Here is a 72,089-nt window from a genome sequence, read left to right as displayed (position 1 = left end):
AAATGACACCATCCCAGTTCGTTGGATAAGATTTTTTTATTAACAATTATGGTACCTTAATTTGTCATATACAATAAAGAATATCTTTCAGTAAAGGTTGCAATATGGTTGCATCAAGTTCACAGTCTCATGAGCACACATCACATAAATATTTTAATTTCGACATATATAATATATTGGTGTATTTGTTAAGGAAGCCCAGCAGTCCACTGTTTGTTCCTTCTTTTACAGGAGAATTCCTATTATATCAATTCTTGCATCACACTCTTAACTCGCAAGTCAAAAACGTGTACTTGCTCCTAACATTTCAACATGATTTAAAAAATAACAGAGCAAAGAAATTCTATTCTCTAAATAATTTGTTCAATTCAATTATCCCCTAAAACGACAGAAAGCAAATGGCTTTATAAGAATTGTCCCTATAAGATTCTCTCCTGAGACAGTGATTCAGCATGCACGTGGAATTCTTTCATTTTCCTAGTACTGTGTCCAGGCAATTTGGATACAAGTATAAAATGGCATCTAATATCTCCCATAATTCCTCAGTCTGGTTTCGTACTCACTGTTGTCGGAATGTTTTTCCACTGTAAAGTAATTAAAATGCGTAAATAAAGGTTGTTCCGAATCTTAATAAAATCCTACTACAAAAAAAAAAAGAAGTTTCAAAATGGAGAAAATGGATTGCGTCAATCCTGATAGTTGAGTAAATATGCAGCTTTCATACAAAGTGTTATTTACTTCTGATATACTAAGACTCTATGGCAAAGGGAAATAACTGCAACAGAAAATCACCTAAGGAGAGCATAGCTCACTGAGAAAGTTTAAAAATTCTATGTATCACTTCGACCTTGCCCCAAAGTCAGACCAAAAGATAGGACAGAACAGAAAAAAATGGTGTCTGAAGATTTATGAAAGTCTAGAAAGACTCTTATGAATTATATCATTGTCACAAAGGGTCTTTTAGAGCTTGATTTTAAGGAAATCATTATCGAATAAAGGTTTTCAAAAACTGGTTTGATAACCGACATTATTGAAAACCAAAATGTATTGGAATTTTCACATAGTCAAATGTATGAAAATAACCTCGATTTCTTACAGGTTTTCAGAATATGCTGTTGTCATTTTATTTTTGAGGGTGTCAAACTGAATTCTGGTATCTGGGTTAATTTTTACACAATTTATAAGTGAATGCTCATGAATCATATATTTTTCATATAATTCACATGACACCTTTAAGTATGGGAAATATTAATTGAGACACCACAATGAACACACAGGATATTGCATTGTAAAGAAAGGTAACTCTAAAATATATGATCCTGTTCTTAAGTTACTTTTCAAATACTTAAAGTCCAGCTGGTTTGATAATAGTGTAAGTTACTACATGTATTAGAAAAAATTGTGGTAAAAGAAAAAAATTCAATATCACAGACCAGAGGGGCACTGCCCTGAAACTATCCTACACACCGAAAGGATAATACTGTTGAGTCATTTAAATTCGTGGGGACCAATTTTCGTGGATTGCTGAATTTTTACGGGTTCGTGGGGACGTAATTTCGTGGATTTATATATTTGTAATATATATTATTTGTAATATATATTGTATATATATATATATATATATATATATAATATATATATTGTATATTCATTGAGGATGTAAATTCATGGGTGAGGGGTACCCACGAATTCCACGAAAATTGAGCCACCACAAATTCTACTGATTCCACAGTTGTCAATAAATTGGGCTATATTGAATTCTGCTAACGAATATCCAATATCCCAGATCCACACTATCTCTCAGGAGGAGGAGGAATGCACTAAAATAACCGGGAGTTCACAAATTTAGGAAGATGTCAAAATTTAAATGTCGCCATCTAATACTGGAGGGAGGCAGATGGAACTCTTCTGGCCTGGAGGTTATAAAACTCTTTTGAGCATGTTTTCATGCTCAAAACTCTGTGCTCTAAATCGTACTCATACTCAAAAGTGAAGGTTATAAGACATTTATAAAATCATTCTCTTACTCAAATGGAGTATATGCTCAAGATTTTTCGAGTATGATTCTGAGCTTGCTCAGAGTTCTACTCAAACAAACATGGCCGAGTTTGAGTACGAGTACGGTAAAAGTTTTATAACTTCCAAGCCTGAATGAGTATGGCTTCACTGACATAATGACTGACCTGATTGTCTTTTTCTCTTTATCCTTGACCTCTGGTCGCGCTCTGTTTAGCACTTTAAGGAAATCTAAGGTTTTGGCTCTCATGCGTGAATGGATGTAGGCCTGTAAAAAATTCCAACGATAGTTTATCAAGCTCGAGTTTTTCTGTATTCCTATTATCGCAACAAAAATTTGGTGAATATTCCAACATATATAAAACAGAATAATCATAAATTCATGCAATACAGAATACTAACACCTTAACACCCCCCCCCCCCCCCCCCCCCCCCAAAAAAACTCGCCTACGTTTACAGCATACAAGTTCATCAATAATTTTTTTTATCTTTGTTAGAATGCATTAGAATTAACCTCTGCCGTGCGTATACCTTGGAACATTTAATGTGGTAGTGCAGATAGTCTCGCAGTGTGTGGATGAGGTTTATGGTGTTTTCTCGTGCTGCTTTGCTGGTATGACGTGGAAACAAAACTGGAAAAAAATATTTAATATATTAAATAACATATCATCACAACAGTCAGATGAGTAACATGTTGAATATGTCAGATTTATATCAAATTTTAACACACCCCCCCCCCCCCCCCCCCCCCCCCCCCCCCATATTTCCTCATCTGTTCAGACAGCTCAGTGGTAAAAGTATTAATACTATCAATCCGAGTTCAAATCTCTGGGTTTTGTCTGTATGAAATCTCCAATTTTTCTTTCATCAATGATTCCTAATCATATATAACAGGCATAAACCTATAGATTTGTTCAATAAAGTAGAATTTCACTCACACACCTGTCAATACCGGAATGATCACAATAGCTTGTTTTATCTACATACCGAACGTGATGTATCCAATGTTCTCCCCGACACGGGCGCCCGTGTTTGCCAGCTCCTGAGGTGGGTCACGGTGAGAGAAAAGAACCTGAGGCGCTTGCTGAAACTTTCGACGACCCTCCTTAAACTCCTGAAAGAAAAATGGGCTGAATTTAGTGATAACATTCTAGTATTTCTACATATGCATAGTAAGGCATTTATTCTGTCACATAACGGCTTCTGAAATCAACACATATTCTCCATAACAGTCATTACCTACAACACACCCCCTAACAATGACGTAGAGTTTGGAGTTTGCCAAGAGTGGATTTAACCATTATTTTCAAACCTGACGCAGCAGTCTTTACAAAGATTGTAGAGATCACGAGATCAATAAGAACCCCCCCCCCCCCCCCCCCCCCCCCAAGATTCATTTTTAAATGAGAATAAGGAATCTGTAGGAAACATCAGATGATTTGGAAGTTGTTATTATGACTACATACCTGCATAAAGACTTTTCCTATAATGACATCGTCATCATCCTTAAATATTGTGCTAAAAATAACTGTCACTCTGTCCTTCTGTGCATCTACATACCTGCAGGGAAACAAAAACACAAAAAATAGTAGATTCATGTAAACTCTTATGGATATTTCCTTTCTCAATAAAACACACTTCAATTAATTAGATATCACTTGAACTTTATCATATTTTACTAATATATACTTGAATTCTAATAATATTCAAATGAAGAAAAAATTTTAATAGCAAAATCCTATACTGAAATCTTCATGCAGAAAATGATTTATAAGTTTCTTGTTATCAAAACATTTCTACAAAATTGGTGAAAAAAAAAAATCATTTTTGCAAATGGAACATTATTTTCTGAAAATTCTTCATTAGAAAACATGAACAAAACTGGACAATTTACAAGATTTAAGATTTCTGTACAAAGCTAATGAATATATAAACTGTAATAAGACTCTAAGATTAATAAAACAAACAGAAAACCAATGTCAATAATATTAAACTTCATAGGCAGCAATGATAAAGATGTCATGTGATACTGCACATGTAAACTTCATAGGCAGCAATGATAAAGATGTCATGTGATACTGCACATGTGAACTTCATAGGCAGCAATGATAAAGATGTCATGTGATACTGCACATGTGAACTTCATAGGCAGCAATGATAAAGATGTCATGTGATACTGCACATGTAAACTTCATAGGCAGCAATGATAAAGATGTCATGTGATACTGCACATGTAAACTTCATAGGCAGCAATGATAAAGATGTCATGTGATACTGCACATGTGAACTTCATAGGCAGCAATGATAAAGATGTCATGTGATACTGCACATGTAAACTTCATAGGCAGCAATGATAAAGATGTCATGTGATACAGCACATGTGAACTTCATAGGCAGCAATGATAAAGATGTCATGTGATACTGCACATGTAAACTTCATAGGCAGCAATGATAAAGATGTCATGTGATACTGCACATGTAAACTTCATAGGCAGCAATGATAAAGATGTCATGTGATACTGCACATGTAAACTTCATAGGCAGCAATGATAAAGATGTCATGTGATACAGCACATGTAAACTTCATAGGCAGCAATGATAAAGATGTCATGTGATACTGCACATGTGAACTTCATAGGCAGCAATGATAAAGATGTCATGTGATACTGCACATGTAAACTTCATAGGCAGCAATGATAAAGATGTCATGTGATACAGCACATGTGAACTTCATAGGCAGCAATGATAAAGATGTCATGTGATACTGCACATGTGAACTTCATAGGCAGCAATGATAAAGATGTCATGTGATACTGCACATGTGAACTTCATAGGCAGCAATGATAAAGATGTCATGTGATACTGCACATGTGAACTTCATAGGCAGCAATGATAAAGATGTCATGTGATACTGCACATGTAAACTTCATAGGCAGCAATGATAAAGATGTCATGTGATACTGCACATGTAAACTTCATAGGCAGCAATGATAAAGATGTCATGTGATACAGCACATGTAAACTTCATAGGCAGCAATGATAAAGATGTCATGTGATACTGCACATGTAAACTTCATAGGCAGCAATGATAAAGATGTCATGTGATACTGCACATGTGAACTTCATAGGCAGCAATGATAAAGATGTCATGTGATACAGCACATGTAAAAGACTTTGCCAACTAAAAATCATTTTACTGATTTTATTTCCCTTCAAATTCTCCCTTTAAATCAATGGGGTTTTTTTTTTAAAAACCCACCAAATATGAAATCTTGCAAAGTTCATGAATTCTTACACTTTAAAACATTGTATAAAAATACATCTGTAATAAACTGTATATTAACTTAAACACAAGTCGATATCAGTAATTATGTAAGGTCAGTAAATTTTCTAACTGAAGAATATAGTACTCACATAGTCTCATCATCTCGGTACTGAATCACCGCTCTCTTGTGACCCGTGGACCCCTCCTCCTGGAACTGAAAGTATTTCTCAAACACAGAGGCAAAGCAGTTCCGCTTCAGTAGACCTACTTTTGTGACCCAGTCCTCCCAGTCTTTTGGCACCTTTTCAAGGTCAAACACGACCGATACATTGTACCCTGGAAATTGTACAATTTAAAATGATTTGTGAAGAAATCTTCGTTAACATTATCTTCATAAATTTCAGTGAGGAAATTTATCAAAATTTGAGTTAAAATTATCTTTGAAGCCGTATCAGAATGCAAACAGATTTGTTTTACATAAGCAAAGCCTTAAGCGAATCCATATTCATCTGTTAAATGACACTTTCAGATTTTTCCTGCTTCTTCCAATTACAGCTATGGTTATACATTCTTTTTCCCCCCATCTCTTCCAAAGGAATGTTTGTACCGTATGGCAATACCTGATGATACGATACGCGTATCATGAGCCCTTGCGATCACTGTACCTCTGTATTGTTACACCTCTACAATCCCATCTGATCATTATCCTTTGATCTGCTCATGTAGATCACTACACAAGATATAGCGGTTAAGGGAGCGGATCAAAGGATCTGATTTTAAGGGGTGAGATCAAAAGTTCAATGTCTGACAAAAAACTAAATTCGCAAAGTTTTCATCAAGACCCCCCTCCCCTAAACACTAAATATGATGAATGTTGAAGCTAATCGATTAACAAGTAAAAACATACCAGTATAGATAACACTCGGTATACCTCCTCTATTGTTTACTGTGATCTCATCATTGTTCGTGGATTTCGTGGGCCACTCTTACCCACAAATTTACATGTCCTCGAACATTTTTTAAACCAAGTAAGGTTATCTCTCCTAGTGACATCGTATCTCTTAACCACGAAATTACATCCCCACGAACCAGCAAAATTTTGCTTTACCCATGAACATTGGCCCTCATTTATCCAACATCGATCTTTTGATCTCACCCCCTAATAAGATTGGAATACAAACCTGGGTACAACCTTGATCACGCCTGAATAACTAATATATTAGTGGGGGACTCTTGATAAGGTGAAGGAAGAGATGAAAAATCATATGTGTATATAAAAATCCCCAATCTATAAGAACTTGCATATTAAAAATATTAACTTCCAATAATGATCAATTAAAATATGAACTACCCAGTTTAAATTTAACAATATTCAATTTGTAAGTTAAAAGCATGAAACTGATCTAATCTTTTCTTTTTTCTTCTTCTTTTTTTCCATCTCTTCCACAGGAATGTTTTTAGTGATAAAAATGGTTGGAAAATGTTGATATACAATATACATGAATATTTATATAATTTATCTCTCCATATTCTTTTTAGTGGGGGTACTGTAAAACATTCTGGCTTATCTCCGTTTGATTTGTTGACAATAATCTGCATCCATTTAATTTCTGGGATAGTGCATAAATGATTACATGAATATTATAGGGGGAGGGGAGATTTTGCTAGATCTTAGTTTGGAAAATAAGCAAAGTATAAATACGTAGAATATTACCTTTATCACCTAAATGCAAAATTAAAAAAAACTGAAAATAAGCATGCGAACCGGTTTCCATGGAATGTTTATAATAAAAATGATGACTACACATTATAAGAAAGATATATATATATATATATATATATATACTGTCCTAGATGTCTAGTTACTTGAAGAAATCCACTACAGAGGTGGATTTACAGTGGTGGACTAAGTGATTGAGTTTACTCGAAAATTTTGATATAAAATGTCAATGCATGGATTTAGGGTCACAATTTTTATTTCTATGATACATTGAAAATTTTCTGGATCCACCCCTATCCTACATAAAATTACACTATAAAAATATAGATCCATCCCTATCCTATATAAAATTACATTATAAAAATATAGATCCAACCCTACCCTATATAAAGTTTAACTATAAGAATCGCTTCCCTTCCCCTCGACAAAGAAGGACTCCAATAGGATACCCCCAAAAAAAATTGTTATAGAATTTGTAAAACTATTTATAAATGTTTTAGTATTGCTAAAACCCCGTATTTACCACAAAATGTTCTTGTGAAACCACCTTTCTTCTTGCATTATTCAAAAATCTTTTTTTATTGGTACATTCCGTGTATTAATGACCAATTTACATTGTTATATGATAAAATCCCACACATTAACACAGCAAATCCTACTTCATTTGATGAGTCCAAAATCTTGGGTTTGAAAATTGCTGTGTTTATGTTTTACAAAATTCTATAACAAAATGTTTTGGGGCTACCCTACAGCTTAATATCTGTTTTCCCCCTAGTTTCTTGATTTCATAAGAAATTTCCCAATTCTTAAGACTACATTCTTATTCTTAGTATTGGAGTTGGTAGTCAGTAAAGTGCTGAATCAGTTCTTGCTGTGAAACCAGACTTCCGTGATAATGACAGTCAGACTTCCGTGATAATGGAATCCTAAAGTTGATTCCTGACAATAACTCCATAAATCTTGTCTTTATTACCTTCTTCCGGAGTGGCTAAATGGTCTCCATATTCACGCTTGATGAGCTACAACAAAAAAGCTTTCATCAAATACCATTATACTGAAATGTCCAAAATAAAGTATGTTTAATTCTATACATATAATCCTTATAAAAACAAAATACATCTAATCATCTACAACATGAATTTCTTTATTCAGAGGGAGAATGATACAGAAAGCTGCTCTGACATAAAAAGTGATTAATAATTTATAGTAGTAAATTTTGACAAACCAATGTAACTGTCATCAAATTCTTGTTTCTACATCATAAGCATTAAAACTGGTGAAAAGTTCCATATTTCACAATAATGAGAAATAACTTATACTAGTACAATTCAGAGAGAGGTAAAGAATTTCCTCCCACCAATTGTGAATAGTATTTTTGGCACTTTGCCATCTCCTTGCCTTGGAAATTGAAAACTTCCAAATTTACTTTATTTAGTCTTTTAGTAGAAAGTAATCCGAAAAAAAATTTAAAATCCCTACTGGACTTTCGAACCCATGATCTATAGTTCAGCAGTCGATGTGCTAACCTACTGAGCTACCCAGCTAAGCAATAGTTTTTGAAGTGAATAGATAAATATTGCTGATACATATATTTTCATTCATGTTTTAAAAGGAAGTCAGCTGTAGAGTACCTCCTTAGGATATCCAAATCAAATGAAGTAAATCCATTAAATTGTTCTATATTTTTAGTGTGATAATTAGAAATTGTTTCTGTTGTAGATGTGATGTTCAATACAAACGCTCAATTCAATGTTTGATTTATTGCCTCAATACTTTTATTACTGTAGTAATTAGGGCTATACGGACCGTGGATATCGGCCTGGATAGCTCAGTGGTTAGAGCACCTGACTAGCAATGCAGGGGTCCCGGGTTCGATTCCCAGTCCAGCCAAAGATTTACTCCTCTCTCCTATATATACTCCATATATACTACATTTATAAATATACTACACTACAAACAGGTTCAGTAAAATACATCACGTTCGGCCTGAACTTATTTTTACCTGCATGACTGTTGTTTGCCTTGAGTATGACGAAAATAATATTGAACTTTATCAGTTTAAACTACAGAGCCAACAGACATCTTACTGTTTGGAAATATTTTGCTTTTAAAATTATGATTGTGGCTAGGTGATTAAATTGTTCTTCTGTAAATTGTATCGTATTAAAAGTATTGAATCATGGCATAAATATTGCAATATGTATCATATCGTGAAGGAGGCATATCGTTTCAGCCCAATCAAACCCTGACTAAAAGTCTGTGATAAAATTCTTACCTCTTCTGCCCCATGTCCCTCCAGGTCTTTATAAAACTTCAGAGATATGCTGACCTGCAATTTAATAGTTACTATTTTACACAGCAAGAAAACATAATTCTACAAAATGGACATTCTGATCAAGGTAATGCAAGGATAAAAAAAAATATAACAATTGCAAACCAACATGTATGTAAATTTTAAAGCTGCCTTTCCAACAGGACACATGTCGGCATGAACTTTAAAAAAAAGAGAATTTCTGGTTGTGTTTTTTCAAGATGAATAACAGACATAAAAACAGCCAAACGATTGTTTACTATCCAGTCTACAAGGCAGCCTGAGCATAAGGCTAACAAACATAAATTTCATGTTTCAAGTCAGATATATCTTACTAAAGGTATGTGAGAGGGCATGGATAAGTACACAACAGAACATAAACAATTCTTCAAGATGCTTGTATATCAAATATCAGTACAGTAAAACACCATTATAGTGAACCCCCAGGGTCAGCCGAAAATAGGTCATTATATCCAAACTTCGTTATATAGAATTTTTTTTTTATTATACTCTCATAGGGGGATAAATATCACTTAAGGATAAGCATGAATTTGTTATAAGCATGTTATACTGTAAAATGAGAAAATATGACATGCTCTTAAATTTAGCACCTTTGGCGTAAGTGACCTTTTGCGCCAAAATAAGAAGTGCGCCAACAATGTTCCATTTTCAAAAGTATTTTTTTAATTTTTGAAAAGTCGCAAGTCATTTTGTTGTATGCTATACCCATACAAAGGGCATCCACTTATGTAACGTCGAAAGTTCAGGGTATTTTATATACACACTAACATAGGTGAACAGTGATTGTTTAACATTTCAATGTTGCTAAATTCAAACAGGGATCAACGAATTTACTGAAATTTGATTGCATAGTCATTATGTACACCTACAAAGCTTGCTCCTCAATTATCACTTTAGTGCCCTGAGATCAAATTGTACTGATCAGAAGCTTGTGGATGGTCCACACTGACACCTGCTTGATAACTTCTCGTAATGATATACTAGGAATCGCTCCTTGAATCCTGGAAATCTACCCTTACAAATACTAACCAATATTCCCTAAGGCTTTAGTATGTTCTTTTCATTTTCTTATTCATATTCTTGGACCAACCAGATTTAACATAACACTTACCCTTATTTTACTTTTATCATCATTAGGGTTTGAGATGTGGTACAAAACACCATCAAAATCTGCAATAAATATAATCATTTAAAACAACTCTTGATTATCCAGTAAAGGAGAATTCAAGCCCATACTTTCATAACTAAAACCTAAACTATTCATGTCACGTCAAGGTTTTGATATGAATTCCATCAGACTGGAATCAAAAGAATGAAAGAAAGGAAAGCACACATCACAAAATCTCTCGTGAATCATTTGTCACAGCAGCACTGTCAACAACCTATTAGACTTACCTGCAACTGTTATGTCAATATTGTCTGGTTTATTACTGAAAATGAAGTGGAAAGAATGAATGAGTGATCTTAAAGTCAATGTAGATAATGCGTATTTAGCCTGGTATAGCTGCAGAACTGTAGCTCTCTGAAAAAATATTTTGACATAACAGAGAGCTACAGAGCCACCCCTTATAAAAACCTTCGATTTACGGCGCACAAAAAGATGCGCACGGTTGAGGCCTTATATCGTTGTATTCTTGAGTTACTGTCTCATAAATTTAATATCAAAAAATTCTTAACATATTTTCCTACTATACTTGTGTCTAAACATACCTTCAAATATGCATTAAAGCCCCACACGACCTGAAAACTCCCAGCTTCAAATGATTTCGTTTGTTGACGTAGCCATGTTAGGTAGCCGGGTCAGTTCGTACCCTGTTGTTGTTGGTATATATTCATAAAATTCGTTATATGTTATGTATTCGCTCTTCATTTATTATCAATACGAATAATTTATAGAAATTAAAAAAATAAAGTTTTTCTAAAGGTAAAATAAGCTCTTGATTCATGAAAATGCTACTAAAGTCCTTAACACTCGTGTGGCAGGGATGGAGACCGGACCAGACTAATAAAGCCGCATTGCCGTGAGTTTAGCTATTTGAATAATTATTATTTAAAGGCACTGGGATGATATATTATTTAGAATATTTAGCTAAAATATTTGTGGGGATATTAGTTCACATCTAGACGTTATTGTGCAAGTATGGAAATTAACTAGGATTCGAATTGACCGGCTACCTAACATGGCTACGTCAACAAACGAAATCATTTGAAGCTGGGAATTTTCAGGTCGTGTGGGGCTTTAATGAATATTTGAAGGTATGTTTAGACACAAGTATAGTAGGAAAATATGTTAAGAATTTTTTGATATTAAATTTATGAGACAGTAACTCAAGAATACAACGATATAAGGCCTCAACCGTGCGCATCTTTTTGTGCGCCGTAAATCGAAGGTTTTTATAAGGGGTGGCTCTGTAGCTCTCTGTTATGTCAAAATATTTTTTCAGAGAGCTACAGTTCTGCAGCTAAGCCTGGTAATGAATAAACAGGTTGGGAGCACTCCCCTATAGCGAAATATTCTCGCTAAAACACGATTATCCCTCTCTAGCAAGATTAAATATATCCCGTACAACCGAGAAAAACACATGTGGAGTACATCTCTTCGTGTTTCACGTGAAAAGAAAAAAAAGTGCTAAAATGTCTGATACTTCTGCAAATATATTTATCAAAACAAAAACACTCACGATGTGTATTGGATTTCAGACTGCTTCCCTCTTACGCAGCAACTTTGATATGAAATTTCTTGACTATGTTGTCAATTTCATAGAAACAATTTGCATCATGTTGAGTGTGTGTTGCACTCATTCAGCGTTGCACAGGATTTGCCATTATTTTCAATAAAGACGCCAAAACACCTGTTTATGGTAATGTTTATTTCTCGCTAAAGAGAGATAATCGCGTTTTAAAGAGAATATCTTGCTATAGGGGAAGTGTTCCCAACCTGATAAATACTACCGTGTTTGACATTGCCAATTCTTTTCATATTTTACAATTACATATTAAAATAATAAATCGATAAATACCATGCAATATAAATGACAGATTTTATTAAGTGTTTGTAGCATATTAGTAATGTAACAATATTATACCATTATCTATTAGAAGTAGGTATCCAACTCGTTAAAAAAAAACTGGACCCGGTGTAGATAAAACACGGAAGTCTTCACCGTTTTATACTTACCCCGCTACAGCATTCTGAAATTTTAATGTCAGCGTTTCCTCTACAATCCTGTTGTTGATTTCCAGTAAAATCATCTTCTACCTGTTAATCTATCCACCCCTATATCTGTATTTTCAATTATTTTTTTCCTTGGGGTGTAACCATCTGACTTACACAGGAAGTTGATTCTGTGAAACACGGAAATGATACGGACTCTCTGATTGGTGATAATTTCGGTATTAACTTGTACTAGTGAAATTCGGGAACCCCTTTCTGATAGAAGGCAAATAGCTATTTAAAATCCATAACAATTTAGTTCCCCAATATCTGAAAGAAATTTGCCCAAATATTCGCAGAAATCTATCAGCATATGACACCCGTAATTCTAGCGACTACACACTTTCTAGATGCAGACTTGAATTATATAAAAAGTCATTTATTTCCGACACAATTAGAAATGGAACTTGCAGAGTACAGAAATAAAGGAGATAACTTCAATTAATAAATTTAAAAAAAAACACATTAAAACAGCACCCTCAAAACCACATTCATATGGCCAGCGATATGTTAATATTATTCATACCAAATTAACTGGACATTCTTGCGTTTTAAATAATGATCTTTATCGTAAAAACATCATTGCCTCTCCAAATTGTATATGTGGTCATATTGAAGATTCCCGTCATTTCTTCTTTGCATGCAAAAGATACACTCATGCAAGAAATTGTTTCTTCAATGAACTGCTTCAGCTAAATGATATTGCTAGAGAGAGAGAGAGAGAGAGAGAGAGAGAGAGAGAGAGAGAGAGAGAGAGAGAGAGAGAGAGAGAGAGAGAGAGAGAGAGAGCTGTTTCGGCCCAGAAGTTGGACTCTCTCTCTCTCTCATCCAGAAATAGGTCCATAGAAAAAAAAACCCAGATGCATTCATCAAACTGCGCGCTTAAAAAATATATATAAAAAATTGAAGAAAACATTACTCTAGCTGTTCTTGTATACATGTATAGGTCTACATGTATATCCTTTACACATTAAAATATATGAATCAATGTTTAAATATTACAGTAATGTGAGGTTAAAAGATAGGGAATTTGCATCCCAAAATAATAACCCATTGTTAATTGATGTTTTTGAAGAGGATGAAAAATTATCTCATATAAAAACTAGTCCAAGCATGTACCGGCTAGACATGACGGCCTTTTTATAAGGTCGTTAAGAATATGTACACGACAAGCTCAATGTCTGTAAGACTTCAAAATAAACTTACTAGCTTATTTGAATCTAAAGTGGGTGTTCGGCAAGGAGATCACTTAAGCCCAAATCTCTTTAAAATATTACTCAATGGTCTACCATCTTTATTTAATGATAAAATGATCCGGTTAAATTAGGCGGCATTTTCATTCGTTGTTTATTGTATGCTGATGATTTAGTATTCATTTCTAAATCTGAAAGAGGACGTCAGCAGCGTATAAGCTACTGTGAAAAATATTGCCTGTCTGTCAATCTCAAGAAGACAAAACTTATTATATTTTGCAAAAGTGATAAAAAAATCAGTTGAAGTTTATATATATATATATATATATATATATATATATATATATATATATATATATATATATATAAATCATACTATCAAACAAGTGTCGTCATATAAGTATCTAGGAATCGTTTTTCCCTCATCAGGCTCATTCACCAAATTGCCAGTTTGATCTCTACAAAAAAGCCTTAAAAGCATATTTTAAATTAGTCAAGTGTTTTGGAATTATTAAACCAAAAATACATACCCTGATACACTTATATGATCATACTGTAAAACCTGTACTGCTTTATGCGTGTGAAATCTGGGGAACAATAAATACAGATACATGTTCTGTAAAACGCCCCAATTATTGTATGGAAAACTTCTTTAACAAAACGTACTGTGAAAAAATGCACATTAAATTTTTGAAACATATTTGTGGTGTACATAAAAAGCCTCAAATCAAGCCGAGGAATTTTAAATTCCAAAGTAAATTCCTTATTAAGAAATGCTGTACAAGAAAACTATGTATTATATTATAATAACAAAAGCAGCTGGATCAGAAGCATTAATTATATTTTGAATAAGTTGGAAATACATTGTCCTATACATGATAAAAATATTGTTTCAATTGTTACTAATGAGTTATATGAAAGATTTAAATATCAGTGGTGTAATATACACCCACAGACAATGCAGACAAACAATTTGGTAAACTATACGAACCTATGCATTATTCAAAACAAGATTCTGTAGAGAAAAATATTTTTCAGTTATTCGTATTTCTCACATTTTGCAATGTTTCACAAATTTTAGAATCAGTTCTCATTCTTTGTCTATTGAAACTGAACGTTACACACAAACACATGTAAATGAGAGAAAATGTAGTGTCTGCAAGTCCGACTGTGTAGAAGATGAATTCCATTGACTGTATGAAAAATTTGTCATATATATATATATATATATATATATATATATATAAGTATATATATATATATATATAGCTGTTCATTACTATATAGATATATAGCTGTTCATTACTAAGAAAAGTTGTTTAACCATGAACTTGTAAATTTTATTTCTTTATCTATCTTCTGAATAATCCAATTTTGGGCCCAGAGGGCATACAAAGAATACAAAGTTCGTATATATAAATAATAAAAGAGTGATTATCCAAAAGATATATTTAAAAAAATACATCTTCATGATAAATCAACTTATGCCTCAAATGGGCCTTGGCGCTCAAACCTAAACGCTGTACGAATTAATAGTTTTTTAACCGATAGATGGCGACACAATAAAAGACGACGAATATGATTGGATGATTGGTCTTGTCGTTCAAATTATAGGCGGGGGTGAGGAAACATGGACAAATAGTCATTGCCAGATTCTTTATTTGTGCTCAAAACTCACTTGAAGTTGAAGTATTTTCTAGGTATTAAAGATGCCAAAGGTATGTAGGAAAAATTGATATTTTCACAATATAACGATTATTTTCCGCTCTTGGTTTGGGAAGATTTTAAAGGCCTTGACAGTGCAGTGTCATTGACCGTGTATCTGTATGCTGCCAAAGTATCCGTTGAGCAAACTTTCGAGTTGGGGCTAACATGATCAGGAGGGGGTTCATCCCATTTTGTTGTAGACCTAATGAATGCAAGACCATAAAAAAAAAATGTGTTAAGATTTCAATGCTTTAGAATGGATCAGAATGGAAAATGTCAAAAATTATTTTCTAAAGCAAGCTCCCGATTTACTGACTTGTGTTCATTGTGGCACGTTTGTCAAACAGGTATATTCTGTTCTAAACAATTCTTTCCCAATGAGTGACACATTTGAGCAGTTACACCTTGATCTAATGTTCTATCATTAAACAGGTAGGGAACACTTCCCCTATACCGAGATATTCTCGCTAAAACGTGATTATCCGGGCTCTAGCGAGAGTAAATATATCCCGTACAACAGCGAAAAACACCCACGGAGTACATCTCTTCGTGTTTCACGTGAAAAGAAAAGTGATGAAATGTCTGATACTTCTGCAAATATATTAAATTAATCAAAACAAAAACACTCACAATGTGTATTGGATTTCAGACTGCTTCCCTCTTACGCAGCAACTTTGATATGCAATTTCTTGATTATGTTGCCAATCTCATCGAAACAATTCACATCATTTTGAATGTGTGTCGCACTTTATATTCAGCGTTGCATGGGATTTGCCATTATAATTTTCAATAAAGACGCCAAAACACTTGTTTATGATAATGTTTACTCTCTCGTTAAAGAGGGATAATCGTGTTTATTCGAGAATATCTCGCTATAGGGGAAATGTTCCAAACCTGTTAAAGTGATAATGTCCTATGGACCCAGTTTAACTATAGAATGCTTCCCATATACCCGTAATGTATCAAAATAAGAATTAATCTCTGTACACTTTTCGATGAAATCATGTCGCAACCAAAAAAGTTTACCTTCACAACTGACTGGCCATTAATCATGTTCTATTTTTAATAGCGTAGTGTAAAGAGAACTAAAACTTACGAGTTCAAATTTTGCTGTGTACAGCTTCCATTTACCAGAACTTGTCATTGCGTAAGCTTACAGCTCCCAAATGGTAAGGAGGTGCCACCTTTTACGGAAAATGTTGCAATGATCTTTACTACACTGTTATTTTACAGGATGTCAGCAACTTTTATTTTGTAATCGATTAGTAGTATCATAGAGCTCTAAACAACCAACAATCAAGCAATCATCTGCAACAATCGTTTCATCACTAGCTATAAATAATAATGTATGTATACATGTGTATTTGCAGATGAAGGGTAGTTTATGGGTAGTAAGAATTTGTGTATTTACAGATGTAGGTAGTTGATGAGTAGTAACAATATGTGTGTATTTACAGATGGAGAGTAAATTGTCACTGTTGGCTGCATATGATGATATTATGAGGAAGTCTAGAGTTCTAAAGGCAGGAGATGAAACAGGTGGGGTTTCCTTCCTTGGGAATTTGTGCGTTACATTGATTAAATATTATGTAATTCTTTATTTTAAGATTAACCAACTGTTGAATCGATTAGAATCCTTATGTATTGCAGACTTAAAATGTACGAGTCTTGTTTAGGTATTACAGACTTAGAATGTACAAGACTTGTTTATGTATTGTAGACTTAAAATGTACGAGTCTTGTTTAGGTATTACAGACTTAGAATGTACAAGACTTGTTCATGTATTGCAGACTTAGAATGTACAAGACTTGTTTATGTATTGCAGACTTAAAATGTACGAGTCTTGTTTATGTATTGTAGAATTAGAATGTATGAGTCTTGTTTATGTATTGCAGACTTAGAATGTATGAGTCTTGTTTATGTATTGCAGACTTAGAATGTATGAGTCTTGTTTATGTATTGAATTGTTTAACGTCCCATTTGAGAATTTTTCACTCATATGGAGATGTAGTATATTTGGTGATTTGAAAATTGACAAGCATGATAATGATGATTTAGAATTAATTTTACTGTATATTAAGTATTTGCTAACATGATAAGACACACACCCCCGTTAGAATGATAATTTTAAAGAAGTGCTTTATTTTCAGAATTTAGACGATTTGTTGGAAACCAGGAACAGTGTCGAGTTAAATGGCACAATTTAGAAGTAGAGGTGGAACACCTTCAGGAGAGAATTCATCGATTAGAAGCAGAAAACAGCGGCTTAAACCTGAAACTTAAACACGCTAGAGGGCAGATAGAAGAGGAACTAGAAAAACGACTGATATTAGAACACGAACGCGAGGAACAGGTACTGTAACACATTAATGTAGAGAGCACCTGTAGGTGTGAAAGTGTGTCATTAATTTAGAGAGCAACTGTACGTGTGAAAGTGTGTCATTAATTTAGAGAGCAACTGTACGTGTGAAAGTGTGTCATTAATTTAGAGAGCAACTGTACGTGTGAAAGTGTGTTTAAACAGGGGAATCTTTTTTTTTTTTTTTTTTTAATTTATTTATTTTTTTGGTCACATACAATACATCAAACACTTACACAAACATACCTTTCATACATGCATACATGCTTCAATCTCCCTGTGGTTTAGGTTACTTGCTGTACAATAGTGAAAGTAATAATAATAACAATAATACATGTACTAAAAATAATGACAAGTACATGTAGTAGTAATTAATCAATTGCAAAAATATTTTCCCACTTCATCCATATTTTATCAAAGTTATGTATTTTAAATGTTTGAATTGCAGCATATTTCTCTACATGATATTTAAACTTTTAAGTGACATAGTAATCCAACAAGATTTGGTTCTTTATTCTGCATTAAACAGATAAATATGTATTGTTTAGCATATATAATTATAAAGTTTATAGCTTTATTATTTAAAGACAGTGGAATTTCACCAAATATTATATTTGACACATTAAAACCAATTCTTTCTGAAATTTTTCTATATATATGAAGACTTAACTCACTCCACAATGTTTGGGTCTTATTACACGAAGTAAAAATATGTGTTATTGTTTCAATATTACTTGTACAAAATCTACAGAGATCATTTGTTTTAACACTAATGTTTTTCAAATAATAACCAACAGGAAGAATTCTATGTAAAATTCTAAACTGTAACCACTGAACAGAAGAATCACTAGATGTTTTGAAACAAATTTTAAACACATCTTGCACTGAAATATCATCTACTCCATATGAAGATAGTTCAGTTTCCCACTTGCCCATAGAAGTTGGGATATCTTCTTTTGCATTTAAAATATTGTAAATAATATTAGAACATCTTTCATGTAATAAAACTGGTTCAAAAAATATAGGCATACATGGATTAACATTTTGTTTGGTTGAGTGTCTATCAATTGACAGACATTTTAAATATTTTGAAATTACAGTAATAATGCTATGGTATCTCATTACACATACTTCTTGAAGATTGTATAATCCCCTTTTCATACCATTTCTCATAAAACACAGGTTTTCCCGCAATTCTAATATTAGAATTGTACCACACTGGAATATTATAAAAATTATTTTTAATATTTGGAAGATTTTGACTAGTCTTCAAATAAAAAAACCAAGCATTAAAAACATCCTTCCAAAAAACATTGCTTTTAACACATAATTGTTCCACAATAAAACTATCTCCAAAGTCATATAATTTCTTTAAAATATCATTTCCATACATGGCAAAAAAAAATATTCATCCATGGTTTCTGACAGTTTGACCTAGTAAGCCTTTTAATCCAAGAGCATTTCAATGATGTAATAAAGTTGCTTATATCAACCATCTTGATTTAGAGAGCAACTGTAGGTGTGAAAGTGTGTTTAAACAGGGGAATCTTTGTGAATTCTGTGAAAAGACTTTTACTCATGTCAGAATGCAAATATATTTGGATTCACTATTGTTTGTTAATTGTGATATTATGTAGTGATGTAGGAAAGCTGTTAATTAGTCCCCTAGAAGGGGACTTTAGGTTTGCGCTCCATCTGTCAGTCAGTCCTGCAAATCAGTTTTCCTGACTTTTTTAAAATGTGCTTGCAGATATTCATTTGATATTTGGTACATTGCTTTGCCATAACAAGTTACAGATAAAGTTCGAGTTTCATATTAGTCCGTTGATTTTTATACGCCCGTCTTAGGACGGGACGTATTATGTTATGGCCTTCATGTCCGTCCGTCTGTTAGCTTTTTCGTGTCCGGCTCATAACTTAAATACTATGAGGCCTAGAATAATCAAACTTTGTCAGATGATGCATCTTGGGTAGAAGGTGTGTCGCACATTAAAACCAGGTCGCTGTGACTTTTAATTAAGGAGGTATGACCAAATATGGCAAAACCCTGTCCGACTCATAACTTGAAAACTATGAAACCTAGAATCACCAAACTTGGTCAAATAATGCATCTTAGGTAGAAGGTGTGTCACACCCTACTTTAGGGTCACTGTGACATTTAATTAAGGTGATTTTTTTTTAAAAGTGTATGTTTTAATGGGTACAATCCCTTCTGATCTAATGATTTTTTAGTAACCTTATTCAAAAATGTTACATCAAGAAAATACATATTTTTTAAGATATACTGTACAGTTTTTTAAGCCTTTATAATGTTTCTTTTGTTTCTAACAGTAACAAGAGAAATATTCCACTTGTCCCATGGGGTTAGCATGCAAAGGGCATTTTGATAAGATTAATTAATGGGTTTAGTGTAAGAAGACTGTCTTAATCACTTCTGGTAGAGCATCTCTGATCAAGCAGGTATTAACTATACCTCTAGGGAATTGGGCAGAAGGAATCTAAGCCTCTTAATTAGTAGTGATCTGTCTTGGTGGCTAGCCTTTATTTTCAAAATGAAGTTATCAAAATTAATTTGACATTGTACAATGTAATTTTTTAATTTTTTTTTTGTCTTAGCAACCAACATGCAGAGTGTCATTTCTGAGTAAGATGAGCAGATGGTTGCAATATGTATATAGGCATATTTTAATGATAAGTAATTTGATGTTTTATTAAGATGTGGCAATAAAAAGATATACAATGAGCAAAGCTGCAGATTTGGCATTTGTTTAAATCCAAAACTACCAGTTGAAAAAATATAAAAATGCACTATTTGTTTTCATTAAAAAACTACAGCAGAGAGAAGTACATATAGCATTATGAATGGAAAAATCATTTTAGATCTTTTTACTATTAAAGTTTGACATGATTTTCTTTCATCCACTCTTCTCTGTTTTGTGATAATTAAATAATGATTGACAGGCGTATCATGTGCTGTGGCGATGCACTTTATTTTAATGTGCTTGCAGATATTCATTTGATATTCAGTACATCATGATGATTGCTTTGCCATAACAAGTTACAGATTGATTTTGAAGTTTTCCTGGTCTAGTCTTTGTACCTGAATAGTAGTTGATTTCCAACCATTAATATTCCTATCTTGGTTTACCAATCTTCCCTTTTACCATAACCTTGGTCTCATAATGAACTTCGAATATTGTTGCGGTCCAATAATTTTTGCCTCCGGTAGGGGAGTGTTAAAGAATTTTAGTGTCGACACATTTAATTTGTGTAAAATTGTATAAGTTTAGAATTTGTATTGATTTTACCTTTTAGGAGCGGCAGATAGGGTTGATCAGAGAGCTTTTGAATGACCGCAATGGCCGAGGAACACTGAACGAGCAAGATAGAGAGAAACTGTTCATGCTTAGTACCACCCACAGATCGCATCTAGAGGGATCTCCCTCTAAAAGGTAAGGAAACCCTCTCAAGGAAGAAAGTCACGCTTAGTACCACCCACAGATCACATCTAGAGTGATCCCCCTCTAAAAGGTAAGGAGACCCTCTCAAGGTAGGGAGTCACCGCGTAGAGGAGAAATATTGAAGTTCTTGGAGTATTACTACATTATCAGATGATAAATGCATTAAAGCTCATGATGCTGTGGCTTCATTTCTATGTATGCCTGTCTTTTGGCGGTCCATATTATGATATAGGCTTGTCTGTCTGTTAGCTTTGTTGTGTCCAGATCATATCTTATTCACTATGAGGCCCAGGACTATCAAACTTGGTGGTCAATTGATGCGTCCGGGGGGGGGGGGGGGGGGGGGGGGGGTTAACTAAAAGTATCCAAATTATATTTTTCACACTATGAGGCCTAGGACCTTCATTTGGGGCGGTAACGGGAATGTGTCTTGTATGCTAGGGGTGTACTCTACTTGTTTTCGTGGTGAGGTCATGCTATTAGCATGAAATTAATTGATTACATAAGTACAGTGGGTTTGTTTTTATCATTAAGACTGAACTTTACATTAAATTATCAGGATTCAGGACGAGTTCAAATTGGCATGGGAGGAGTGGAGGTTAAAATGCACTCGTCCCCATTGACAAGTAAAATTTTCTGTAACTGCTTAAACTACTTTTATTATAAGAAATAGATATGTACATATGAAAATTATTTTTTGACAATGTTTTGAGGGAAAACTACTTTGCGTGTGTGCATGTTATCGGAAGATAGCCAAAATACCTCAGTTAGGTCAGCATTCGGAAGATATATGAATGTAATTAGGTATCAACAAAACTTTTTTTCCATAAATCTTTCCCAGAGATACGCGCAACTACAGCGAATGTAAATGTAGCCTGGTCTACCAGTTGTAAACCACAGAATGAAATTTTAAATCCATGTTGCAGGAAATCAGAAACTGCTCACAGAGAAGGAAAGAGGTAGTGTCAGCATGCTGTTTTATTAAGAGCAGATAATGTTATGTATCAATACACCTGCTGAATTTTTGAATTTGCTTTTATACTCATTCAGCTCCAAAAGTGATTTGCAGCCTGTGCCCCAAACAAATTCTAATCTCGCATCCTGCTGCTGATGGGGATTTTATAAAGATTAAATAAACAGTCACCTCTTCCTTATCAATGTGTAGATCTCGCACATATTTTGAGGTTTGAAAGAGGATTAGTTCCTATTATCTACATTATAAATTTTTATGCCCCCCGCCCCCCAATCATAGATTCAAGGGCATATAGTTTTTGGTAGGTTTGTCCGTCTGTAAAATCTTTCACCTTGGCCATAACTTTTGAATGGATGGTAGTATGGCTTTCTTTTGACATGACCTTTCTTTAGGTAGCAAAATTCATGAATTTGACCTTGGGTTTTGATCTACTTTTGAAAAACTTTGGCCATAACGTTTGAACAGTTGGTTGCAGGGCTTTGTTGTGATGACATCACTGTTCAGGGCTCGAAATTAACATGCCCGTCAGTCTGTGACTGGTTAAAAGTATGGCGGACTGAATGGCATTTGTTTTAGTCAGTCCGATGGGACTGGTTAATTTTCTAAAGCATCATTTTGGAAAATATACTTATGAAATTTTATACACACATTTGGCATCGATGCTTCAATCTGTAGATATCAGACGAATCTGATTCGTAAATATAAATCCCACATTTAAGTGACGTTACAATATTGTCTGAGGCATATTGAGTTAAATTTCATTTTAATAACATTAACGAAATATGTTTAATTATTTCTGGAAAACTCTGTTGGACTGGTAAAATTTTCTGCGGACTGGTTGAAATTATGCCCCATCAGTCTGAATGGACTGGTGACATAAAAAGTTAGCTTCAAGCCCTGCTGTTTACTTTGCTGTTTTACGTGGACGTCAGTGTTTCACAAACACACTTTGTAATCTCTGTTTCTAATTCACAATGTAGCATCATTCATTATCTCTGAGTATTGGTCCTATTCGGATTTGATTCCCAATAATTCAGGGTCTTGTCGATGTTTTAAAGCATCATCTAATGCAAGATTTCCAACATAATCTTTATTTTCTTCTTTTTTTTCCCTGTCTGCTAGGTTTAGCCTTATTAAAATCCTCGAATTTACCATCACTATCATCTTGTAAGATTTCCTGCTAGGTGTTCACCATTATTAATTGTTGTCGGCAACCACGCTTCACACAATCCTATTTCTATTTCTAATACATGTAAGTCAGAACACAACAAATTATATCTCGTACACGTTTTATATTTTATCGGTCTGTATAGTTAGAAGGAAAGATTTAGCCAATCAAAGATTTGTATGCAGTTGGATATAGGAGCCAATATAGTTGTCACGGTGAAAACAGGGACCAAAAATATGAGTTATTCTTATCAGCAAGACTGAATGAGTTTAAAGTTTATTTTTGACATTTAACAAACATGTTATGAAAATTGCATGAATGCTTCTCATCAGCTCCAATATTTGCTTGAAGTAATAATTGATTAGAGGAAACCCACGTGTCCGAGTGGGTGACCACATTACCGAATAAATGTGCAATATTGAGCATGTCTTTAACTGAAGTAATTTTGTACTCATAATGCATGCTTATCAAAAAATCTACATTTGTACGTTACCATATCAACAGACTAAAAATAGGGTGTTTTTTTTCAATAGTGTAGTATACATGTGAAATACATAAACATGCATGTATATAGCATATATTTATTGAATATGCATGGATTTTTTTTTTTTTTTTTTTTTTATAATCATTGATATTTTGAATGTCAGTTTAGCTGAGTTTTCCATGCATATTTTGAGAATGTAGCCTTTTAGTATAGTGTGGGTTTCATTTCATCAATGTTTAAATAGACTATATACTGCTGTTATGCTTATCAGTGAATCAGTACAGGTAGTTCCTCACTAAGAAAATCCGAGGGCCTCATATTAGATGGATGCATTCCATAAAGTTTCTTCACACAGGTTGTAGTGCACCTCCAGTACCCCCCCCCCCCCCCCCCCCCTCAATTCTCTGTTCATATGCAAGTGCAGATGTGGGGGATGAGTGTTAGTCACTACACCTGAATCTCTCAGTACAACATAAGTTAGTGTTTAAAGGGACTGATTCACGATTTTCCTCAAAGTTTTCTTTATCACTTTTAATGATCATAATCTACCGTCTAATGTGTTTAAAAGATTTCACATAAAAATGAAGGTTATACATTATCACAGAAGCTCAATTGAGAGAGTATATAATTTGTTTTGTAAACAAAGATTGTGGTATGTTATTGTTTACGAAATTTTCCAAAGAAATGGCTTTCAATCTAAATTTATTATATGTTGCATATTTCAAGCGTTTTTGGGGTAAAACGTGTTATCTAAAAATAAAAATTTGTGACTATGCAAAATTAAGGTAGTACTCTACATCGTCATAATGGCTGACTTCCTTTAGAAAAATGGATGACAAAATCGATATCAGTAATATTTGACTTTTCCTTTTCTATTTATTTACCTAGCCGAGTAGCTCAGTGGGTTAGAATACCGACTGCTGAACTGTAGATCGCAGGTTCGAGTCCAGCAGGGGTTTTAAATTTTTTTCAGATTACCTTCTACTAAAACTGTATTTTTTGACAAAATGAAGCAAATTTGCAAATTTTCAACTTCAAAATATTGTTGTACATATCCGCCACTTTTCATCTACATCAAATTTCTCTGGTGTAGCATACCTCCTTAAGAAATCAATATTTCACTTGTTTGTTTGTATGCACATAAAAAGACTCAAGTCTGTTTACATAACACAGATTTAAGGCTGAAATATTGCTTTTATTCTTGCAATTTTCAAAATTTTGGCTGTCAACATTAGATATTGAGTTATATTTTCAATGTTTAACATAAAAAATGAAAAACATTTTTATCAAAAATCGTGAACCAGTCCCTTTAAAGCTGGTAAGAATGTGACCCCCAACCTCAACCCCAAATTGAAATGGTGAGTAAATTTCAACACAGATCACCAAATTGACAAACAATCCAAGTTATAATTATTGGATACTATTATGGTCCTGTTTTGGTGTACTGCTTTTTCATGTCACAGACTGATTTGTTTCCATTACTTTATGCAAGAAGAGTCAAGCATTATCATGACACTGATTTCTCTTTGATTGAGCATGGTGTGGATTTGATAAATTGTTATTACAAAATAGATTTACTAAAAGAATTGATTAAGATACTTCACTGTAGTTTTGACCTGATATATATTTTTTTCTATTGATTGTTCGAATTTTGAAATATTGAGTTAGGAGCTTGGTGATTTCTAAATTGACCCCCCCCCCCCCCCCCCCCACAACCACAACCACCACACAGAAGAAGCCGTTTCAGTTACACTTTGCGCTTCATGATAGTTTAAAACCTGAAAAGTGTATTTTATGTTTTACAGACTAAGGACAATCAACGAGTCAGCCCATTCCATGTTGTCAGATGATGAATACGATAAGACAGAAGATGACCTTCACACGACCTACCTCAGAAGTGGACGCAAGTTTAAGCGACCCTCAGCCCCTCCAATGGAGGAGGAATTTCCCAAAAAGAGAAGAAGTGGTGATGAGGTAAAGTCAGATTTACCATAGAAAACTGCCTTGTCCAGATATTTGATACAGATCGTGTAAATCGGAGGGCAAAATGAATGAAATGATGTTCATCTTGTAGCTTTTACTTTTTCAAAAGTACTTATCCATATTCTTTGCTTGCAAATGAAAGCGATTATTTGCTTAATTGTTGTAGAAAGACAATTCTATTATCACCACGACAACTGTGACCATCGGAGCAGATGGAGCACCTGTTGCTGCAGAGACAGAGGTCAAAACGGTTAAAACTCTTAACAAGAGCTTCAGTGAGCCAGCCTTAGACAAACACGTTGCTGCCCCAGACAGAGATGCAGGTACAGTATTTCAAGGGTCTTTGCCAGGCAAAGAATTAACCCTTGAATGCACTGGTCTCTAAATTCACTGCAAATAAAGTTTGTTGTATCTGTGTGATAAGTTCAGAGGTCACATGATGTTATATTCTGTGTGATAAGTTCAGAGGTCACATGATGTTATATTCTGTGTGACAAGTTCAGAGGTCACATGATGTTATATTCTGTGTGATAAGTTCAGAGGTCACATGATGTTATATTCTGTGTGATAAGTTCAGAGGTCACATGATGTTATATTCTGTGTACTTTTTGTAACAGACAGTGAACCCGAGTCAGAGGATTCATACTATGCCACGCCCAGAAATAATAACAACAAAAGACGGAAGTCCCGGGGAATTCTCAAAACCACCCCATTGGAGTATGTATAAAACGGAAAATTTCAAAACCGCCTAATCTCAATATTCAGCAGTAGTCTTTGTGATCTTGTGTTTAGATCTTTTAATCACATTTTGAATTGTCATGATTACCACTTTTCATTCATAAATTTGTGTTCCATGTAACATGTTGAGAGGGGGGAGGGGTGTCAATGAAAGTGATGGAATGATAGAAATAATTTTATTTTACAGAGCACCCATTTTGCGTAAAGCCAACTCTGCCGGTCGAGGTTTGAACCGAGTCCATGTATTCATGTCCAAAACTATCATCAAACCAGAGAGTTGTGTACCGGTAAGTATCATTAAACCAGAGAGTTGTGTACCTGTAAGTATCATTAAACCAGAGAGTTGTGCACCGGTAAGTATCATTAAACCAGAGAGTTGTGCACCGGTAAGTATCATTAAACCAGAGAGTTGTGTACCGGTAAGTATCATCAAACCAGAGTTGTGTACCGGTAAGTATCATTAAACCAGAGAGTTGTGCACCGGTAAGTATCATTAAACCAGAGAGTTGTGCACCGGTAAGTATCATTAAACCAGAGAGTTGTGTACCGGTAAGTATCATTAAACCAGAGTTGTGTACCGGTAAGTATCATCAGACCAGAGTTGTGTACAGGTAAGTATCATTAAACCAGAGTTGTGTACCGGTAAGTATCATTAAACCAGAGAGTTGTGTACCGGTAAGTATCATTAAACCAGAGTTGTGTACCGGTAAGTATCATCAGACCAGAGTTGTGTACAGGTAAGTATCATTAAACTAGAGTTGTGTACAGGTAAGTATCATTAAACCAGAGTTGTGTACCGGTAAGTATCATTAAACCAGAGAGTTGTGTACCGGTAAGTATCATTAAACCAGAGTTGTGTACCGGTAAGTATCATCAGACCAGAGTTGTGTACAGGTAAGTATCATTAAACTAGAGTTGTGTACAGGTAAGTATCATTAAACCAGAGTTATGTACCGATAATTTATCGTTTTATTTCGATCCTATAGCCCCGGATACCAGCAAAGCAAGGCCCCTATTGATTTTGGAGAAAAAAGGTCAAGGTCAGAGTGTCTGAAAATAGATTGAAAACTTTAGACAAATATGGTTTCTGGACAGTAACTTGAAAAGTTTAAAACTGAAATTAGTTCTTCACAATTATAAATATGCCACATCATTCCTGACTTTACAATGTATCCCATGCAACTCGGCTCATGCACCCCTGAGTGCATATATTGATTTTTTATATTACATTTACTATCCTATAAATGTGGATTTAAAAATAAATAATGGGATATATAATAGATTTATCATTACTACAGTAACTTGATCCAAAGAGTTTGATCAACGTCTTGTTGACAGATGTGGATCATCAGATCAAACTCGATGCTTCGCGTCTCGTGTGATCTGATGATCCGCGCCTGTCAACTCGACGTGATCCGACTACTGTAGTAATAAGATATCAGTTTATTTCGATCCTACAGTTTATCGGTTTATTTCGACCCTATAGTTTGTTTGTTTATTTTGCAGTGTGGAAAGAGGATTAAGTTTGGTAAACTAGCAATGAAATGTAAAGGTAAGAATTGATCTGGAAAAAAATCAAGTACACAGTATATATAACATTCTTGTAAATTCTCTATACTAATTCTCTATACTATTCTCTTATATGTAGGTATTTTAAATTATATGAAACAAAGATCTGACATATCAAAATGAATAAAATGAAATATAAAGTTTGTCCATTTCAGATCAATTTTAAGAAAGTTATAAAGTCATCAGGGGTCTAGAATTCATTTTTGCAATCACTTGCCCATGGGCAAGTACTACCTAGAAATCCACTTGCCCAAGTTAAAAATTCACTTGCCCAAAAATAAAAAGGCAATGCAAATGTGATGAACTGCTTTATTTGGTATGTAGTTTCATGATCATTTCTCCCAGGGCTCTATTTCATTAAGTTTGGTCTCTCTTGGTAAAGAAGAGGGAGCTGGACTAATTGTGTGGCCCTTTACTTGCTTGGTCCCCCAGATGACAAGTCACATTTTTATGTCATCAGAGGGATCATAATCCTCTGCATCTGAACCCAACTTAGCAATCCTTATCGGGGATTGAAAATTGTTTGTAAATTTTATTCTGCTGAAATATCAAGTCATTTCATCACAACTAGAAACAAAGTAATCACATTCACACTGTTGTGTACCAGAGGTCATTCCAGAATTCTGCGGGTTATCCGGATTGGTTTTGATATTAGATAAGCAATGTTACTACCGGTAGTGAAATGCGTACTTGCGTAGATAAACTAACAAGATGTGACAGTCTTGTATTGATAATCTAACATGGTCAGTATTAAGTTTACTTGATCTGAATAAACATTCATTCCAAAATTTATTACTTTCCTGTGCGGGTAAGTTTATCACTCTAGGTCTGTTTCCCGCGACGACATTACACCTACCCCAGGCAATAGGAAAGCATAATTCTAGACCCCTGACATTGAACTTAGCAAATGTTTTACTTAGTTAAATTTAGTATTAAGTCGTTGAACAAGTAGAGTTATAAGGTTACTTAGATTTACTCTTTCTCCTTTTTAAACCATAAATGTTGATATAAAAAACACTCATGGTCACAGGAATTGAATGGAGCCTGTTGTATTTAAGTGAATCATGTTGAAACTTTTGTCTCTCAGGTCTTTAGCTGTACTTTATTTCAAATGTTCCCAATATTATAAATGAGCCCTGCAGGAGGTACACAGACAAGTATTATTAGGACAGGCCTAGTTTCAATATATTTTCAGCTAAGTATCAGATCACTAGTTTACAGCACTGTAAGGTATTTGTATGTTATTATTCTTTTTATTTGTAATGTACAAATGTACATGAATAGTTGTTGAATTTTATAGCTGCTGAGATTCTATTATGTACATGAATAGTTGTTGAATTTTATAGCTGCTGAGATTCTATTATGTACATGAATAGTTGTTGAATTTTACAGCTGCTGAGATTCTATTATGTTGTGTTGTTTGTAGACTGCAGGTCCACATGTCACCCTGACTGTAAGGATAAGCTCCCCTTGCCCTGTATACCCCTAGCCCCTGGTACTCCCAGTGGTAACAAAGCTATTGGGGTGAGTACTGTTGTCAAGCTAGGTCTCGAGTGTTGATCATACGTACAGAGCGGGATTTCTGCTGACGTATCTTAAGACAGAATTTTTTTTTAAAAAGAAGCCCATTTTACTGATATTGATTGTAGTGAATTACAGAGAGATATATATATATATGAAATGTTGGGGAGGGGGGGATGTGTTAAAATGTTTTGTTTCAGTTTAATGACTTTTTTCTTGTTCATTAACTAGGGAATTATCGGGGACTTTGCCCCAATAGAGAGACCCATGATTCCAGCTCTTGTGGTAAGTCTTGATATTTGACATTTTCTTGAAATTTGAACAGATCGGGATCATGCCTGACAAAATGTCATGTGATTTTGGATTCAATATAAATGTTGATTTGTTAGGTGTACTGTGTTAATGAAGTGAAGGATTTATATAAATGTTAATTTGTTAGGTGCACTGTGTTAATGAAGTGAAGGATTAATATAAATGTTGATTTGTTAGGTGCACTGCTGTGCTAATGAAGTGAAGGATTTATATAAATGTTGATTTATTAGGTGCACTGTGTTAATGAAGTGAAGGATTAATATAAATGTTGATTTGTTAGGTGCACTGTGTAAATGATGTGGGGCCAGAATAAAAATATTGTTTGTTTCCCCTCGCCCGACCGAGTCTGAAAATTCACACCGACCCATAAGTTTTTATTATGCCATTCTGGTGAAGTTTTTTTTTTTAATTTTAAGAAAATTTCAAGGTCGTTTCTGGTGCAGATCAGTATTTTATAATGACAAAAATTTTCTATATCTTCTTTGGTTTCGATCCAAAATTAAAAAATAATAATACGAATACAGGAAGTGTTCTGATCTGAAATCTAGAAATTTCGCCGCCTCCAGCTGGAGGCGGCATTCTCTGGCTGATTTCAAATACTTACAAGCCGAATTCAATTTTAAGCTCATAACTAATCAATAAAACGATTCTTCTTGTACTTACTAATATCGATTTTATGGGTTCTTTCATCACATAAACAGTCTCTTGAAAACATTTTATCAAACTGTTGAGCTTTGTTTTGAGTCACGAGACTCGTTTGCTCAAATGTCAGTGAAAATTCGGTTGACTACAACTGTTGGTTTCTGTTTAATATCGAATTTTGGATTGATATTTTCTTTTAATCGATATTAATAAGTACAAGAATCATGATTGTTTCATTGATTAGTTACAAGTGAGTTTAACATTGAATTCGGCTCGCAATTCGGACTAGTGATCTGCAAGATCGAGATGGAGAAATGTTGTCTATACGAGAAGCGAGGAAACAAGAGAATTCGGGGCATCCAGTGTGCAAGTTGTGTTCTTCAGTAGGGGAAAGTGTTGATATTTCGGACGGATGCGATATTTTTGACAGTCAATCAGAAGCATTCTCAATTTAACTTATTTCTGAACTAATGCTATATTTACAAACTGGAAAACACCTAATTATATGCACATGTGTAACTCAGCTCTGATTGGTTGATGTCAGCATCCATTTTGTTTGATCGGCAAAATCAAGTCCCGTTGAAACGTTTTCTGGTAAACTAGATCTACCGATATCATTTAAAAATATAATCAAAATCACTATCATATACAAATTAAGATAATGTGCAAAAACAAAAGCATAAAATGTCAGTGAACCATAAATAAAAGACAGCAACCGAGTTTACCAATTTTATAACACCATGTGTCCAAAACTAACACCATTGTCCATAGTTGCAACATTCTCCCTAACTTTATTTAAGTGTTAGTATGTGGCATAAATAGCAGAGAAAATTCTGATGAAACCCAATGTTCGTCGAATCAACCAATATGTATACATGTAGTCCAATGCCTAAGTTTAGTGGTTAGATAATGAGCATTTCCAAAATACATGAAGTACTGTCCAAAATATCGACACCTTCCCTAATTGCAAAACGTGGCAATCAAAGCAGAATTTACTCGAGAACTGACTATACGAGTTTGATGAGGAAACATGGATGATGTGCTTCACGACGTTTGGTATCGGGCATTGTTAATGGTTATGGGAATTTCATAATAAATAAAATTCTGCTAGCTAAAAAAAAAAAACTTTTTACCTACCTACCGACCTTCCCCTGAAATTTAGGGTCGGGAGAGGGGAAACAAACATATTTTTAAATGTGGCCTGGGGGATTTGATATAAATGTTGATTTGTTAGGTGCACTGTGTAAATGAATGGAGGATTAATATAAATGTTGATTTGTTAGGTGTACTGTGTTAATGAAGTGAAGGATTAATATAAATGTTGATTTGTTAGGTGCACTGTGTTAATGAAGTGAAGGATTAATATAAATGTTGATTTGTTAGGTGCACTGTGTAAATGATGTGGGGGATTTGATATAAATGTTGATTTGTTAGGTGCACTGTGTAAATGAATGGAGGATTAATATAAATGTTGATTTGTTAGGTGTACTGTGTTAATGAAGTGAAGGATTAATATAAATGTTGATTTGTTAGGTGCACTGTGTAAATGAAGTGGAGGATTTAATGATATAAATGTTGATTTATTAGGTGCACTGTGTAAAATATAAATGTTAATTTTTTTAGGTGCACTGTGTGAATGAAATGGAGGATTAGTATAAATGTTGATTTATTAGGTGCATGGTGTAAAATATAAATGTAAATTTTTTTAGGTGCACTGTGTAAATGAAGTGGAGGCCAGAGGACTTGTTGAAGTTGGCATATATCGTGTTCCTGGGTACGTATATAGCTAATCATATATCGTGTTCCTGGGTAGGTATATAGCTAATCATATATCGTGTTCCTGGGTAGGTATATAGCTAATCATATATCGTGTTCCTGGGTAGGTATATAGCTAATCATATATCGTATTCCTGGGTATGTATATAGCTAATCATTATAAAAATCAGTAAATCTCTCAGAAATGTTTAAAGGGAAGAATATAAAGGAAGGGTAAGGTGGATTTGTCGAAGACTCCTGATTTCTTCTGACGAATGTTCAGAAGCTTAAAGGGGAGTCTTTATCTGATTTCTTCTGACTGGCGAATGTTCAGAAGCTTAAAGGGGAGTCTTTATCTGATTTCTCCTGACAGTGGCGAATATTCAGCAGCATAAATGGGGAGTCTTTATCTAATTTCTCCTGACTGTGGCGAATGTTCAGAAGCTTAAAGTGGAGTCTTTATCTGATTTCTTCTGACTTTGGCAAATGTTCAGCAGCATAAAGGGGAGTCTTTATCTGATTTCTCCTGACTTTGGCAAATGTTCAGCAGCATAAAGGGGAGTCTTTATCTGATTTCTTCTGACTTTGGCAAATGTTCAGCAGCATAAAGGGGAGTCTTTATCTGATTTCTCCTGACTTTGGCAAATGTTCAGCAGCATAAAGGGGAGTCTTTATCTGATTTCTTCTGACTGTGGCGAATGTTCAGAAGCTTAAAGGGGAGTCTTTATCTGATTTCTCCTGACTTTGGCAAATGTTCAGCAGCATAAAGGGGAGTCTTTATCTGATTTCTTCTGACTGTGGCGAATGTTCAGAAGCTTAAAGGGGAGTCTTTATCTGATTTCTCCTGACTTTGGCAAATGTTCAGCAGCTTAAAGGGGAGTCTTTATCTGATTTCTCCTGACAGTGGCAAATGTTCAGCAGCATAAAGGGGAGTCTTTATCTGATATCTCCTGACTTTGGCAAATGTTCAGCAGCATAAAGGGGAGTCTTTATCTGATATCTCCTGACTTTGGCAAATGTTCAGCAGCATAAAGGGGAGTCTTTATCTGATTTCTCCTGACAGTGGCGAATGTTCAGAAGCTTAAAGGGGAGTCTTTCTGTATATTAACATTCTTTGTTGTATCCTTTCCTCTAATACTTTGTAGGTTAAGAATTTGGAATTTTACAATATACTTGTTGTAATCGTATTGAAAATTCAGGTGAAGGTGAGTGATAGTAAGTGATTAATGCTGTGCTTTGTATATTTGAAGGGCTGACTCTCAGGTCAAGGAGCTGAAAAAGGAATTTATGAAAGGAAAAGGTTTGCCAAACTTGGTATGTATATTTATTGAAATGTAATGTTGGATTGTCAATATGCTTGTAGCATTTTGGCATTCATTAGTTTACATTTATTGTCAGGGTTCGAAATGAACGTTTTCAGGACTAGTGACTATTGATGTTCACTAGTCTGCAAAGCATTTCACTAGTCCTTCCAGTATATCAAATAAAATGATCCCATAACTTCGTTTTATTTAATAGTATGTACTCAAACCAAACACTTCACAGTTTCTGACACCTACAGTAGAAAAAGACATTGGCAAGCGTACTTTATTTTACTTTCACGATCTTCATAAGCACACAGTAAACGCCGAGTTACTTTCGTAACAACCCCTGTTATAAATGTCCATATGTTGGAAAGGTCAGCATGTCACTGTCATGCAAACACTTAACCATGCAGATAATTGATCATAAGTTCAAGCGTCTAAGAGACTTGCACATTTGTGAAAATCTTAAAACCGATTCAAGATTGATATCCGGATTTTCACTAGTCCGTACGGACTAGTGCCATAAAGAGTTTACTAGTCCGACATGATTTTTTACTAGTCTGGGACTTCCAGACATGAGGTAATTTTGAACCCTGTTGTTTGTATTTAGTTTACTAGTCCGACATGATTTTTACTAGTCTGAGACTTACGGACATGAGGTAATTTTTGTATTGAGTACACATGGGGATAGCTTAACATTCATGTACTGATGGATTATCGTGAGAATGAATGGAAAATCGGCCTTTATTATTGTAGTCCCACATCGATGACATTCATGTGGTATGTGGCTGCCTGAAGGATTTCCTGAGAGGACTGAAGGAGCCCTTGGTGACCTTTGGACTGTGGAAGGACTTCGTGGGTGCTGCAGGTATGGCAGTGTTTACGGAATAGTTATCAAATTGTTGAAGAGAGCCGAGACAGTCTGAGAAATAAAAACTGAAGAACATAATTTGTTTGAATCTTGTTTCAATGACTGGTATTATAACCTTGGGTATTGTAGAGAATCGAGACCGCGCTCTGGGTCTGTCGGAGATGTACCAAGCCATTAGTCAAATGCCTCAGGCTAATAAAGACACACTAGCCTTCCTTGTCTTGCATCTACTCAGGTAAACTCACAATGTCTAGATGACCTTTTGTTGTAGGAGAGATTGTTAAATATAGGCTTGTCTCGGCAAGTTGATTACACAAATGAAACTTATTTTGTCGGCAATTTCAGTACTTCCTTTTCAAGTTATTGAGTTTGATTAATTGGTTGTATTTATAAAGAATGAGTTTTTATTCTAGAGTTGGTGATATCCCGGACTGTAAAATGCCTCTTAGTAACCTGGCCAAGGTGTTTGGACCGACCATCATAGGCTACTCCGTGCCAGACCCTGAACCACTACAGATGATCAACGAGACTAAATACCAGTCTATGGTATCCATTTCTCTGACCATAAACAATCCCCCAACCCCTTCCCCTAAGATCATAGATTGTGGTTAATTTTTTTTGCACGTGTGAGTTCAAAGATTGGGGGTTCTGCCTGCCTTGTCTCTGTCTGACATTTACTTTAGAATCATTTAAATTCGTGGATTGCTGAATTTTTACGGGTTCGTGGGGACGTAATTTCGTGGAATTATATATTTGTAAGAAAGATAACTCTGGAATGTTTGTTTTTGTGTTTATTCGTTGAGGATGTAAATTCGTGGGTGAGGGGTACCCACGAATTCCACGAAAATTGAGTCACCTGGAATTCTAGTGATTCCACAGTAACTGTCTCTGTCTCTCTATCTGCCATGACCCAGACACTGGGGGATTTTACCTAAGGAAATTAGCATCGGTCTCCAGTGTATGTGGTGACTGAAGAACTTAATCAACACATCAAATACTTTCGTTTTCTTTATCCTTCTCTGAAGTAAAACCATTGGAATTGGTTTCCATTGAAAGACTTTGTCACTGTCATGACAGTGTTCTATCTCAGACCCATTCTCTTGTTGATTTTCCATCTGTTCATTCAAATTAACTCTAAAAGAAGCTTATTACGCTTTTGAAAACTAATTTTGAAAGTAAAGAAGTATTTGTAATTAAAAACAGTACTTTTTACTTCAAAGTGTGTATTTTGTGTTGTAGGTGATTTGTATTTTGTGTTGTAGTTTTGTATTTTGTGTTGTAGGTGATTTGTATTTTGTGTTGTAGTTTTGTATTTTGTGTTGTAGGTGATTTGTATTTTGTGTTGTAGGTGATGGAGAAGATGTTCGAGATTCCTGTCGATTACTGGGAATCATATCTGAATGTGGAGGAGGAGAACATTTACCCAAACCAGTATAACACCCCGAAAACCCCAGACGGGGCACGTAAGTGTAACCAGTATAACGCCCCTAAAACCCCAGACGGGGCACGTAAGTGTAACCAGTATAACGCCTCTAAAACCCCAGACGGGGCATGTAAGTGTAACCAGTATAACGCCCCTAAAACCCCAGAAGGGGCATGTAAGTGTAACCAGTATAACGCCCTGAAAACCCCAGAAGGGGCATGTAAGTGTAACCAGTATAACGCCCCGAAAACCCCAGACGGGGCACGTAAGTAACCATTATAACACCCCTAAAACCCCAGACAGGGCACGTAAGTGTAACAGTATAACGCCCCGAAAACACCAGACGGGGCACGTAAGTGTAACCAGTATAACACCCCGAAAACCCCAGACGGGGCACATAAGTATAACCAGTATAAAACCCAGGGCTGGGATTCATAAAGATTCTAAGAATTTTCTTAGAATTCTTATTTAAGTACTCAAAAAAATTCTTATCTAAGAAAAAAACTCAAGTATCAATTCATAAAAAAAAGTTAAGTACTGTTCTTAGCTAAGTACAGTTCTTAGTAATTTAGAAAACTTAAGTTGGGTCACCCTAGCAACAAAATCTAGAACTCTTTTGTGATGGAGATAATATTTTTAACATGTTACACATCATATTTGTCAAACTGTGCAGACGAAAACATAAACATGGAAGGATTGTATATTTATATCGTTTAAACGCTCAAGAACATGGAAGGAAAAAACACACAAATGCCAAATTGGTCATTTGACAACAAGATCAAAGATTTTATATTCTGCATAAAAAACCACATTTTCATATTCAAGTGTAACATCTGTTGAAAATATTGACCTCATATTAATGAGTGAAGAAAGGCTCTACTTAAAGTGACATAAAATCAAGGTTGTAGAGAGTGGTTTTAATGGCATTATTGACCACAAAATCATGGCTGTAGACTGTGATTTTAATTGAACACTCTCTAAACAAGTACATTTTATAATAAAATGAAAGAGTAGACAGTAGAAATTTTTGTCAGATTGGACTATTAATCTTGTCAAGAAACGTGACTAGCAATGTTTAATTTTGCAGTTCCCCACAGTCGCTTGGGCCCGCTGCACACTCCAGGGTCGCAGGAATTCCGCAGTAAAACGTGGAGCAAGAACTCCTTCACTCCCAAGTAAGTACAGCGGTCAGTGAAATAGACAATGGTTGTTCATTTATGATTTATCCAACAACTCGTATTGAAGTCTGTAAACTGCAATAACAAAGGTAAAAAATATTGACAATGCTCACAGATTGATTTTTCAACATTCAGTAAATGTTTGGCTTTCTTAAGATTCTACGTTAATTTTTTCTTGTCCATTGGATCAGGTAATCCAGACTTGAATTTCTGGAGAGAAAATCTGAAACTTAAGTTTGAATTTTATTTTATTTGTGCAGTCAAAATTTTAGAAAAATTTCAGGCTTAAGTCCAAGTTTCGACTTAAGTTTCTTTCAAGAAATTGAGGCCCTACAAGTATTCCTCTTCATCTGGATTCAAGTTTGATTTGTCGAAAAAATTGCGAGTAATTGCCGAGGAATTATTCTGAATAACTTCCTTGTCCCGGTGTTTGAGATGGGCAGTCTGCTCCTCTACCTATACACAATCCCTGGTGCATCAGCACGTGAAAACAATGTTGTTCATTTTATTGAGGAACAATTTAATTTCCACTTGTTGTATGAATTGAAAATTCACCTGTCCAGTCAGACAATAATGAAGCCACATTCGCTGGTCGCTCCGGCCTAGATTTCTCAAAAGAAACTGAAGTCGTAACTTGGACTTTGTCTTGAGATTTTACTCAAATTTTGACTGCTAAAATAAAAGGAAACTCCAGTTTGAGATTTATTTGAGAAATCCAAGCCTGGCCAGGAGTTTTGTTTTTATAATGTGATGTTACTGATGGGAGCAATCGTAAATACTTGGCTATTTCTGTAACCGTAAATCAACCTCGTATGTAGATCGACATCATCAAAGTCTGTTGCTATGTGTACACAAATGTCACTATGATGTCACTGACACATGTTATGATTTAAACAAATGCAGCTTAGATGTCATACATAGCTAAGATATTCTTAGACTATCACTTTCAATTTCCACGTCTGTGTTTAAATGTATTTGAGTGAATAATATGTAATTGATACCAAAACTGAACCTGTGGTGAAAATTAATCTTCTAAATAATCCATTATACAGGGAATTCATTTTGACCTTTTATCCTAATCAACATGCGCACTTGCAGCGAATAAATGCATCGATTTGATGCAATCTTCGTGCCGATCCACATACGAGTCTTCTTTCTGGTTATGGAAAAGGACGAGAGTGATCCGATTGTGATGGATGTGTAATGTGTATACACATATATCAGTAAAGAATGATAGTTCGCTAACGGCTTGTTTATACTAGTTACCAGGAGCTTTTACTGATGTGGGAGTGGCTGTTCACTATGTATACAAATGTCAACAAAATATCATATACATCATTATCCTTCTGTGTTCTTCAATACATCTTGTATCAGTTAACTTGAATTCATCTTTAACAAAGTACGCTTTTGATGGTCATGTTTTATTTATTGTAATGCTGACTTTTAGGTATGGGGTTTCTTTTGTTTAGTGTACAAGCACCAGGATGCATGCTATAATGGGGTTGGGGTACCAGTAATTTATTCTATGAATGTCGATTTCATTAATTTACACAAATCCCATGGCATCCTGATGATACCTTCAGAGCTGCCAACCCTCACAATTTTGGCGTAAGGCTTACGATATTAAGGCCGAAAATACGCCTTACGATTTTACTGTACATATTCTGATTTTCGCTTATTTGACATTTCGAAATATTTAGAGCTGTCCGTCATTGGTTTTTACTTTTATAATAAGCAAGCTATAGTCGTTACTACGTTTGTTTGCATAGTCTATATCTATATAGAGTCTCGATCATTTTAATGCTTTAAAATAAACAATATGGCAGCTCTACTAAACGTAAAGCATGTGTTGATGGAAATAACAACAATACTCCCCCAAAGGAGAAAACTTAATATAGCTAGAAATTCAAAGAACAATATTCAAGTACACTGTAATCATCTATTCGTTTCAAAGTCAAAAAGGGGGAGTTTGTATACATGTACAATCTGTTTGACAAACTAACATTTCTCATGGCGGCGAAAATGACATAAAAAAACTTGCCAGAATAACTGATTCAGTAACTAAAATTATATATATATATAAAAACTTGCCAGAATAACTGACACAGTAACTTTAAAATTATATAATATACTAATGTAACAATATTTTTTACAGAAGTTTTAGAAAGTAAAATCAATAAAAGATGTATTTGATCTTTTGCAGTTGTAAAATGTATAACAATTCGTATGTCTAAATTCATTAAATTTGGAATTGAAATGTGCCTAAAATTGCTCAGGTTAGGGCTGTTCCAGAAATGATCAAATGGGGGGGTCGGGCGGCAAATGATATTTTTTTGTGTGGGTGGTTGTATTTTTTCATATTTTAATTGGTCCGTGGTTGGACTGTTAAGAAAATATTTATTATGGGTAGTGGGTAGTTTCTATTGTTTTATTTTGTGCCACGTGGGTGTTGAGTTTTCAGAATATTTTTATTGTCGCTCTTGTCGTGTTAGTTACAAAACGTCGGAGGGAAAATTGAAAACGTGCTTTCGAAATGCTGCTTTCGAAATCGGAAGTAACATAGAACTATTTGAGTTGTCGCTCTTTGCAGCGCATAACTTTCCATTACGGCACTCTTCAAATTAGAGGCGCGTTTAGTAGGGTCCCTTTGGACGTGATGGCGGCGAACTCTGTTCTGTAGATTATTACAGTTTACAGTGCATCGATTTTGGGAATATTTTGAAACCAATAGGTATTCCGTTTTCTAATAAAAATAGGCAAACCTTAGTTGATTTATACGAGGGTACCGATGCGTTATATTTATCAGTCGGTGATATAGAGGCCTCCGGGCGCGGGCTCCATTAGAAGACGAACGATTCGTGGAAAAACATATCCATACCCATTTCATGATAATAGCATCGTTTGGACTCTCAATCTTTCCAACATTCCCGCCATAGATGCCTTTGATTGTTGATGTGACATCGTTTCTTCAGAACAACTGTGATACAATGTCGCACAGGCATTACCGCGTCATTGACTAGAATGTTTGTCCTGAAAACCTTGTGAAATTTGTACCGTTTTCATTTTTAAAAATATTTTTGTGGTGGGTCTGGTTAGTTTTTTTTTTTTTTATTAGATGGGTCATTGTAAAATGAGTTTATTAATTTGATGGGTCATGGGGTAATTTTTTATTTTTTTTTATGGGTGCTTGGTATATACAAAAGGTGCCTCCCGACGACCCCCCCCCCCCCCCCCCCCCCCCCCCCCCCCCCCCATGTATTTATTTCTGGAATAGCCCTTACATGTTTATTCATAAAAAAAATCTCCAGCAGCAGGGGGTCTAGGCGGCCCCCTGACCCCCACCTTACTATTTTCCATTTTATAATGTTGGCAGCTCTGTACCTTGTCAATTGCAACTGTCGGTTTGAAGGCAGATTTTCTTGACATTCTATCAGAAGTTTTTGTTTGGTACAAGTCTAGTTTGTCACATGTATTTAGAAAAAATTAGACTTGAGAATGCTACATGGGTAAAGTCTATCTCACACTGGTGAGAATGCTACATCTCGATCATTTCCATGAGTTTCATTTGTTGTCTGGGATTTAGCGTCCGTTGCTTTGGTTTTAGTCCGAAGTTTTGGCGTATAAGGCTGTCAGAGTTTTTTGTCTTGGCATTGGGGTTTTGTCTTCGTTTAGTTTGTGCGTGTTCTGATTTTCCACTCAGTCGACCTGAATCATTTGACTACAGTTGTTTGGATTGTGTTGTGAAGATACAAAGATTGGCAATTTCACTGCATTTTCATCCCTGATCATGTGATTCGATGACAGAAACTTGTAGAGTTGTTGACTCGGAGCTTGTGTTTTGTATGCCGGGTTCATCAGCTCTTTCTTTATGTGATTTGATGACAGAAAGTTGTAGAGTTGTTGACTCGGAGCATGTGTTTTGTATGCCGGATTCATCAGCTCTCTCTTTATGTCCTCTTTGTCTGCATTGCATGTTAACCTGTCATGGCTGCATTTTTCTTAAGTGTTTATGATGAAGAATGATCCTAAGAGTTGAACGGGATTGTTAAAGGAAGGAACTCAAATCTTCATGTGTTTCAAGTGAAACCTAGAAATTCCATATACCTGTTTATATATAGTTATATGTAATATATTATATACAGCTACTGCTTTTCTATGATTTCACTATATTTATATTATTTAACTAGAATGGCTTGGGGAATATATATTTAGAAATTAGAAACGCACGTTTTACATATTCAGTAACTTAACATCGGTGAGTTATCTGTCCCTCCGCATACATGTATGACCTTGCTACTAGGATTGACTAAAATCATTCTGACTGATAGCCATGTATTATACATACTGTTCCTCTGTAGTGGGCTAACAGAGCACGGCATTCGGTAGCTAATTCATGGTGTCTGTGTTTCGTGTTTCTTGCTGTGTGTTGGTTGTTTGACCTCTGGTGTCATTGTAGTAAAGGCAAGAAGGGTCGACTCCTCCCTCCTCTCGTACCACTGCCTCGGTCAGTCAGCGAGTCCATGATATAAGGTATTCACTGCCTCTTTCTCCGGCTGTTTTATTGGTCCAGTATTGAGTTTGTTAGGGTGAATACTTCCTACCTGTAATTAGTACACAACTACACACTTACACGGACACAGACAATTCAGCAATGTAACTATGATTAAATCTGAAGAGGATTCAATCAGGTTTGCTGTTATGTTAGACTGATTGATTGAATATTAACGTCCCTCTCGAGAATTTTTCACTCATATGGAGACGTCACCAATATATGTCAGTGATAAATGAATTGTTGACTGCTGTTTATGTTAAAAGAAATGATGTAAATTGTTTTTACTGTCACAGTCTTTATATGTTGTTGTTCTGAGTAAATATCCAGACAATATTTTCTCTCGTTTAGATTCTCCAGCAAGACTCAACATATCAGCAAAAAGCCAAGTCATTTCTTTTCATCACCGAAACTCAACTAAGGCCAATGTGGTTCAAGTGAATTGTGAATTCATGTATATACGACATTGATCAGGAAAAGCTAGAAATGTTGTTATGGAGGGCAGCTTTTTGTAGAACATACGGAGTTTTTTTGTAGATACAGAGTATCTGAATCCTGTACTGTAGCTTGTGTGTACAGCCAGTCAGGATAACCAACAGATATGTTGAAGTATCATATCGCAGTATATCTGTTTGTGCACTGTAAATACGTTGTATAGTTGTACAAAATGTCCCGGCACCACCGCATGTGTTCATCTTATCAGAATAATCTACAGGGCTCAGATGGTGCCCTGGCATCACCGCATGTGTTCATCTTATCAGAATAATCAACATGGCTCAGGTGGTGTCTCGGTACCACCGCATAGGTTCATGAAATCAGAATACCAGTAATCTACAGGGCTCAGCTGATATATAGACAACAAACACGAGTTTCTCATTGAGTCATTCGGTGTATATTTTCAATGTAATTAGTTTTAGAATCATGTAATCTGTCAATCTTGTTTAATACTATGACGTAGTAGAAATCTGTGGGTGTAAAAAAAAAATTTGAATATTTTGGATTTTATGAGATATCGTCTTTTTTCAAGTTTGCTAGAAAGATGTTATTTAAAAATTGACATATTGTAGTAACAGTGTTATAACCACTGATATTTACTGGTATCATGCAGTAGGGAAAATCAATTTCTCCTTTGTTTAAAAGATTTCTACAAATTGTAACGACATGTATATTTATTGTCATATATAATTTTAGATTGGTGTGGCGTGTACAAATAATTTTATAACACATTCATAATGGGTACAGGACTTCTTTCTTTTGATTTCGAACTTCTCTCCATCTCTTACTTTTGATATAAAGGTGTTGAAATATATATGATGAATGCAAGCAAAAAAAATTTTTTTTTGCTGTGCACAAATACCGGTACCAAATCTTATCTTTGAATAAGAAGTTGATGGTCTTCATGTCAAGATTTTAAGTTTCTGATAAGTGTTTTAATCATGTGCAATTCAAATAGAAATGTAACTTTTGTTTTTTAGATTCAAGGAGTACAGTTATTAGAATAATATGTACATACATCTTTTGACAATTTTATGTTTCTAATTCTAAGTTTTGTTTCATTGTGTAATTCAATGTCAAATTTTGCAGAAAAGAATAAAAGAATTTTTGTCTTGAAGGCTATAAATGGTATTTTGTAGAATGGAACCGGTTGTTTGGTACTTCGAGGGGGAGTCCACTGGGAGAAGTAGAGTGTTGTAAAATAAAATAATAAGCTTTAAAGTTTATATATATACCATAAAGTATCGTGTATAATGCAGTGACATGTATAGCAAACACACATCCCCCCCCAACATTTGAAAAGGTAATCCTGAAAAAAAACCTTAGTCCTATATATTGTGCGGGTCCACAATAAATAACTATTGAAAAATTCTCATCAAAACACAATTACGATGATGGTAGTGACACCGCTCGATGAAAGTTTTATATTTAGTGCACATATACACGTTTACTTTCATTTTGTAATACGATATAAAAATATTTATTATAAAGTTTTTATCTCCATGAATACATTTATGAATTGGGAGACAACAGTAGATTTATTCGCATTTCTAAAGGATAGTAGAAAGGTGCAACCCAGTATTTTTCTTTTGAAATAAAAAGTACCATTTTAATGATGCTAAATTAGTTTTTAGTCATTAACTTTTCCTAAACTGAAAACATTGCATTTAAAAGTAAATGATCAAAAGAATTTTACGTCGCCCAAGTAAACTCTGGTGACCTATTGCAATACACAATTTCCAAGTTGCCCAATTTTTATTTCCCTTTGTTGAGCTCTTGCGCACATTGAGACGTAAAATGTTTTCGTATTCATGCCGTGGATACTATTAGTTACATGATTTGAAGTTCACCTAATGTGGCTTATACATGTTCTATAAATTCCATACACAGAGAACGAAGCTCGAGCCTCACAAATCGAATCTACTTACCATGTACAAACCATATTGGGTCAACTACAAACCATATTAACGACTGCCTTTTTCAAATGGCATAAATGCATGAGAAATAAAATGTGCTTGATTACGAGACATCTTGTGGGGATGCACTGTGATCTGGAACCACTATGACGTCGCACTCGAGTGACGTGGAAAAAGTCTGCTGCTTATGTATTTGCACTCAATGTTTTGCCTAGTGTCCCGCATTCAGTTTTAAGAGTTGGTATTTCTTCGACTGAGCAGTCGGCTACTTTGAAACCAAAGTAAGATGACAAGGGAAATAACTTGTCTACTGACCGTATATATAAAAACTAATGGCTTCCATTGATTGTAAACCAATGATAATGCTACAAATTTGCAGGAGGTAAGATATAAATGCTTATCGGTGAGTTCATATATTGCCAGAATGATTGAGACATCAGGGTTATTGCGTTAACTGTATGGACACACAAATTCAGTCAGTTTATGAGTATTTGATAAAATTGCTAAAATTAAAATTGATAGTCACCGTCTTTCTTTGATAAAAGTAACACTTGTGTAGAAGAGGAAATAAATTCATTCATACTTGGGTCCTTTGGATGAGACTGCAAAAATAGACACCCTGTGTCAGCAGTGTGGCACGATAAAGATCCCTCCCTGCTCAAAGGCCGTAAGTGCCAAGCATATGCCTACATTTTGCAGCCCTTCACCGGCAATGGTGACGTCTCCATATGAGTAAAAGATTCCAGAGGGGAGTTAAACAATATACAATTAATCTTAATTTAATGGCCTAATTCAAACACATTATTTTTGATATGGTCAGTTTAATGTACATACTAACAGCTGATGTATACAAAATTTCAGCTTTCAAAACTTATCCTTATCTACATAGCCAGTATATGATATTTGTATACATCTTGTACCCACCCAAGTCTTCAACAGAATACAGAATGTACCTCTATCACAAAAGATCTGATATCTCAGGAAATTGGGTATTGGTTGTCATGTGATTGAACATTTATAACTTCTTGATGTCTACCAATCCAATTGAAGCATATTTGGGACAAGGAGGACATAAATTGTAAATTTCTGGATTCCTGCAAGCCTGGGGTAGGGCAAAAAATTAAACAGTTTTAAAAATCTCCACAGCCAAACGTGTGCAAGAAAAAAACTAAATCCAGTGATGTAGAGCAGGAAGACCTTGACCTTTTGACTTTGAAATCTACAACTGTCCCTTTTCCCATCTGCTACCTCTGCATTATGTGCGAAACGACAACTGGATGTAGTGGCCATCACATTTCCCAGATGCACGCACACGGATGTTCACATTATATTCTGTAAACCTTGCACCTTTGTTGTGAGGGTATAAATTTTTCCCGTAATTTTGAAAAGTAACGTGAACAGCCTAAAGGATTAGATATGAAAATTATATTCTTTTAATATATTTTTTATTGTCAATATAAATAAAAACAAGCAATAATGGTAAACTAAAAATGTTAACAACTGTATACAAATAACAACAAAAATCAGTTCTACTGCTCCTAATACGTGACTCTGTGTATCAGGCATACTCTGGCGTTCCCGCGGCTACCATCTGACGCGACAACCACTCGATGCCATCCTGAAGTCCGAAGCCACTTTTAGCATCGCATGCCTGGATGTGCCAGCTTCTGTTACAACACAGTTTAAACAGACCAAAATTCTCCGTGATTGTCTCGATACTCGCACAGCTCTCCACGTCCTGTGAAGAGAAAGTTGTCTCAGATTAAAACTTCTAACATTAAAAAAGTTATCATCAATGTTTGATGATGAATGGTAAAAATTTATGCCAGGGGTGTGATTTTTCCTCTTTCAGAGGAAATCTTCTGATTTGCTCACTTTTCGAAAAATGAAACGCTCTGGATTTGATCTAAAGTGGCAGAAAATGATATTTTTCCAGGTAGGGTGAGGTATTTTCCTCCCCTTTTGACCAGTTTTCCTCTGATTTCTGAAGAATACAGTCACATCCCTGTTATGCTAATTTCCTACATGTTAAAAAACAAGAAAATCAGTAAAACTGATGGATACTCCTCAAACTGCATTTAACCTATGAACTACTTCATCTGATAAATGACTTGCACAATTATCAACAACTGTTGAAATGAAGGGTTTCCTTTTTAAATATAAGGTATATATATATTGATTGACCTTTACAAAATGACCATGAGTCACTCCGACAGTCATTTGCCTATAACTTGTGTGATATATGATAAATACCTGTTCAAAACTGTTGAAATACGGAACTTTTTCCCTTACATAAGGTACATGTTCTGGGTGACCTTGACCTTTCCAAAATGACCTTGAGTGACCTTTGTCTGAAAGCCATTGCTTGTTAATTATCTGTGTGATATATGATCAATACCTGTTCAAAAACTTGAAATAAAGGAATTTTTTCCTTATATAAGATATATACTGTGTGACCTTGACCTTTCCAAAATGACCTTGGTCCAAAATTCCCGTCCCAAGGAATATTTGTGATCAATTTATGATGAATGGTTTAGGAGATTGGAACTTTTATAGCAAAATAATGTTGAAATTAGAACTTTTAAATGTTCTGAGTGACTTTGACCTTTCCTTGGTTTCCAAGTCCTTGTCTGGAGGAACATTTGTGATCAATTAGTGATGAAAGGTTTCGGAAGTATAAACTCGAACAGACAGACAGACACAACGGCAACTATATGCTCCCCCCAAATTTTTCGGGGAGCATCTATGTGGTCCCCTGAAATTTTTTTGGGGAACATAAGAAATTTTTGGAAAGAACCCTTTAACTAATGTTGTCTCCAGAAAATAGATTTACAATTTCTGGGAGACAAACATACAGATAGATTGCCTCACCATAAAGGCTGGTTCTCGTGAATTGTGTTTATGTCTTAAGTTTGATGCGGCTAAAGCACAAATGGAGCTCATTACCTCCTAAACTGGTACCCTGTTGACCTCGCTTCTCTCATGTACAACAGGTAAGCGCCAATTTTTGACAGCCAGGATTTGGGCTGTATCATTATCTCACGCGAATAACGAAAGTTCCTTTCAAAACAACAACGATGCTAACTTTGACGTCACAGTCGACTACACTACGTTACGAAAACAGTGAAGTAGACCTATGATGCACGAAACTTCGTAAAGTAGCGCAGTAGACTTTGACGTCATAACTATAGACTACAACGACTCTACCATTTGGAATCTCTCTAGTGAGACATAACCATCAACTAACCAATGAAATCGGCTCATTTGGGCTAACCAAAGTACCGCTTACCTGTTGTTTGTGTGTAACACCAATCAGCAGGGAACCAGTTTAATTACCTCCAGGTTACAAAGCGAAAATGTATACTGATAACTATAAATAGACCTGTCTGACATCATGACTATAAATAAACTTGTCTCACCTGTTTATTGGCAAAAATGAGTAGTGAGGCTTCCTTCAGCTCTTTTTCCTGAACAAGTTTAGCGAGCTCGTTAAAGGACTCTGCGAGACGGTCTGTGTTGCTGCTGTCTACCACAAAAATGACAGCTACAATAAATTAACAGTATATAGTAACCAAGGAAGCAGTATCCAAGGAAATGGTAATCAAGGACACGAGGTTGACCTACAAGACTGCATCAGAAATTTATAGTATATACCACTACAGTGAATATCTGCTGTAGAGCATTGATCTTTCATTAAGATATCAACAAAAAAGAACTAAATGATACAATCTCTAATCATATATACACAGTGATAATTGTATACACTGTATATATATCATGCAGGATTTCTGCTTCAAGATGAGTCTGATACATTGAGTACATAATGTGATGACTTGTGTACAGACATGTGATACATTGTGTAGACATGTGATACATTTTTATTTTTTATTTATCATTTTTTTATTTCAAAAACATTGACATAAGACAGAAGAACATTTGCCATGTGATACATTGACATGTGATACATTGAGTACAGCATGTGATACATTGACTACAGACATGTGATACATTGACTACAGACATGTGATACATTGACTACAGACATGTGATACATTGTGTAGACATGTGATACATTGAGTACAGACATGTGATACATTGTGTAGACATGTGATACATTGAGTACAGACATGTGATACATTAAGTACAGACATGTGATACATTGACTACAGACATGTGATACATTGAGTACAGACATGTGATACATTGACTACAGACATGTGATACATTGAGTACAGACATGTGATACACTGTGTAGACATGTGATACACTGAGTACAGACATGTGATACATTGAGTACAGACATGTGATACACTGTGTAGACATGTGATACATTGAGTACAGACATAAGATACATTGAGTACAGACATGTGATACACTGAGTACAGACATGTGATACATTGACTACAGACATGTGATACATTAAGTACAGACATGTGATACACTGTGTAGACATGTGATACACTGAGTACAGACATGTGATACATTGAGTACAGACATGTGATACACTGTGTAGACATGTGATACATTGAGTACAGACATAAGATACATTGAGTACAGACATGTGATACACTGAGTACAGACATGTGATACATTGACTACAGACATGTGATACATTAAGTACAGACATGTGATACACTGTGTAGACATGTGATACACTGAGTACAGACATGTGATACATTGAGTACAGACATGTGATACACTGTGTAGACATGTGATACATTGAGTACAGACATGTGATACATTGTGTACAGACATGTGATACATTGTGTAGACATGTGATACATTGTGTACAGACATGTGATACATTGTGTACAGACATGTGATACATTGAGTACAGACATGTGATACATTGTGTACAGACATGTGATACATTGACTACAGACATGTGATACATTGTGTACAGACATGTGATACATTGAGTACAGACATGTGATACATTGAGTACAGACATGTGATACATTGTGTACAGGCATGTGATACACTGAGTACAGACATGTGATACATTGTGTAGACATGTGATACATTGAGTACAGACATGTGATACATTAAGTACAGACATGTGATACATTGACTACAGACATGTGATACATTGAGTACAGACATGTGATACACTGAGTACAGACATGTGATACACTGAGTACAGACATGTGATACATTGAGTACAGACATGTGATACATTGTGTAAACATGTGATACATTGAGTACAGACATGTGATACATTGTGTAAACATGTGATACATTGAGTACAGACATGTGATACATTGAGTACAGACATGTGATACATTGAGTACAGACATGTGATACATTGAGTACAGACATGTGATACATTGAGTACAGACATGTGATACATTGTGTAAACATGTGATACATTGAGTACAGATATGTGATACATTGAGTACAGACATGTGATACATTGTGTAGACATGTGATACATTGTGTAGACATGTGATACATTGAGTACAGACATGTGATACATTGAGTACAGACATGTGATACATTGAGTACAGACATGTGATACATTGAGTACAGACATGTGATACATTGAGTACAGACATGTGATACATTGAGTACAGACATGTGATACATTGAGTACAGATATGTGATACATTGAGTACAGACATGTGATACATTGTGTAGACATGTGATACATTGTGTAGACATGTGATACATTAAGTACAGACATGTGATACATTGTGTAGACATGTGATACACTGAGTACAGACATGTGATACATTGAGTACAGACATGTGATACATTGAGTACAGACATGTGATACATTGTGTAGACATGTGATACATTGACTACAGACATGTGATACATTGAGTACAGACATGTGATACATTGAGTACAGACATGTGATACATTGAGTACATGATGTGATACCTTGAGTATTGAAGAAGTAATGCTTCCACAGAGGGCGAATTTTCTGCTGACCTCCGACGTCCCAGATGGTGAACTTGACATTTTTATATTCTACACTCTCAACATTAAAGCCTGAAGGAAGATGTAGAGATGTATGACAATTTTATTATTTATTACAATATATAAATAAAGGAATGTTAAAGATATTTAATTATATATCATACATGTATACATCAATAAAAAACAAATGTTAACATAGTTATTTATATACCATATAACGGGCGTTTTCTGTGGTTGGAAATTTTCATGATTTGATTAGTAAATGGTTGCAAATTATATTCTGCGTTTCTAAGTTCTGCGGTTGCATTAACCCTTTCTCTACCAGCACACTTTATAAAGACTAAATGACAACATTTTTATAAAAACTAAATGACAACATTTTCAATCGAATGAAATCTATATGTACTCCGATTTGTGGTAAGTTATATGACATAAGAATTGTGGTAGGTTATATGACATATGATTTGTGGTAGGTTATATGACATATGATTTGTGGTAGGTTATATGACATATGATTTGTGGTATATTATATGACAGATGATTTGTGGTAGGTTATATGACATATGATTTGTGGTAGGTTATATGACATGATTTTGTGTGGTAGGTTATATGACATATGATTTGTGGTAGGTTATATGACATATATGATTTGTGGTAGGTTATATGACATATGATTTTGTGTGGTAAGTTATATGACATATGATTTTGTTAGGAATTTGACAGGGAACTCTTTGATCAATCTGGAATGGTTGATATTGTTTCAGATATAATTCAACTTCCATGATTGGTAGAGCACATTTTGAACATCTGAGTAAAAAGGTGTTGGAAATAATAGAAATGTATCGAATTTCTGTAGTAGCTGGTTATGAATGATTTTATCAAATTGGACACGCCTCACTTCTTGACAGATAAGCCGCGAATATGTTGGTTTCTTGGTGATTTACTTTGTGGGGCATGGAATGGGACTATGTAGATGCAAGCTTCTTTTCTTTATATTATAGAGTGGGTTGTCAATTTTCAAATGTTTATGAAATAATTTTTTTACAGCATACTAGTAAATATTAAGCAAAATAGATAAGAGAGAGTTAACAATCCCTATCATGGAGTAGAAAAAAAAATGTCACAATCATATTCTGCCTCTCTGCAAAATTCTGAAAAAATTGGACAACTGCCGAAAATACCCATTATATGGTAATATACATACATGTAATTAACAAATGTTAACATATTTACCAATGGTAGGTATGGTGGTGATGAATTCATTTTCTTTGAGCTTGAATAAAATACTAGTCTTCCCTGCATCATCTAAACCCAAAATCACGACCCGCATTTCAATCTTTGGTCCTATATGTACTCGGTTGTCCTGTCAAGGAAAAAATATCTTAGTGCAATACAGTAGTGTTTCATTGCAGTTTACCTGTATGTTACAGTTTACCTGTATGTTACAGTTTACCTGTATGTTATAGTTGACCTGTATGTTGCAGTTGACCTGTATGTTATAGTTTACCTGTACGGTGAGAGCTTACCTTAGGGAAGATAATGGTGAGAGCTTACCTTGATGAATATAATGGTGAGAGCTTACCTTGGTAAAGGTAATGGTGAGAGCTTACCTTGGTAAAGGTAATGGTGAGAGCTTACCTTGGTGAATATAATGGTGAGAGCTTACCTTAGGGAAGATAATGGTAAGAGCTTACCTTGATGAATATAATGGTGAGAGCTTACCTTGGTAAAGGTAATGGTGAGAGCTTACCTTGGTAAAGGTAATGGTGAGAGCTTACCTTGGTGAATATAATGGTGAGAGCTTACCTTGGTAAAGGTAATGGTGAGAGCTTACCTTGGTAAAGGTAATGGTGAGAGTTTACCTTGATTAAGATAATGGTGAGAACTTACCTTGATTAAGATAATGGTGAGAGCTTACCTTGATTAAGATAATGGTGAGAGCTTACCTTGGTAAAGGTAATGGTGAGAGCTTACCTTGGTAAAGGTAATGGTGAGAGCTTACCTTGGTAAAGGTAATTGGGATGTTTGGATCCAGTGGAAGATGGTCAGGGATGTCTGAGAATTGTTGCTGCTGTTTCTGTATAGTGTCTAGCAATGTCTGCACGTCATGTTTTGCCAACAAGACTTTCGTATCATCCTGAAATAGATTCCTTCGGTTACTGTCACAGTCTAGGTAACAAGTTAAATTATTTGTACATGCATTTGGATCTTCAAAATTCTTAATCCAGAGATACTGTAAATCATCCTTGTATCATCACTTTCACTTTATTGTCACTTTCACTTTATTGTCACTTTCACTTTAGATGTAGACAGATTGCAGATACCTGATAATATTTTGTAAGATGTAAACAGACACCTGATAATATTTTGTAAGATGTAAACAGACACCTGATGATATTTTGTGAGATGTAGACACCTGGTGATATTTTGTGAGATGGAGACACCTGATGATATTTTTGTGAGATGGAGACACCTGATGATATTTTGTATGACATAGACATTTTGTTAGATGTAGACAGACACCTGGTGATATTTTGTGAGATGTAGACATTTTGTGAGATGTAGATATTTTGTGAGATGTAGATATTTTGTGAGATGTATATATTTTGTGTGATGTAGACATTTTGTGAGATGTAGACAGACACCTGGTGATATTTTGTGAGATGTTGACATTTTGTGAGATGTAGACATTTTGTGAGATGTAGATATTTTGTGAGATGTAGACATTTTGTGAGATGTAGACATTTTGTGAGATGTAGATATTTTGTGAGATGTATATATTTTGTGTGATGTAGACATTTTGTGAGATGTAGACAGACACCTGGTGATATTTTGTGAGATGTTGACATTTTGTGAGATGTAGACATTTTGTGAGATGTAGATATTTTGTGAGATGTAGATATTTTGTGAGATGTAGACATTTTGTGAGATGTAGATATTTTGTGAGATGTAGACATTTTGTGAGATGTAGATATTTTGTGAGATGTAGACATTTTGTGAGATGTAGACATTTTGTGAGATGTAGACAGACCTGCTGCAGGGTGCCCTCACACTGGTGACAGACAGCCGACACCTGGGACAGAAGAGTAGCCATGTCTTCCTGCTGCTGCCTCAACATACACAGCTTCTCTCGAATGTGGGCATCTACGGTTGTCAAGGCAATGACTTCCTGACGATTCAGCGTGGTACGTAAGTCGTCAAAGTGGGCCTTGATTTTTTCTCTGGATAGTTCTGCTGTACCCTGAAGCTGGGAAAAATTATAATTTGGTTTAATGGGTAGATGAAGATAATTTTTGCTTTCTCTCCAATCACAAGAGAGATTTCATGTTTGTAAGACAAGAATTTTCAATTCACTCTGCGTCTCACAAATCAATGGCATACTGTATAGCTGGGTTTTATTTTGGTCTATTTTGGCAATTTCCAAAGATTCACAAATTTAAAATCACTAAATTCAAGTACATCAGTAAACATGTACATCATGTACACTGTAAACATAAACAAAAGACCCATGGGCCACATCGCTCACCTGAGAAACCTTAACCCTACCATTGTTCAGCAGTTCCGAGTTTTAAAAGAATTTTATCGAACTTTGTTACCATGAAAAATTTGACTCCATATTGTGGCCCCAACCTAGCCCCAAAGGATCACGACACAACTGAAAATTAATTAGCATTACATGGATATGCTTAACACCAATATCACTAACATGACCTTGCTGTTCTGGAAAGATCTTGCCATAAGAAATCTATCTGCAAAACATGAAAGTTCGAACTATTTTAAATAGTTCAGGAGATATTGATTAGGTTAGGTTTTTAAAAAGTAGGTCATGGTCACAAGATAAAAAACAACTGTATCACAAAGTTTTGTCAAACAGAATCTGTATGAAAAATATGAAAGCCCAACCTTGATTAGTTCCGAAGATATTTAACACATTACATTTTCTTACAAGTACGTTAAACTGTAAGATCACAAGGTCAAAGGTCATAGTGTGAAATAAAAGATCTTCCCATAAGAAATCTATAGACAAAATATGAAAGTTCTACCTAAAATAGTTCAGGAGATATTGAATAGGTCAGATTTTTAAAAGGTGGTCCAACTCCAAGGTCAAAAGTTCAAACTTCACGGAATAACATGGTCTTGCCATAAACAATCTACACACAAAACATGAAAGTAGTTCAGAAAATATTGAATAGGTCAGGGTTTTTTAAAAGTAGGTCAAACACCAAGGCCAAAAATGTGTCACAAGGTCTTCCCATGAGGAATATATACAAAATATGAAAGCCCTACCTAAAATACTTCCAGATACATTTAATAGGTTATGTTTTCTTAAAAGTAGGTTAAACTTCCAGTTCAAGGTCACAAAGTCAAAATCCATGATATGAAATAAAAGGTATTACTGTATGAAGTATATAAACAAATGTGAAAGATCAACCTTCAATAGTTCAGGAAATATTGGATACGGTAGGTACAAATCTTTCAAGCTTTCAGGTGAATTTCAACTTTTCTGGTCCAATGGTTTTTAATAACATAAAGTTTTGAAAAATTTCCCTTATTTATCGGCACACAAAACTTTGATTTCCTATTGTGACCCCATCCTACCCCCAGGACCATGATTTGAACACATTTGAATCTACTCTATGTCAGGAAGCTTTCAAAGGTAAAAAATTTCTATTTTTCTGACCCAGTGGCTCTTGAGAAGATTTTAAAGCATTTTCCCTGTATAATTGCATGTAAGAGTTTGATCCCATATTGTGGCCCCACCCTTCTCCTGGGGGCCATGATTTTCACAAACTTAAATCTGCACTACGTTAGAAAGCTTTCATGTAAATTTTAACTTTTCTGGCCCAGTGGTTCTTGAGAGGAAGATTTTTAAATGACCCTATCCTATTTTTGCCTTTTTGTGATTATCTCCCCTTTGAAGGAAGCATAGTCCTTCATTTGAACAAACTTGAATCCCTTTCACCCAAGGATGATTTGTATCAAGTTTGATTGAAATTGGCGCAGTAGTTCTGGAGAAGAAGATGAAAATGTGAAAAGTTTAATACGACGACGCCAATGGACAAATTTTTATTAGAAAAGCTCACTTGAGCCCTCATTTCAGGTGAGCACGAGCTCACTAAAATTCTATCCATCAAAATTAATGGTATACCTTGTAGACCCAAATCTGTCAAATTTGTGTCCCGCAAAAAAAAAAAATGCTCCATGATATTATGCCCATTAGTAAAGCTTAAGAAAGAAGATTATATTTGAGCAATTCAATAGAAAATCAAAAGTCATGTCTGCTGACTTTAAATCATTTATGTGCTGTATGCTCACCCCTTGAACTCCATTGGAACCATCATCATTGTGAATAACTTGTACACCCCCTTCAACCTGCTGAATAGTTTGACCCAACTTCCTGGCTGACTCAGCAACTTCCTCTCCAAACGATCGGACGTGGACGACTGCACTGGTTATGGATCGACGGACATTTTCTGCCTCCGTTTCTAAGAGAGTGTGCTGGTGAGAAGGAAAAAGTTACTCAGTAATTATCCATTGATTAAGAAAAAATAAATATTCCTAAACACTGATAAGATTTCAAGTTCACTTTCACTACTGGATAGAAATTGCATGTGCTTATCATCAATACTACACACTAAAGAAGTTACGATGATTAACCTAATACTACACACTATTAAAGTTACAATGATTACAGTTGAATACCTACCCGGTGTATAAAATTACAATGATTACAGTCGACTATCTACCCGGTGTATAAAGTTACAATGATTACAGTCGACTACCTACCCGGTGTATAAAATTACAATGATTACAGTCGACTATCTACCCGGTGTATAAAATTACAATGATTACAGTAGAATAGTTACCCGGTGTATAAAGTTACAATGATTACAGTCGACTACCTACCCGGTGTATAAAATTACAATGATTACAGTTGAATAGTTACCCGGTGTATAAAGTTACAATGATTACAGTCGACTACCTACCCGGTGTATAAAATTACAATGATTACAGTAGAATAGTTACCCGGTGTATAAAATTACAATGATTACAGTCGACTATCTACCCGGTGTATAAAATTACAATGATTACAGTCGACTATCTACCCGGTGTATAAAGTTACAATGATTACAGTCGACTATCTACCCGGTGTATAAAATTACAATGATTACAGTAGAATAGTTACCCGGTGTATAAAATTACAATGATTACAGTCGACTACCTACCCGGTGTATAAAATTACAATGATTACAGTTGAATAGTTACCCGGTGTATAAAGTTACAATGATTACAGTCGACTATCTACCCGGTGTATAAAATTACAATGATTACAGTAGAATAGTTACCCGGTGTATAAAATTACAATGATTACAGTCGACTATCTACCCGGTGTATAAAATTACAATGATTACAGTAGAATAGTTACCCGGTGTATAAAATTACAATGATTACAGTCGACTATCTACCCGGTGTATAAAATTACAATGATTACAGTCGACTATCTACCTGGTGTATAAAGTTACAATGATTACAGTTGAATAGTTACCCGGTGTATTAAGTTACAATGATTACAGTTGAATAGTTACCCGGTGTATAAAGTTACAATGATTAACAGTCGAATAGTTACCCAGTGTATAAAGTTACAATGATTACAGTCGACTATCTACCCGGTGTATAAAATTACAATGATTACAGTAGAATAGTTACCCGGTGTATAAAGTTACGTTCAGTGCTCGAGCTGGGCTTCGCCATTTTCGCCAATGGCGAATTTTTTTCAAAAATGGCGAAAAAAAATTGAAAGTGGCGAAAATCCCTTTTTGCAATAAATTGTATTTTTAATCCTTTGTCAGTGACACATTATCGCCTGTTTGTTTATGCAGTCAAAATCTGTTTATTCAGTCAACGCGTGCGACCGGAAATCTCGCGTCGCTCCAGTGCACACAGAGCTGGTCACAGCCTCAGGTAATTTATGGCTGCAAAAAAGTCGGTGATTATGTAATAAAGTACATCGGACAGTTGTTGACCCTGCTTTGGTCAATTGTTTAACATTTAAAGTCTTATTCATTATCGTGTTATCATCTCCACATTAATGTGAATTCTTAACCAGAGAACCGACCGGTAATTAAATTGGCCGTATTATTGTGTATAATGTATATATGAATACATCAATTGTTTGTTTTTGCGGCCAAACTCGTTGATTACAAGATTTTGATGTGCTTGATTTTAGTTCGAATATTTCATAAACAATGCGGTCGGTCACCATTGATATGGCCATAGCAATTTTAATAAATAATTTTCTTTGAAGTTTGGTGCGCAACAGTATAAAAATGCTAATCTCATAAGACTATGCACCCCATTCTATTTTGACACTAAACTTGTAGCTTCTGGCCCTAGTCAGTCTAAAATTAAAAAAAATATCTATGTTTGGCTTTACAGTCAACCCCACCTGCTCAAACATCTGATTCTGTCCAACTTGCAAAATCTTCCATACAAAAACGGAAATTTAATAGGGAATGGTTGAGATACGACTCTAAATTGGGCTTGATGTTTTGTGATATCTGCATTTCGGCCAATGTACACAATGTTTTCACTGAGAGGTGTAGCATCATAAAGTTTATATTTACATGATTTATTATCTGAATTTTGATTTCCATAATAGAATTTATCAAACAAATCAACTTTTTATTATTACAGAAAGAAATGTTTAGGTATGGTAGCTGGATATGAATAAGTAATGTAACTGATTCAAAATGCTAAAATAAGTGTAATGAATAAAATAATATATAATATGATGGAAATAATTGTAAAGCATGTGATTATTTGTGTCGCGCAGCTCCCCGAAAAAGTGGCGAAAGGGAATTCTGGTCCAGTGGGAGCACTGGTTACGTTGATTACAGTCGACTATTTACCCGGTGTATAAAATTACAATGATTACAGTCTACTATTTACCCGGTGTATAAAGTTATGCTGATTACAGTCGACTATCTACCCGGTGTATAAAGTTCTGGTGATTACAGTCAATTACCTACCCGGTGTTTAACATGCCTTCCATAATCTTTACAGATATAACACATCAGTGGCGAATTTTTACATTCCTCCTCCAAACATGCAAATTCTACAAGATGCAGAGGGTGAAACGAACACTTGGGGTTTTCTCGAGGTTTCTCTGATATTGGGACTCGTTTGTGTTTTGTGAGTGTTCTCGTCGAGTGAGTCTGCTCTGAGCACTCCACACATAAGTGAGTACAACAGACTATACAAAAGACGATGGCGGTGTGGAGCTCATTCTCGTCACATGGAATACCAAACTGTATCAGGTAAAAAAAAAAGAGACAGAGATTGACGTACAAAATCTTCATGATTTATCGTAATAGTCATATGCAGCTAAAGAGAGATATTAACATTTATACGTAGTTACACTCAGAAAGAGATATTACACTAAATGTAGTAAGGACTTCACTAAGAAAGAGATATTACTTTAGATGCAGTTATAACTTGACCCAGGAAAAGAAAATTTCAAAAAATGCTGAAACACTGTACCATATTCATTTGGCCTTAAAAGATTAAAAGGAACAATTTCTGAGTGCACAAGAAAACATCCAGATGTAAACATTCAACATGTGATCTAAATCAGTTTTACAATATCTGACATAGTGTATTTAGACATATTACTTGTCTCTCTTTGGCTAAGCTCTCCTCCGAGAAGATTGTCTTGTTGTTGTGACTTGTGACAGGATACTGGAGTTTCTCTAAGAGTTCAAGTAGAGCAAAGTTTTTCTTCAGACCCCAAACACCCGAGTCTCCGATTTCTGTTGGCTGACGGTCGAAGGGACAATGCAGTGCATTGCCATGGAGAGGAATTCGTGTGAGACACTGGTGGCACACAGTGTGACCACAGACCAGGAGTCGAGGAACTTTGTCTCCTTGGAAACGGAAAATTTCATTACACACTCTGCACTCTAATATAGTCTGAAAATACACAGAAGATCAGTCTATGTAAATCTTGCCATGTAAAGTCAGTGTCTAGTTACTGAAAAAATTTTCTGGGCTGATGTATTTCCTTTTCAAAATTTTTATCCATACCAAATAGCAATTTGTTTTTGCCTTTAATTAAACAATTTTGAGGAAATTCAACTAACATAAACTTTCTCAAGGTTCTGCCCAAGTCAAACTGGTGTGATTTTTTCTACGTTCTTTACAACAAGTCAGTATATCTATATCTTATATACATGAAAATGTTTTTCGTCATTTTGTGAATAGTGGGACAAAGTTCTGGGGGCATTCACTTACACCTGCCTAAGTGGTAGATATATGTAACAGCTGACTGTGTTCTTCTTCCAGAGGAAGCGTTTTTACTAGGTCCCGTCCAAAGACTATTTCTACCTACGTAGCTATTAATGGCTACCTAGGTATTTAAACCTACTTAAAGTAGCTACTTCTACCTGTTTTTAAAAATATAAATAAATAATAATTAAGGCGCATCTTTTAAACAGGTCAGTCGTTTTATGTATCATGTTGTGCATGTGCACCACAAAATTAAGAGTGTAAAGAATATTTTACGAGGGTGGAGAATTTAGAGGAAATGCATGAAAATATCGCCCCAAAAACCTTTAATATAAAAATGCATGAAGGTAAATTTTAACATTAATACAGATTTGTAAGACATTCTCGATATTTTATATATAATTTGTAATTGTATACATTAATTAGCCTATGTATATCATCAGAAGTTATTATCAATGTCATAACAGTACATTTGTTATACATTTAAAACCTTTAGTTTGTGACAACCTATTAGATTAATATTATTTTGTATAGTGTACATATGATAAGCCAGAGTAATTTCATTCCTTTCTAATCCTCCTCCTTTTTTCCTATCTTTCAATGAATGCCTATTAGAGTGGATGTGTGAGTAAATGGTAGATAAAATACCCTGTACCCCCTAGTCAGGTGGGTTTGTAAGGGCATGATGTTAAAACCCTGACTGTCATAATGTGAATAAATGTTGTGTGGAGAAAAAAAAGACATTCTAGACTTCTTATCACGTAGCTTTGATCCTAAGCTCCTAGAAAATGGAACTGGGTGTAGTTATTGATGCAAATTTGAAAGGTTAGAAAGTAGTCATTTTTTGTCCAATATTTTTGTGGTAATTCATCGTCAGTGTAAGTGAATTAAGAAATTTGGAACACACCATATTGCGCAGTTCCTCCGTTTGGCCACGAAATGGAAGTAAAGGAAAAGGTAGGTAAAAATTGGTACCTGGAGTAGATTTAAATACCTAGGTAGCTACGTAGGTAGAAATATGGTCTAAATTTGGACTGGACCTGTTTCCATCCAGATATTATTATCAATTGTGAACACAGTTTCTGCCACGCTGTAAGTATTGGTTATGTATAATACTGAAAAGCCGCAGAAGGTTAAAACAAGGTTATAGCATGTACAAATAATCAAACCAATTTGATTTCTTCGGAAACTTTACAAATTGTAATACAAGAATTCGAATTTCCTCAAAATTGTGTCAGGCATCACACAGAGAAACGCTTCACAGCAATTCGAAGTCGTGAGACTTTATCATACATAATCATTTTGTAATCATTACATTATCTGAATAATCATCGCCTGATCTTCCACATGTCATGTAAAACCCAATATTTGGCGATGTTCCACAAGCCATTTTGACATCCGGAAGTCGCTCATTCCGTCCGTCTAGTATTCGTCTCACGTCCAACTCGGCCCGAAAATTAGTTTCAAACTTCTGTTCAAAATGGATGCTTGTATCTTATTATTTACATTTAAAAATGTCCTTGAAAGTATAATTACCATTGTTGTAACAGCAAGTAGATGTAGTTGATTGTGATGAAATAAGACTTTCTTAGGTACTGAAACCTACTAGAACTAAACCGCCTTCCACCGCCTTATTACCAAAACAAAGCCATGTGTGCAGAAAAAACAGTCGTGGTTGACGGTTTTACAGGTGAATTTGTGAACGACTTGTATAAAATACGGTCCTTTATAATAGATCCTCACATAATTTTGTTTCACAAATACGGATTTTTGTTTGGTTTCAAATCTATCGAAAAATATTATGGGCAGCTCGAATTTCCTCGTTACAGTGATGTGGTTTGAACTATTTATTTTGTTTCAGTATAGTTAGCTTTCATTTTTAAAAATAAATCTGTTGTAATCTACATTTTATGTCTTACTTTATCAAATCAATTGATTATATTTTGTTTATTCAATTATTGTTTGTTTCAGTGTTGCAAACAAAGTTTCAAGAATCTAGCAAACCAGGACATAGTTTGTATGTGAAGGAACTCCAGAAAAGGGCCGGAACTACAAGGCCTAAAGACAGGACGCTGTTTGTTGTGAATGTGCCTCCATATTGCACCCAGGTAACGAATTGAAGATCACAAACATTGTTAAAATCAAACCGAAAACAGGGGCAGACCCAAGAATAATTGTAGAGGGGGGTGTGTTTCTACCATTAATTTTGGTTTTCAAAGGGGTTTCCGTCAACATGTGTTATTTTTACCTTTTTAAAGCAAAATTAAATTTTTTGACGAAAGGGGGGGGGGCATCCCCGGACCACCCCCTCCCCCCTTCTGAATCCGCCACTGCTATTTAGAGGAGACTGTCTAGGATACTTTCCTTTTTATGTGCGATACCTTAACTCTCTACTGTGACTCTGCCCAAGCTCTGGGGATCATTGGTTTGAACAAACTTGAATCTTCATCTTAGAAGGAAGCTTCTATGCAAGTTTAGTTATCAATGGCATTTCAGGTGCAGAGGGTTTTTTAAAAAAAAAGATTTTTTAAACTCCCCGTCCTAATTATTTATCTCCCCATGGAAGGGGACTTGGTCTTTCATTCCAACAATCTTGAATTTCCTTTACCATGTTTACCCTAGGATGCATTGTTGCAAGTTCGATTACAATTTGCTTTGTACTCATTGAGATAAATGAATAGTTAATGCAGACAGAAAATAAATGAATGACAAACATCAATTGAGCTTTCAGCTCAGGTGAGCTAAGATTTTTGAACATTTTGTGAGTAGTATCTTTAAATCAAGGGTTCTATTTGTACAGATAGCAGTTGACTGTGGGGAAAAGAAGCAACTGAAAGTTTTGTTTAAATTTGTAGGAGAGTGTGAAGAGAGTTTTCTCAGATTTTGGGGAAGTAATAAAAGTTTGCCTGTACAACAAGCCTCGTAATGAAGACGCACAACCAAACCTGTCCAAGTACTTCCAGGACGCACCAGAAGTCAAGGTACTGTATAGATATTTAGATGCATGAATAATTGAAAGTAGTCCAGTACAAAATACACTGTAACTATTTTCAGTATAATTTGCCTGTTTTAACGTAGGTAATTTTGAACCATTGCTTTGAAACAGTGATTCACAAAATTCAACAGCTGTCCAAATATATCACATCAGCTGAGACTGTATATTTCCTCATATGTTTACATAGTAACAAGTGTTCCGATCAGACTAATGTATTCCCTGCAGCAATTAAGCAAAAAAAAAAAATATGTTGGTTTCCACTTTCACCTCAAAATTTTTAAGGGTTGGTAGGTAGGTAGGGTTTTTTTGTTGTTGTTTTTTTTTAATTTATAGGTTGAATTATTTTTTTAATGATCTAGTATTCTAGTATGCATAAAATGTAGTGATTATCTAGTAATCAAATAAAAGTTATATAATGAATCAAAACATTTCTTCCACTGTGCTGTAAACAAAAACTGTTTCTATGTTTTAGAATCTGTCTAGTATTAGGCAGTACATAATAAATAAGTCAATAATATACTCTTGTTGTAGTGATGACATTCACAAAATCTGTGAGAATGGAAAAAAATATGTTAGGGTTGGCAGAAAGTTTTTGGGTTGATCGGGAAAATGGAAACCAACAAATATTTTTTTTGGCCTTAACTGAATTAATGACGTATATATATCTGTCGCTGTGATGCTCTTTTTAGAACAACACTGTACTGTAACGATGATATGCAGCTGTATTGAGATGTTTCATACACTTACAAGTCTTGAAGGGGTGGTGAGGGGGTATGGATCATTCTATTAGTACAAACTTGTTTGAAATATATAGAAGATATTCAATGTTTATTATCATTGGATATAGAATTTATTTCATATGTGAGATAGGATTTGTGAAAATATTTTCTTGAGTGCTTTTTATAAAAATAAATCCTATCACACAAAGTTAAGTATGCTTGACTTTTAAAGACTGCTACTATTTTGTTTACTTTAAATGACAATGATGGCTTTGTTTCTACTTTTAAAAACAAAACATCTGTTTGACCTATTTCTGACCACAGTGCAGAGCACTTTTGTTTGAGATCTGCCAAGCAATTACTTAACTCCAGCTATAGGAAATTCACATCTTGCACAATCAAAACAATGGACTTTAATTGGAGTGAATTAACATTCTGACTGAATTTACAGGATCATTTCGAGTGAATTTTATCAGAGAACGTGTTATGTTACATCACGCGCAAAACAAAGGAATTTAAATACCGACAACTGTCACTCGGCCGTGTATCAAATACATATCCAAACCAATGATGCCATGTGTGCAGTTCAGACTCGTATCTGCGTAAAGAAGAGCATTTTATTTACTACAGTACCGTACCATAAGTTTAATATTGAACACCTCTTGTAATTCGTTGTTTTATGTTTTATCTATCCCAGATTTAGACAGTTGTGTCAGAGCTATTTTCCTCAATTTGGAATTCACCTTACCCACGTGGAGTTATTTTTAGATGTAGACTCAATGACTACATATATTTCATGGGTTCACACATGTTTATTTTCTAAATGATATTCTCACTGATTTCTTTTTCAAGTATGCAATTAAGAGATAGTTAAATTTATTATTAATATTTTGAATGATTTGGATACCACATAGCATTACTCTTTGAGCGCAACCATTTCTAAACAACTTTTAAACAGTAGCTGAAACACCCATTTTCATTGGATAAGCATGATGTAATCCAAACAGAGTTGTTTTCTCCATCCACTAGAGGGCACCACTCAAAGCTACGAAAATCGCACTAAATCTGCCAAGGGTTTGTAGAGAAGCGGAGCGGATTGTAAACCCTTGGCTAGCAAAGATGTATATATATATGTCATTATGATTTTGTGTAGTGTTTTTGGACATACCTATATCAATTCATTATATTGTGTAGTATTTTTGGACATACCTATACATATATGTCATTATGATATTGTGTAGTATTTTTGGACATACCTAAACATATATGTCATTATGATATTCCATCTTCTTTGTCTTTGCAGGGATTTAAAGTTGCTTACATTGTATTCAAGAAGGCTTCATCAATCCAGAAGGTCAAATCTCATCCCTATGACAACATCTTGAATCTCTCTCCTGAAGATGCCCCAATTATCACTGGAATTAATAGTAAGTAACTGTAAGTCTGAAAAACCTGATAATGTCATAGGCATGTGTATGAGTTTTCCTGATTCTTAATCTAGTTTGTTAGATGTACTGAAATATATTCTGTTACTCTTAAGTAAATTATTTACAAGTCACTAAATCAAATATTTACAAGTCACTTAAGTATTTATGAGCTGTTACATTTAAAGGGACTGGTTCACGATTTTTGATAAAAATATTTTTAATTTTTGATGTTAATCATTAAAAATATAACTCTTAATGTTGACAGCCAAAATTTTGACCTTCTGAATGCAAGAATAAAAGCAATATTTTAGCCTTGGATCTGTGTTATGTAAACAAAGACTCTCGTCTTTTTATGTATACAAACAAACAAGTGAAATATTGATTTTGTAATGTAAAGCATTTTAATTTTGCATGGTCACAAGTTTTAGATGACATTTTACCCCAAAAATGCTTGAAATGTGAAAGATATAAATAATAAACTTAGAATGATAGCCATTTCTTTTGAAAAGTTCGTAATCAACATACCGCAATCTTTGTTTACAAAACAAATAATAAACTCTCTAAACTGAGCTTCTGTGATAATGTATAACCTTAATTTTTATGGGAAATCTTTTAAACACATTGGACGGTAGATTTAGATAATTAAAAGTGAAATAGAAAATTTTGTGAGAAAAATCGTGAATCAGTCCCTTTAATGTATATTACATCAAAATCATTCATAGAACGCGAGTCGCTACATTTAATGTATATTACATCTATATCACTGATTGAACGCGAGTCATTACATTTAATGTATATTACATCTATATCACTGATTGAACGCGAGTCGTTACATTTAATGTATATTACATCTATATCATTGATAGAACGCGAGTCGTTACATTTAATGTATATTACATTTATATCATTGATAGAACGCGAGTCATTACATTTAATGTATATTACATCTATATCATTGATAGAACGCGAGTCGCTACATTTAATGTATATTATATTTATATCATTGATAGAACGCGAGTCGCTACATTTAATGTATATTATATTTATATCATTGATAGAACGCGAGTCGCTACATTTAATGTATATTACATCATTGATAGAACGCGAGTCGCTACATTTAATGTATATTATATCATTGATAGAACGCGAGTCGCTACATTTAATGTATATTATATCTATATCATTGATAGAACGTGAGTCGCTACATTTAATGTATATTACATCTATATCATTGATAGAACGCGAGTCGCTACATTTAATGTATATTATATCTATATATAGAATGGCAGATGGATTACGAAAACAACGTGTGTAACACACAAAAACTACAGACAGAAATCGACAAGTTCATGGAGGCGTACGATGAGGAACAGGAAAGGGAGAAGAATTTGGCCCTGGAACAGGAGGGCATGCCTGATGAAGAGGGCTGGGTCAAAGTGACGCGGCATGGCAAAAATAAGGGGGCGCCACGAACGGAAACCATGGAGAGAAAGGTCACAGCCAAGGACAAACGGAAACAGACAGAAAAGGTGGGGCATATGTCCTCTTCATGGCTATATCCATAGTTCTGGTTACTGCTGATTCTTAAGGAGTTAATGTTTCCATCTCCCGTCTTTTAGATTTGTAATTCTAACAGTGTAATATTTGTACACTTAGTATGTGCAGGGTTTAAAATCCTCAAAATGAATATACACAGACTGTGTTTTGTAAATTAGAGATTTACCATTCATCAGATTAGTAAGTACGGAGTATATTTTTCATAATAACAAAACTTGATTTGCAAGACTGGAGTAATCATATATCCAGGTGGTGTGTCCAGGGGTCTGTGTTTGTCCAACTCTCTATTTTGTATTGCTTATATGAGTTATGAGATTGATCACTGTTCTTTATCTTCACCTTTCATATGTTTATGTGGTCCTTTATTAAAACTCATCCAATTTTTTTTTTTACCAGGAACTGAGGAATTTTTATGCCTTCCAGATGAGAGAGTCTAAAAGAGATAGTATGTCTTTGTGTGAATTTTTTAACAAACGAAAATAATGATCTCTAATGAAGTTGATGAGAATAAATTTCAAATAAGTTGCATATTTATAGAAATACACATTTAAATATTCACTTTGATTTATTAATAAAAGACCAAATAAGAAAAACTGATGACCAGATTTGTAAAGAATGTACATGTATTACCAGCATTACTTTTGAAGTATGAATTTTTCATGCTATATTTTTCTTTGTAGGTATTGCTGAACTGCGCAAAAAGTTTGAAGAAGATAAACAGAGAATTTCCTTAATGAAGGCATCAAGAAAATTTCGTCCTTATTAAAAACATATTCATTTCATGTATTGTTTTGTTATTGTGAAAATCTGTCCCAAGTAAAAAGTAGATCAAGTTCTGATAAAAAAAGAAAAAAAGAAAATAAGATTAATGGGGCATGAACATAATTTACTTCATGAAATCGTGTCCATGCCCCTTTGAATTGTAACACTGAGATATCCTAGTTTGTTGTGATCCGAGTTTGATTCCCATGATTGGCAGTGGCTGTATGTGAGAAGGTATGGTGGTCGCCCACTCGGACACATGGGTTTCCTCCGGGTATTTCGGTTTCCTCCCACATAATGACCCCCTAGTGCCAACATCCAAGCTTCAAAGAACCCCACTGGAAATAAGCTTTCATGGGTTATCCTTGGTATGTACGAATACTTGTATAACAAGATGTGTTTGTGAAACACAAATGCCCCCGATAATGGCCAATTCCGAAGATGGCCAAGGTCACAAGGGCAAATATCTTGGTACCAGTAGAAAGATCTTGTCAAAAGAAATGCTTATGTACAATATGAAAGCTCTAATATTTACCATTTAGAAGTTATGACCAATGTAAAAAAAAAAAAACAACTTAAAAGTAGGTCAAATGTCAAGGTCAAAAGGTTCAATACCCACGGAAAGGTCTTGTCACAAGGAATACTCATGTGAAATATCAAAGCTCTATCACTTATTGTTCAAAAGTTACTAGTATTAGCAAGGTTAAAGTTTTCAAAAAGTAGGTCAAACTCCAAGGTCACGGGGTCAAAAACGTTGGTACCCACGGAAAGGTCTTGTCACAAGGAATACTCATGTGAAATATCAAAGCTCTAGCATTTACAGTTCAAAAGTTATTAGCAAGGTTAAAGTTTCAGACAGAATGACAGACAGGACAAAAACAATATGCCCCCAATCTTCGATCTCGGGGGCATAAAAATCTAATTATAATTTATTCAAACCATTGTATTAGTAAGCGAAGCAGAAGATTATGTTCTCAAACCATATATCAAGTGAGGTAGAGGAAAGTGGGCTCAAACCATTCAAAGTGAGGTCATTGGTAATTGAAGCTTGGCCGACCACCATATTCCCCTCCCCTCAAGCAGGTATGCTACACCAGAGAAATTTGATATGGATGAAAAGTGGAGGATGTGTACAATATTTTGAAAATGAAAATTTTCAAATTTACTTTATTAAAAAAAAATAAAGCAGTTTTAGTTGAAAGCTTGGCTAAAAATTTAGAACCCCTGCTGGACTCGAACACGCGATTTAAAGTTCAGCAGTCGACGTGCTAACCTACTGAGCTACTCAGATGAGCGAGAAACTTTTAAATGAATAGACAAATATTGCTGATATTTATGTTCTCATCCATTATGACGATGTAGAGTACCTCCTTAAGGAGATATAATTTGATGTTGGTGAAAAGTGGAGGATATGTACAACAATATTTTGAATTTTCAAATTTACTTTATTTTGTCAAAAAATAGTTTCAGTAGAAGGTAATCTGAAAAAAAAATTTAAAACCCCTGCTGAACTTGAACCTGCGACCTACAGTTCAGCAGTCGGTATTCAAACCTACTGAGCTACTCGGTTAGGTATTTTAAGGTAGTACTCTACATCGTCATAATGGCTGACTTCCTTTAAAAATATGGATGACAAAATCGATATCAGCAATATTTGACTTTTCCTTTTCCATTTAAATACCTAGCCGAGTAGCTCAGTAGGTTAGAATACCGACTGCTGAACTGTAGGTCGCAGGTTCGAGTCCAGCAGGGGTTTTAAATTTTTTTCAGATTACCTTCTACTAAAACTGTATTTTTTGACAAAATAAAGTTAATTTGAAAATTTTCAAATTCAAAATATTTTTGTACATATCCTACTCTTTTCATCTACATCAAATTTCTCTGGTGTAGCATACCTCCTTAATGGAAAAGGAAAAGACAAATATTGCTGATATTGATTTTTTCATCCATGTTTTTAAAGGAAGTCAGCCATTATGACGATGTAGAATACTACCTTAAGGTCTTTTGCCTCAGAGATCACTCAACTCGGGAGATTTATGAAGTATCTTGTATGTCAATACTAGGGACATCAAATATGGGAAGAGGAGAAATGCTACTCATCAGACCCCCCCCCCCCCCCCCCCCGAGTCTGTAATTGAGTACTTTCTCGGCTGAGCAATCTTTAGCCATGCTTGATGAAACGTGGCTGAGCGCCCTAACATAAGCCCCACCCAGTTTCTTCACAGGAACCGGACGTTTTGTCTGTAATAATAATAGTAGGGGTCTTTAACAGTACACCACCCTCTTATTTTTATAAGAGGGTGGTACAAACCCAAACTGTTATTATTCCAGACAAAAATATCGGTTCCTGTGGTTTCTTTATAAAACATTAATTGCAAAATAATACATTGAAAACGCTGGAGCTTTAAAAAAAAAAAGTATTTGATGAAGTGAGCTATTTATATTTAAGAAATAATGATCGCGTTTTCGTAAAAACGAAAACAAGAACTTTATGTCTGTACAAATGTAGATACTAGGGCTCAGAAATATACACCCGATCGTTTTCCTTTTACTTCTACCAGTGTGCGGTCAACGCAAAATGATTACTATTATGCCACTGCTGGGTGTGCCCATGTTAAAACAGATGTATTGGTGACGGTCTATTTACAGGTTTGTTTAAATCCCGTGAGGGTCCGGGTTAGAATAGGTCCTCAGTACCCCTTGCTTGTCATAGAAAGCGACTAAATGGGACGGTCCTCCGAATGAGACCGCAAAAAACCGAGGTCCCGTGTCACAGCAGGTGTGGCACGATAAAGATCCCTCCCTGCTCAAAGACCTAAAGCGCCGAGCATAGGCCTAAATTTTGCAGCCCTTCACTGGCAGTGGTGACATCTCCATATGAGTAAAATATTCTCGAGAGGACGTTAAACAATATTCAATCAATCAATCAGGTTAGTTTAAAAACAAATGAAACCCGTGGCTCATTGAGGGAGACGAGCTTTGAAGAATTCAAGGCTCGGAGTCATCACAGTTGAGATGGGTAAGGCATTCCACTCCTTGATGGTTCATTCATTCTTTCTTTATTTCCTCCCATGGGAGATTACATGATGGAATTTGCACGGTCATAATGTTGCTATTCCTGGATGTTCTTTCTTGGATTTTTAGTTTCTCGCCAATATCAATCTGAAGTTTGTTGGTGATCAGCTTGTACATAACACAGAGGTCAGATGTCCTTCGCCGCCCTTCTAATGATGGCCATTCAAGCTGATTAAGCATCTCGGTTACAGATGAGATGTTATGGTATCTGTTGTGGACATGCCGGGCTGCTCTACGCTGAATCATTTCAATCTTTAGAATATCTGACTTTGATGAGGATTCCAGGCCACACTGGCCTACTCCACTGTTGGTCGTATTAATAATTTATAGGCTTTCTCTTTGATGTTAGAGTTGCTGATGTTGAGGTTTCTTTTGAGGGAGCCAATGGTGCTGTTTGCTTAAGCACAGATGTTATTTATGTACCGAGTCCTGTTACACCCTAAATCGCCGCCCCTTCCCAAATCGTCGCCCGGCATCCCAAATTGTCGCCGGCGGACGATTGGGGATGGCATATTTCACCCCAAATCGTCGCCCGCCAATATTTTATTGACGTTTCTAGGATAGATTACACAACTTGTTTTATTGTACCCTCTCTTCACTTGGTCTGTTTGTCTGTCTGTCCTCACTCATATATCTCGTGTTTGTTGACCTACTGGGCAAATATTTTGTATGTAGATTACAAGTGACCCTTTGACATGCCTCCCCAAAAATGAGAATTCTGGAAAGAGAGCTAACAGGCGTAATCTAATACAATCTGATGTTACTAACAAATCTGCGGTGAACAAAACCTGACAACCCCGTGATCAGCAGAATAACCCGACTACAGAAGGCAAAACGATTTATTGTTGGACACACATCTCTCTCTCTCTCTCTGGAGGACAGGACGAAAAAAAAAATCATGAGTTACCGTACCTATACTGGATTCATAAACTACATAAAACTCCTTACAAACAAAGATACATTGCTGGATCCAGTAAGTGCTCTACCAAGCCCCTATCTTTGCTCCTCACGAAAATGTTAACAGCTGTGAAGGAGAAACTTCAAACTTACTGTGCGACTACATATGCCAGAAGTGGTGTTAATCAAATGTGGATTCTAAAAATTTCTAAAGAACTTTTAGTAAACTTGAAATCACAGAATTTTCCCCAAATCAATAGCATTAAAACCTATGACTTTTCAACACTATACACGACCATTCCTCACGATAAATTAAAGACTAGACTTTTTGACATCATAGACAGTTGCTTCTTCAACAAAAACGGAAAACGGAAATATTCATATCTAGTGATCAGTCATTCAAAAACTTACTTTGTTAAACACCACTCTGATTCCACGCACAAGTACTCTGAAGTTGAAATAAAAAATATGCTAGAGTTCCTCATTGACAATATCTTCGTGGTCTTTGGTGATCAGGTCTTCCAACAGTCTGTTGGAATTCCCATGGGCACGAATTGTGCTCCTTTGTTAGCTGACCTGTTTTTATATTCATATGAAGCAGAATTTATTTAAAAACTTCTACGTGAGAAGAAAAAATCTCTCGCTGTGACCTTCAATTCGACTTTTAGATATATCGATGACGTTTTGTCTATTAACAATGATAGCTTTCATTCATATGTCGATTTGATATATCCCTGTGAGCTCGAAATAAAGGACACCACAGAGTCGTCCACTTCTGCTTCATACTTAGATATTTTATTGAAAGTAGACATTAACGGCAAACTAACAACTCAACTGTATGACAAACGGGATGATTTCAGCTTCTCCATCGTCAATTTCCCACATTTATGTAGCAATATTCCATTATCACCTGCATATGGTGTTTATATATCTCAACTGATTCGATATGCAAGAGCTTGTTCTGGGTATAGTCAGTTTTTAAATCGATGTAAGCTACTGACAAACAAGTTGATGGTACAGGGATTTCAACAGTCTCGATTGAAGTCAACATTTCGCAAATTCTATGGTCGTTATAACGATCTAGTTCGTCAATACAACCTCGCATTGGGTCAAATGCTGTCTGACGTGTTTCATACCGATTGTTAAGCCGTTCTTGGCACACTGATTTTGACTGCGGATAACTCCGTTTACCTGATCAGGATATGGGGCTCACGGCGGGTGTGACCGGTCAACAGGGGATGCTTACTCCTCCTAGGCACCTGATCCCACCTCTGGTGTGTCCAGGGCTCCGTGTTTGCCCAA

General features: G+C 35.1%; 4 protein-coding genes and 1 non-coding gene across 8 annotated transcripts; 3 read left to right on the top strand and 2 right to left on the bottom strand.

Moving 5' to 3' along the window:
* Positions 1-17: 17 nt before the first annotated feature.
* Positions 18-12,731, bottom strand: LOC125666662 (actin-related protein 2/3 complex subunit 2-like). The gene is made up of 11 exons (XM_048899843.2): positions 12,512-12,731; positions 10,729-10,763; positions 10,445-10,503; positions 9,277-9,330; positions 7,975-8,020; positions 5,431-5,617; positions 3,483-3,576; positions 3,004-3,130; positions 2,548-2,648; positions 2,184-2,284; positions 18-584 (listed from the first exon to the last, which is right to left on the bottom strand). Exons 1-11 carry the CDS (start codon positions 12,583-12,585, stop codon positions 560-562), a joined length of 903 nt encoding a protein of 300 aa, XP_048755800.1. The 5' UTR covers positions 12,586-12,731; the 3' UTR covers positions 18-559.
* Positions 8,818-8,891, top strand: Trnaa-agc (transfer RNA alanine (anticodon AGC)). Its single transcript has one exon. It is a non-coding gene; the product is annotated as a tRNA-Ala (tRNA).
* A 2,593-nt stretch (positions 12,732-15,324) lies between the features above and the next one.
* On the top strand, positions 15,325-43,358 carry LOC125666659 (rac GTPase-activating protein 1-like). 4 transcript variants are annotated; one of them, XM_056151760.1, is made up of 21 exons: positions 15,325-15,458; positions 16,905-16,986; positions 17,598-17,800; positions 21,122-21,258; positions 22,194-22,226; positions 25,698-25,866; positions 26,042-26,198; positions 26,493-26,592; positions 26,801-26,900; positions 28,120-28,165; positions 29,609-29,706; positions 29,935-29,988; positions 32,367-32,431; positions 33,663-33,726; positions 34,473-34,584; positions 34,717-34,822; positions 35,001-35,133; positions 35,936-36,050; positions 37,098-37,185; positions 41,645-41,718; positions 42,089-43,358. In XM_056151760.1, exons 1-20 carry the CDS (start codon positions 15,450-15,452, stop codon positions 41,715-41,717), a joined length of 1,944 nt encoding a protein of 647 aa, XP_056007735.1. In that variant the 5' UTR covers positions 15,325-15,449; the 3' UTR covers position 41,718; positions 42,089-43,358. The 4 variants fall into 4 exon arrangements, with proteins under 4 accessions (XP_056007735.1, XP_056007737.1, XP_056007736.1 ...); XM_056151762.1 differs by lacking the exon at positions 22,194-22,226 and having other exon boundaries at positions 15,330-15,458; XM_056151761.1 differs by lacking the exon at positions 41,645-41,718 and having other exon boundaries at positions 15,330-15,458.
* A 2,218-nt stretch (positions 43,359-45,576) lies between these two features.
* On the bottom strand, positions 45,577-60,797 carry LOC125666660 (E3 ubiquitin-protein ligase TRIM23-like). Its single transcript, XM_048899841.2, has 10 exons — positions 60,671-60,797; positions 58,744-59,040; positions 58,101-58,379; positions 55,387-55,569; positions 53,102-53,317; positions 52,073-52,207; positions 51,304-51,433; positions 50,032-50,142; positions 47,568-47,692; positions 45,577-45,886 (listed from the first exon to the last, which is right to left on the bottom strand). Exons 1-10 carry the CDS (start codon positions 60,743-60,745, stop codon positions 45,707-45,709), a joined length of 1,731 nt encoding a protein of 576 aa, XP_048755798.1. The 5' UTR covers positions 60,746-60,797; the 3' UTR covers positions 45,577-45,706.
* Positions 60,798-60,819: 22 nt separating this feature from the next.
* On the top strand, positions 60,820-66,835 carry LOC125666661 (ribosomal RNA-processing protein 7 homolog A-like). Its single transcript, XM_048899842.2, has 7 exons — positions 60,820-61,045; positions 61,327-61,463; positions 62,211-62,336; positions 64,373-64,496; positions 65,778-66,025; positions 66,450-66,498; positions 66,734-66,835. The coding sequence occupies exons 1-7, from the start codon at positions 61,006-61,008 to the stop codon at positions 66,817-66,819; spliced, it is 810 nt and encodes a 269-aa protein (XP_048755799.2). The 5' UTR covers positions 60,820-61,005; the 3' UTR covers positions 66,820-66,835.
* The last annotated feature ends 5,254 nt before the right edge of the window (positions 66,836-72,089 follow it).

Source organism: Ostrea edulis, chromosome 10 (genome assembly GCF_947568905.1).
Source record: "Ostrea edulis chromosome 10, xbOstEdul1.1, whole genome shotgun sequence".
Classification (NCBI taxonomy): Eukaryota; Metazoa; Mollusca; class Bivalvia; order Ostreida; family Ostreidae; genus Ostrea; species Ostrea edulis.
Note: the sequence above shows the minus strand (reverse complement) of the source record. Positions and strands in the feature narration are given on the sequence as shown.

Coding starts and splice junctions, on each gene's coding strand:
- LOC125666662 (XM_048899843.2), bottom strand. CDS start 12,585: ATGATTTTACTGGAAATCAACAACAGGATTGTAGAGGAAACGCTGACA. Junction 5,618..7,974: donor TTTAGCCACTCCGGAAGAAG/GTAATAAAGACA, acceptor TACAATTTCCAG/GGTACAATGTATCGGTCGTG. Junction 585..2,183: donor AAAGAGAAAAAGACAATCAG/GTCAGTCATTAT, acceptor ATTACTTTACAG/TGGAAAAACATTCCGACAAC.
- LOC125666659 (XM_056151760.1), top strand. Junction 26,593..26,800: donor CTCAAAACCACCCCATTGGA/GTATGTATAAAA, acceptor TTTATTTTACAG/AGCACCCATTTTGCGTAAAG. Junction 35,134..35,935: donor AGACTAAATACCAGTCTATG/GTATCCATTTCT, acceptor TTTGTGTTGTAG/GTGATGGAGAAGATGTTCGA.
- LOC125666660 (XM_048899841.2), bottom strand. CDS start 60,745: ATGGCTTGTGGAACATCGCCAAATATTGGGTTTTACATGACATGTGGA. Junction 55,570..58,100: donor GAAGGCATGTTAAACACCGG/GTAGGTAATTGA, acceptor CCTTCTCACCAG/CACACTCTCTTAGAAACGGA. Junction 52,208..53,101: donor GTGAGGGCACCCTGCAGCAG/GTCTGTCTACAT, acceptor AATCTATTTCAG/GATGATACGAAAGTCTTGTT.
- LOC125666661 (XM_048899842.2), top strand. CDS start 61,006: ATGTGTGCAGAAAAAACAGTCGTGGTTGACGGTTTTACAG. Junction 64,497..65,777: donor AATTATCACTGGAATTAATA/GTAAGTAACTGT, acceptor ATCTATATATAG/AATGGCAGATGGATTACGAA. Junction 66,026..66,449: donor AACGGAAACAGACAGAAAAG/GTGGGGCATATG, acceptor TTTTTTTACCAG/GAACTGAGGAATTTTTATGC.